This window comes from Rhodamnia argentea, chromosome 6, assembly GCF_020921035.1.
Source record: "Rhodamnia argentea isolate NSW1041297 chromosome 6, ASM2092103v1, whole genome shotgun sequence".
NCBI lineage: Eukaryota > Viridiplantae > Streptophyta > Magnoliopsida > Myrtales > Myrtaceae > Rhodamnia > Rhodamnia argentea.
The window spans coordinates 3,715,797-3,787,885 of NC_063155.1; the positions used below are offsets into that span (position 1 = coordinate 3,715,797).

The 72,089-nt window shown below is 38.7% G+C and overlaps 3 protein-coding genes and 1 long non-coding RNA gene across 7 annotated transcripts; 2 read left to right on the plus strand and 2 right to left on the minus strand.

Moving 5' to 3' along the window:
* Nucleotides 1-11,057: 11,057 nt before the first annotated feature.
* On the plus strand, nt 11,058-13,847 carry LOC125315673. Its single transcript, XR_007198952.1, has 3 exons — nt 11,058-11,199; nt 11,498-13,465; nt 13,763-13,847. It is a non-coding gene; the product is annotated as an uncharacterized LOC125315673 (long non-coding RNA).
* A 1,565-nt stretch (nt 13,848-15,412) lies between these two features.
* On the minus strand, nt 15,413-17,495 carry LOC115744911 (adenylate isopentenyltransferase 5, chloroplastic). The gene is made up of 2 exons (XM_048281418.1): nt 17,113-17,495; nt 15,413-16,935 (listed from the first exon to the last, which is right to left on the minus strand). Exons 1-2 carry the CDS (start codon nt 17,119-17,121, stop codon nt 15,931-15,933), a joined length of 1,014 nt encoding a protein of 337 aa, XP_048137375.1. The 5' UTR covers nt 17,122-17,495; the 3' UTR covers nt 15,413-15,930.
* A 2,614-nt stretch (nt 17,496-20,109) lies between these two features.
* LOC115744905 (UPF0613 protein PB24D3.06c) lies at nt 20,110-50,748 on the plus strand. Of its 2 annotated transcripts, XM_030680309.2 has the most exons (11): nt 20,110-20,131; nt 24,856-24,859; nt 43,819-44,118; nt 45,164-45,240; nt 45,395-45,500; nt 46,458-46,550; nt 46,648-46,713; nt 48,849-48,994; nt 49,350-49,458; nt 49,802-49,866; nt 50,080-50,748. In XM_030680309.2, the coding sequence occupies exons 3-11, from the start codon at nt 43,879-43,881 to the stop codon at nt 50,225-50,227; spliced, it is 1,050 nt and encodes a 349-aa protein (XP_030536169.2). In that variant the 5' UTR covers nt 20,110-20,131; nt 24,856-24,859; nt 43,819-43,878; the 3' UTR covers nt 50,228-50,748. The 2 variants fall into 2 exon arrangements, with proteins under 2 accessions (XP_030536169.2, XP_048137030.1); XM_048281073.1 differs by lacking the exons at nt 20,110-20,131; nt 24,856-24,859 and having other exon boundaries at nt 43,740-44,118.
* A 9,171-nt stretch (nt 50,749-59,919) lies between these two features.
* On the minus strand, nt 59,920-62,718 carry LOC115744908 (heavy metal-associated isoprenylated plant protein 32-like). 3 transcript variants are annotated; one of them, XM_048281321.1, is made up of 4 exons: nt 62,389-62,718; nt 61,997-62,072; nt 60,965-61,738; nt 59,920-60,928 (listed from the first exon to the last, which is right to left on the minus strand). In XM_048281321.1, exons 1-4 carry the CDS (start codon nt 62,416-62,418, stop codon nt 60,261-60,263), a joined length of 1,548 nt encoding a protein of 515 aa, XP_048137278.1. In that variant the 5' UTR covers nt 62,419-62,718; the 3' UTR covers nt 59,920-60,260. The 3 variants fall into 3 exon arrangements, with proteins under 3 accessions (XP_048137278.1, XP_030536173.2, XP_048137276.1); XM_030680313.2 differs by having other exon boundaries at nt 59,920-60,815; nt 60,852-61,738; nt 62,389-62,717; XM_048281319.1 differs by having other exon boundaries at nt 59,920-61,738.
* Between the last annotated feature and the right edge of the window lie 9,371 nt (nt 62,719-72,089).

Consider the following 72,089-nt stretch of genomic DNA (forward strand, 5'->3'; position numbering starts at 1 on the left):
ATTTCCAGCAATCAATATATCATCAACATATAATGATAAAATTACAAAGTGACCTTTGGACCTTTTGATATAGACGCAATTATCTTCATTAATTATTTCAAAATCATATGCCACTATGGCATTATTGAAGCGTATATACCATTGTCTTGAAGACTGCTTAAGGCCATATATCGATCTCAAAAGTCGACATACATTTTGTTCTTGGCCCTTTTTAACAAACCCAATGGGTTGTTCCATGTAAATCTCTTCATCTAATTCTCCATTGAGAAAAGCAGTCTTTACATCCATTTGATGTAATTCAAGATCCAAACTAGCCACTATTGCTAGAATGAGGCGAATCGAGGTAAATCTTACCACGGGAGAAAAAGTATCTTCATAGTCAATTCCTTCCTATTGGTTATATCCTTTCGCCACAAGGTGTGCCTTATATTTCTCAATTGAGCCATCAGCCTTGCGCTTTATTTTGAGAACCCATTTATTCCCAATGCCTTTGCGTCCTTTTGGAAGATCAACCGGTTCCCAAACTTGGTTTGATTTCATTGACTCCATCTCTTCTTTCATCGCTTTCATCCATTTTTCATTATCGGGGCAAGATAGAGCCTCATTCACATTTCTTGGCTCATCTTCATCCAATGGAGCGATCATGAAAGCTTTCCCTTCAATTTCAAAGCGTCGTCGAGGAATGCTTTTGCGACCGGTTCGTCGTGGAGAAGATTGTACCAAAGGTACTTCGTCCTCCAATACGCTCCCACTCGGACCGGATAATGGCATTGATTCATCAAGTGGTTGCAATGGAGATTGGTTTGTATTCAACTCCCCACCTCTCACATTGCTTCCACTTGGATCATTATATCCAACAGTCTCATTATCTTGATCCAATGTCTCAAATAGGGAACAATCTTCACCTATTTCGCCCTTTCTTGGAAATTCATTCTCTAAGAATGTGACATCTCGTGATTCAAATTCAGTCACATTTCCACTTTCTTGCTCACCTATGAACACATATCCTTTTGAGTGTTCTGAGTACCTTATGAAGATACTCTTTTTGCCTCTTGGTCCTAATTTTTCATATTTATGTGAGAACTCATGAGTATAGGCAGCACAACCCCAAGGTTTGAGAAAGATTAAATCGGGTTTTCGACATGTCCACAATTCATATGGGGTAGAAGTGAGCGATTTGGAAGGCACTCGGTTAAGTACATAGGCAGCAGTTAATAAAGCATCGTCCCAAAAGGCAATCGGTAAATTAACTTGTGCCATCATGGACCTAACCATTTCAAGTAGGGTTCTGTTTCGTCTTTCGGCAACACCATTTTGTTGCGGAGTGTATGGAATAGATAACTGTCTATCTATTCCATTTTCATCACATAGATTTCTGAACTCATTAGATAAATATTTTCGACCTCGATCGGATCTCAAAGCTTTTATTTTCTTAACTAACTGATTTTCCACTAAGGTCATAAATTTCTTGAAGCAACTAAATACTTCTGATTTATGAGATATCGGATAGACATATCCATATCGAGTATAATCATCAATAAATGTGATGAAATAAACAGCACCATGCATTGCCCTAACATTCATCGGGCCACAGATGTCGGTATGAATTAATTGCAATGGAAATTCAGCTCTTGTCCCTTTTTCAAATGGCTTTCTAGTTGTTTTTCCCATTAGGCAATGCTCACGGGTAGGCAATTCAACTTTCTCAATATTGCCTAATAAGCCATCTTTGGCTAATCTATTCATTCTTTGTTGGCCAATATGACAAAGTCTAGCATGCCATGTATTCACATCATTCTCATTAGAACTAGAAGATGTAAACAAGGAATAACATGCATTCACACTAATATGTTCGATATCCAATACAATAAAGCCATCCGTGAAATAACCAGAACCATAAAAGGTCGTTCCTAACAGCAAATCCACACCATTGTTGTGAAAATTCATACTAAAACCGAGTTTGACTAATACTAATACAGAGACAAGATTTCGACGAATCTCCGGAGCGTACAGAACATCATGTAGAAACAAAGTGCGTCCACCACGCATGATAAGTTGGCAAGTGCCAATTCCTTTTACTTCTACTCTAGAATTGTTTCCTACATAAATCCATCTCGCTCCACTTGGAATTCGTCGAAATTCCACGAACGTAATTCGATCTCTGGCTACATGGTCTGTGGCTCCCGAGTCTACAGTCCACAAAGGATGAGATTCAGTTCAAAATATCGAACTTGATACATAACAAACACTTTTAAGTGTGTTAAGGGTTTCTACCTTCTTCGGCTCGTCACGATCGCGAGCGAAGTGACCCTTCTTGCCACGGTTGTAACATTTCATCCTCGAAATATTCTTCTTCACGGGACGTTTCCCTTTTCCATGCTTCTCAAACTTTGGTTTCTTGCCGGATGGTTCAACTCTTTTGCCTGTCCACTTCTTGAACTTTCCAAGATGCTTGCGCTTGAAGCCCGAAGCTCCATGTGAGCTAGATCCAAGAACATATACATCGGATTGTATCTTAGCTGCTAGAAGGCGGTCCTCCTCTAGCTCCAAATGGCGCACAACATCCTCAAAGGTTGTGACGTTCACATTGTGGGTCGGGTTCACCTTCATGTGTTCCCAATTGTGAGGCAAAGAGCGAATTACAGCCTGCACTTGTTGTTCATCGGACAACACATGTCCAGCATCCTTTAGCTCACTAATCATGTTCGACATCTTCCTCAAATGTTGCTTTATATTCTGCCCATGTGGCATCTTATAAGTGTGGAACCCGATTGTAAGCTGCCTCAACTTGGTGATAGAAGTCTGACCAAATCTAGCCTTCAATGCATCCCACATGTCTTTAGCATTTTCATGTTGCCTGAACTCCCTCATGATGTCATTATCCATACTACTCAACAACGTAATGCGAGCAGTTGAGTTCTTTTTCTTCCAGGCAGCGAAGGCTTCTTTGTCTCTTACGTGCTGTGCGGTATTACCATCATCCGGCTCAATTATGGTCGGGTTAAGAGCTTCCGGTGCCTCTAGTTCTTCAAGCACATACTGGATTTTCATGCTCCAGATTTCATAATTTTCGCCATTCAATTTCTCACCCTTGTTGAGCTCAGCAACAATATTCTTAGATGCCGTTGCCATAGTAACCGAGTATAACATTTAGCACGTATTTAAAGTCTATTTGTATGCAACAAATGCAATCATATTCATGCATCTCGATTACACTGGTATATAGTTTTAAAAAAAAAGAATTCTAAAATCAACAATTCACTAAGTTCCCCATTATTATCCAGATTTTCTTATCTAAAACCAATACCAATACAATCATCACTTTGTGTTCATCATACGATTACTAAAACTTATGAACACTCCCACTCGAAATATATACACATAACATAATGCATATACAAAAATCATCAATACAACAATCACAAGTCCCTAAAAGTCTCCTAAGACATACAAGAAAGGAACTAGCTAAAAATAAAAGTCTAAATATAATAACGTGTGATCCTCCTAGCTCCGGTTACAACATGAGCATATGTAATTTCCTTGGTACAAGGAAAAGAATAATTAAGGTCCGAAGGAGGATTATGAATCAAATCAGAGGCCAAAATCAGCTCCTTTGGACAAAACCTTTGAGGACTCTTGCCTTTACGCCAGGGCGCATTCTATACGAGCCAAGATATATTCATTGCAAGCGATGACGTCTTCATTGCTTCGATCCTTACAAAATCGTGTAAGAAATGTAGCACGGATTTCTTATATGTGGCAGCATCATTCCACCACGCGCTATTCATCAAACTATGCCATTCTACGGGTATAGTGTTATGTAGTGCATAAAATGCATCTACTGGGGTCATTTCTTGTCCAGCCCATACGATTTCTTGGATCATTTCGTTGACCTTAACAACATGGGTTATAATGTCAGAAGCATTATCCCATTTATAACAACCCAATATTGTAATCTTTTCCCTTAGAGCTTCTTGAGCTTCAGCTCTCCTTGGCCTTTGGGGTGTTCTCACATTTCGTCTTACCCATTGCATTGTTCCCGCAACGAATGCCGAACACAAATGGATTACGAAAATCCAATTATTTTGTAACTATTATGAACATGTCATAACAAATAAAATAATAGGTAAAACAAAACATCTTAGTATTGACCAACAAGACCTTTTTTTTTTTCGGTCAACGGTCAAAGTCAACGGGTCAACAGTCAACGGTCGCGAGTCACGAGTCGCGGGTCAAAGGTCAGACCGGGTCGGGTCCGTCACGGGCTCGGGTCGCGGGCCGGTCTTAGTAAAAAAATGAAATGGGTCGGGTTTAAAAAAAAGAAACAAAAAAATGGTGGATTGGGCTTTCTAGTGGACTGGGCTCCCTTTTATTATTATTATTTTTTTTTTAAAGTTTCGCATTGGGCCGGGCCTGGCCCAATGCGCCGCGGGCCGCAATCCACATGCGCGGCCCTGGCCGCCTTCCACGTGCGCCGCACGTGCGGCGCGTGGCCGGCCGTCCGGCCTCCTCCGGCGACCAAATTTTCGCCAAAATTTTCGTCTTTTCGAGACGAACACGATGGTATATTAATAACTCAAAAACGACGAACAAAAAAGGCATAAAAAGGGACGAAACCCCACGGCCCCGCGGGACTCCGCCCCGTCGCGGCGCGTGGCGTGCGTGAGGAGGCGTCCGGCGGAACCTCGGGGCCGGCGACCACTCAAAACGATCGTCTCGACGAGCCTGTTCTAATGGTATGTTCAATTTACTATTTTGACGAACAAATCATAATCAAAACGCTATGAACAGTAACTTCGCGATTAGGGTTAAAAACCTTAAAATACATCATATCAACACCAAAAACGATCGGGAAACTAGTAACACATGCTCTGATACCAATGTTGGATACTTAATCCGATCTAACACATACTCAAAAACAGCGAAAACATGCCCAATAGATCACCGGATTCAGCGATCGACGAAGATACATCACAAGGACATACCTTATTGATCACCGATTAGATGCCCTTTGCAATCTCGGAGTTTTTCTCTGTCAAACGACAATCGACGATAGGAGGAGCGTTCTGCGTTTTCTATTTTCTTGAAGTGACAGAATGAAGTTAGTGGGAGAGAACAACGGAGAGCACGTCGGTTATTGACGTAAAAACCAACCAACGTGATTCTTCACGTTTGAGCAAATAATCGCTCACTGGGGTGTGGTTGCCCGCATGGGCGCACACCGTATCTCCTGTGGACCCCACTTTAATATTTAGTCTAATATTGACAACACATGATCAAATAGAAAAGGGCGATGTGCAATGCTTGACTGAGTTTATTCATGCGGGTTGAAATTCTCTAAATGAGATGAGCAAGAGACGTCAATGCGAAGGCGACATCCGATGGTTTCGAACCAAAACGAGCTGTAAATGCCGCGACACTAGGGAGGTCATGGTGATCGGTTGCGCAACTTGGACAGCGGTGAAGGACAAAGAGATGTCAAGTATGAAGAGGAGAACGTGAGAACAAGAGGATGTAAACGGTATTGGTTGTTCCCATAGATTTGCTTCTGCGGTGCCACCATTTTTATCATGTTCAGCCTACTTGAGATCAACAACTACCGTCAAGTTCGCTTATATGTGGCAACCCGCCGTAAATGACCTTTTACGCAAGCGACGAAACGAGCTTGTGAGATTTTGTGGAGCCATTTATTCTAAAAGCTTAAGCTTTAGATGAATGTATGTATGATTTAATATTTAAATATTCTGTCACTCCTCCTAACACATAGTCTGATTTTTTACCTAGTAATAAGCATAAACATATTTAACTGGAAAGACAAATGGAACTTGATAAAATTTGGATTCAAGACCTCTAATCTAAAACCATGTGAGATTTCCTGAGGCTTGTTCTAAGATGTTAAAATGTTAGATTAATGAGTGATTTAGTATTCAAATATTTTATTAGCCGTGAGTGAGAGTGGGAAGTCATTTACCATTACCTCCTAGGCTTACTCGAAACTACTGGTTATTGTAGGTTCAACTCAAGTTCGAAGGTTTATGATTATCTTTTAGGATCTCGATGTCTGTAGGGAAGGATTAGCGTCCCACAACGACCTTTTGATTCCTATAGTTTTCGATTAAGCCTTCGAATCATTCCCTGTGGGATTCTAAAGCAAATCTCAGATGTTTTTAAATTTTAAAATGGAGTGTCACTATAGTCGAATTTCTATGGTGTTGTCCTTTTAATACAATTACTATTTCGAGTAATGACTCGACATTATGTGTGTGCAGGTGTATGTGCAATGCATGCCAATATGATACATAATATAATTCCACTTTTATGGCTCCCTTTATTCCCGAAAAAATATGATATTTCTGGAAAAAAAAATAATAAGTCATTTTTCAAAAAAATGAAAATATTTCTCGATGTTTGGCTATGACCTGAAAATGAGTTGAAAAATATTTTTTATCGTTTGTTAAGGAAAATTTCATTTGGTCGAAATAGTGTTGATGTGGACAATTTTTGTAATTTTTTTCATTTTCTTTTCCTTCTTCTTTCGTCGGTGGCCAAGCCATAGGTGACGATTGGCCTCGGGTGAGCTCGACCTCTTGGAGCCTCACTATATCACTTGATCCGGGGAGGTCGAGCCTCGCCCAAGGCCGACCCTCGCTTGTGGCCGGTCACCAGCTATCATTGAGGATTGGCGACAAGCGAAGGAAAAAGGAAAAAACAAAAAAAAAATTAAAAATTGAAAAATTTTATTTTAAAGAACAACCTTGACGAACTCGAGCACGGGAGTAGAGGACTCAGGCTTAGCCTTGATAATACTAAACCTGGCATCCCAGGCACGGACATGGGCATAGGTGTCCTAGGCTCGACCTTGATGGACACGGGCGCAGCAATCGGGGTCTAGATCGTGGCCTAGCTAGACCTAGGCCAAGGTGCTGGAGTCCCAGGCCCGGGCGCTTGAGAGTCGGCCCCGTTGCCAAGAGCTCGAGAACAATCTTGGAGTTCTCATGCCCAAGCGCAGAGTTTCTGGTCCAAGCACCGATACTCAATATTTTGAAAAATGATTTTCAATCTTTTAATGAAGAAATCATTTTCTTGAATTTAATTTTTCATATAAAAATATTTTTTATTGACTCATTTTCGTAAGAGATTCAAATGTCGGAAAACGAGAAAAAAAAATTTCCAGAAAATATTTTTCACAAAAAAACGGAGCCTAAATACATGAACTCTCATGATGTGTAAGGTATTATTGCATGACAACTTGACAACTAAAAGATGGAGCATGCCGTTAATGTTTATGACCTAATATTGAGGATGCGCGGGGAATTTCATGTTAAAGGAAATTTTTTCCGAAAAACTATTTTCCAAAAAACTATTTTTCAGGAAAATGGTTAGTTTCCCTCTATTTGATCACATTTGATCGAAAACGTTTTCTAGTATTTAGATCTTATTCGAAAAATAATTTCAACCTCGTGACTTTATTAGTTGTCCCAAGCCAAAAAAAAATTGAGTTTTTAAAATTTATTATTTATTTTTATTTTTTCCAGCTTACCCTATGCATTGCCGGGCCTCGACCTGGTGACAATGGGCGCCCGACCACACAAGGACAAGCCTCACGAGGATTGGGCAAGCTCAAGCTCGCCGACCTCGGGTGAGAAAGAAGGAAAAAGAAAACAATAGAATAATAAAATAAAATATTAAAAACTTCAAGATAAACAATTCTAGAAAGTGTTTTCACCTCTTTAGATTTAAAATTTCACTTTCGGGGACCCGGGACCGAACCAAAGGAGCTTGAAACCGGGTCCAGACCGAACCGTCGGTCCGGACAGTCGAATGGAGCATATAGAAGACTTCTTGAAGTGAGTTATGCTTACTATCTTATAGCAACCCATTCTCTTTTATTGCGTCTCTTTGTCGATTGGCACAGTAAAGAGACAAATAAGAAGAAAGAAAAACTTGCCGAGAGAATGACAGTCATTCTATTTCATTGTGTCTCTTGGTTGATGGAGGACACTAAAGAGATAACTTAAAAGTACTTGGCCCACCCATCCTTCGTCACGTTGAGGTCTAGAGATCCTTCTTCTCATCCACAAAGATGTTTACATTTATATGTAGTAAAAAAAAAAAAATAAAAGACATTTAGGCAATCCAGGGTGTCTAGTTTCCTTTTGGAAATGAGAACGGGACCAACCATAACCGATTCTAATTTTATAGAACTAAGAACCCCGACAGGATTCATAAGGAATCTAGCATCGCCGGTCCGAGTGATTCTCGATTCGGTTGGTTCATTATGCTCAACACTAAACCAAACGGGTGAAAATCCAAAAAAAATAATTTCTAAAAAACACTTTCACTCAAGCAAATACTCCTTAAGATGCATGGCAATCATGACGTGCACAACGTGCATGCTGCTTTTATTGCTCAAACTATGAAAAGTATCGCTTCTCTTCAAGTTTTATGAAAATAAAGTGATAGTGACATAAATAGCCCATAAATTTTAGCTCAATATGCAATTAATTTCTTAACTTTTAATTTATCCAATGTAGTTCCTGAACTTTACCCCAATGCACAATCCTGAATTTATAATTTGTTTTAATGTTGTCCATGAACTTTGGATATATGTTTAACTTGATCTTTGAACTATATGAAAATGTTAATGTTATTCATCCATTAATTCAAATTCAGGAAATTGTCCAAGGATTAAATTGAATGTGTACTAAAAGTTCAAGGACCATATTGAACTTTTAGGGACGACATTGCACATTGAATTAAAATTGAAAGACTAAATTGAACGAATTAGAAGTTTATGAATCACGCCGCACATCGGATCAAAGTTTAGAGATTATTTATTATTTTTCAAAAAAAAAAATACATGGATAACACAACAGATGTGATGAGGCATATTGTGATCCCATGGCAAGTGTGATAATATGACGTGTGACGGTAATATGAGCTACTAAGATGAACTGGCAATTTTTAATAACATAATTAATTTAAGGGTTTATACCACGGAAAATTTCAAATTGGTACACCTATGACAAATATATCCCAAATTATTTTTTTATCACAAAAAATCCTAAACTTGTATATTTTGTGATAAATTTACCCCAAACCGGTACACCTATGATAAATTTACCCTGCGTTAGTTTTCGTTAAGTCTAACCATCAAATTGTTGAAAGAGATGACACGTTGCAGTTCATGAGTATACTAGTTTGAGGTTTCTACCCTATGTTTGTCATAAGTGTATTAATTTAGGATTTTTCGACCTATTAACCCAATTTAGCGGAAGAAAAATTTGTCATGGATATACCAATTTGAGATTTTTCGTGATAAAAAAATGAGTTTATGATAAATTTGTCACAGATATAACAGTTTAGGATTTTTGGTGGTCAAAAAATAGTTTGGGGTAGAATAGTTCGGAATTTTTCGTGGTAAAAAAAATAGCTTGGGATAAATTTATTGTGGATGTACCAGTTTAAGATTTTTAATGTATTAATCCTTAATTGAATGGCATAACAATTATGGTGATGAGATAGCAATTATAAGCTGACAGGCCAAATAATTAAAGTAGGCCTGCTTTTCTACGACACTGGGGATGGGAAATGGGCCCAGCCCACATAATGCATGGGCCTGGGCAACTATTATTCCTGGGCCCAAGAAATGATGTTTTCTTCGTTTTCTTTTTCTCCTTTACCTTTTTTTTCTCCCCATTTTCTTTGTTTCATTTTTCATTGTTACGCAAGTAGAATTATCTACTGCATAAGGTGGGGTAAGTAATTCATAAATTGTTATAGCTTATGCTAGATCTCGAGCATGGTCATATTGCATTCATGCTCTTTTTTGTGCTATAAAAAGAAATTCGATCAATATTGACATCCGACAAAATAAGTATGTCAACACGAACAATCAAATTAAAGTAGTGCAAAAGGACATTGCAAAGTAAGAGGTTTTGCAGCAATGTTACTTGCCATAGCTAGTGCATATATATCATCGCGCGGATTAATGAATAAGCAGTGTAAGTAAGTGGAGAGAGTGGAGCCAAGTATTCTAGTTGGTTATCGTATTTTAAAGTAGTAAATTTATGCGCACATTTCACATTAGCAGTACATCGAAAAATTAATAAGACTTCAACTGAAGTTAATTGGGGAAAGAGGTATGAAGTTGGATGCATAAGATGAAATTGCAAATTCTACTAAATTTTGATAGTTGCAAGTGGAATTTACCCTAGTATTATTTTCATGTTAAGTGAATTTTCTTGTTGCAAAATAGTAATATGTCCTTCTTATATAATATAACTAATAAAACAGATCCGACTATATTAGAATCAAACATTTAATAGTACTTTTTAGCCATCCTGCCTTCCTCATAAAATTAAAGCATACGAAGAAAACAAATCACCTTAACTAAAAGTCATTATTAATCTTTCAAATTATGAAACCGAGCATCTTCTGAAGTAATGTTTTTGTTCTTTTGATTATAAAAATAACAAAATTGAATTAAATTTGTACGTCGGTTTTGATTTTTTTTTTCCGGTTTGAAATTTAAGTCAACTTTGTCATGACTTTGCCCTGAGCTTACTCTTATCTCTATCAATAGTGAAAGTAAGGATATGATCATAGGATAGATAACATGACAAATTACGAGATAACATGACCATAACGAGATGAATTTATTATTATAACATATTAATGATGACATGACAAACTTTACGATGACATTCCAAAAATGACGTGGCAATTTTCTTTGATGATGTGGAAACTTATGATGTCTAAATGTAAATTAGAAAAACGTGGTTAATTTTTAATTTTAATTGATTGTTGTCGCTTTTAAAGGAAAAAAGCTAATTTTACTTGCAACTGATATATGAAAATGCGATTGTACAGTTAATATGAAAAAAAAAATCTATTTTTAGAATACATATGTCATGTAACGACTATATCATAACATAAACCTAGATAATTCACAAAATAAATCCGAAGATTTTAATTAACTCCAAATGAAAGAAAATATTAAATAAAGTTACTCAAAAATAAAATGGCACGTAAGCTCACTGGCCAGCCGGCGAATTCGTTATTATTGAAACGAGCGCTCGGAATTCAAAAATCAAACATACCACCGGTCCGGCGACTGATCGCCTCCTGCGCCGTCGTCGTTATCGGAGGTGGCGGTTCGCCGCCACTCCGAGGCTGTCGCCGGCGTCTCAATGCCCGGTGAGTGCCTGCTCTTTGTTGTGTCATTAGCAGAATCTGATTCTGCGGGATTGTGCAAACGAAGGGCAAGTAATGGCTTTAAGGAATCGTTGCGCAATTGTTCTGGTTCGTCGCGATAAGCTCGCAAATTGCAATAACTTTCTCCTGCGAAAAGCGAAATATGGAATTGAATGCACTAAGACAGAGGATCGGCCACAATTTGACGTAGAAGATGAGATTGTCATCACCCCCACGTTATTTTTGGGCATTTTCTTCACCTTCAACCCTAATGGAAGCCAATGCGGCTCTCACTTTGCAGGAAGCTTCACGAAATTTTACAAGGAGTGGTGCACAGAAGATCGACATCGTCCAGGTGCGATTTAGGTACTTGTTCTGTGCTAATTTTGAATTGTACGCTGTTTTCGCTACTTAATTTGAATGTGACTGGCTATGAAGGATTATCTTGTACGTATTAGCTGGCTGTACATTAGTCTATTCTCTTATGCGGAAGAAGTCATGTGTTGAGTACTATCTTTGAGAATATTCAGTGAGCATCTTACGCCATGCCTGCGATGCTGGCATTGTATGGTGGGGTTAACGAGCAGCAACTACGCATGAATGACAAACTATGATTCGTAGTCATACCCCTCTCCAACCGATAACGTGGTCTATGATGTTGATACAATATTTAGGTTGTTTCCGAGACATGAGGATGAGGCTTGGGGTATAAACAATCATTTCTGCTGTTGACAATTTACCTTTCTTTTGCAATTGTTCACAACTGAAGTAACAGTAAGGGCCTCTTCCTTCCATAGAGCTGTTGTTCTTAGAGAAGGATAGTCTTAGGAAGATTCTTCTGCCACTTATTTGAACCAAATAGGACAATAAAAAGGAAGAAGAAGAGGAGAAGAATCTTTTCTTACTTCACACAAATGCAATGTGATTGGGAATATGCAGAGGGGGGAAGAAGTGTCGAACCACCGCCCCATGATTAATATGCTATTCTTGTTCCCATGCTCTTCATTTTTCTTCTTCTTTTCACTGGGTGAGACAGTTGATAGTGCCATGAGGATTCAACATACATCTGAACTCATAGGTTAGACCCCGCGGAATCTCCTTTTTGTTTTCTTAGTGAGCCAATTTCGCCAAAATTGTCCAATATTTGTTGAGGTAGCATACTCGTAGTTGAAAGTTGATTCTTCATCCGTTTCTTGTTTTCTCACTGTCATTAAATATAACTAGGTAGTCGCTCTTAGCAGAAGGTTCCCTGATAACATTCTATAATCACATTGTTATAGGTATGTAAGAACCATTTATCTTGATAGGATAAATAAATGATATAGGAGAATGGAGATTTTAATTAATCAGGCAAGAAATTTTATGTCAGGTTGCAGTTCCAGGCAGATGCATAGTTAACTGCAACTTTTTGCTATTTTTATGCCGTGAGATTCTGACTAAAATCAACCCAGATTCACATAACGCATACCAAAGGGAAGATTAGATATTATAGAAAGATGTGTAATACAGTTCAGTTTACTTGATGATCACAGTCTGCATGTTGAGTCCATGCCGAAAAGGTGGCTCTTCAGAAATTTTGCTACAAGAATATTGTAGCTTCATGCCTTGTTTGCTAGATACTGTTCATGGTGTTGTCCTTTCTATTTCATCATCCTAACTGTATGCTGCATTTATCCAAATTTTCTGACCCTTATCAAATCTTAGCTTGTTTGATTACACTAATGTGAAAAATCAATATGGAAACTTGGTTAATGAGGGAATGTGGATGCCGTTTTATCTTGCATACACATCTTTTAATTGTGCACATGGTAACTTACACGTAGTGGTTGGGTTGCACGATATTGGATTTTATGATGAGCAATTTCTAGGAATACCTAATGGGGAAGAGAAAAAGAGAATAGCAGAACAAACATAAAGCTACTAGAATAACATGGAGAACAAAGCAAAAAAGTGCTCATGGAACAGCACATTCAGAAAGAGTACGAGGAATGTCCCATGATGGTTCTCGTAGGAGTTTGAGGCATATGATTCTTTGGCACGAGGCAGAAATTGTTCCATTCTTGATGTAGACTCTTCTAATCATTCTCTGTGATATAAACTTTGCATTTGAATATGATGAGGGTTTGAGCGTCATATCAAGTTTCACGAGAAAACTTTCATATTTGGTTGTAAATTGTAATTTGAGGAGGAAATGATATTGTGGACTAGCTTTTAATGCATTGTCCTTCAACCCCAAGGACTACAATTTCGGGATCACAACACGCTAAAGGTAATCCAGGGCTCTTATCGGATGTTTTAATTTTTGTGATATATTGCCAGTCTTGTTTGTACTTGTCCGAGCAGAGATGTCAAGTTTCACATGATTTTGGAATGAAATAAACCAAGGATTGCATCATTGCATGTAACTTTTTGTTTAGAGGAATGAACTAACCAAAACAGCAGCTCTAATTTTGTATAAAATGCCTCTCATACAGAGTTTGATCTTTTCATGTTTAAAGCCTGTTCCAATACATTAGGCTATAGAAAAAATGGCAGAATTATAACATTGAAAATTTCTGGCTTTCAGGAAATATGGAAATAGGTAGCATGCCGATCACGTCAGCGGTTAGTTAACTGGAAGAGTGCCAGTCTGTGCACTACCATCTGTCATTAATTGATTGACACCTATTGATTATGGTACAATTCCGACAATGTCTCAATAATATGAAAAATTGATTGATGGACCTCTGTTTGATCTTTATATTGTCCTGGCACAGAATAAAGAGTCTTGTTTATGAATTATTTGAAGAAGACAAGCATTAGTAGGGCAACTGGGACATGTACAAGTCCCAATCAAACTTTTTCATGTTATCACTGAAGAAATGATGATGCTCGATACTCAAGCATCTTTCATCTTGTTTGGTCGCTTGCAAGCCACATATTATTTTAGAGGCATGAAGATATAAACCAAAAGAAGTGTAATTATGCAAGCCAAGAGCAAGAGATTGAATTAGCATTCGCACACATAGACAATCAGTTTGCAGATGAAAATATTGTCCATTGTGAATGCTGAAGTACATCAATATGTATAGTAGAAGAGGAAGCACTTGGCTTACCTAGTTTCCAAATACTTGCGTTTCTGAAATTTTGACATCTTACAAATAAAATTAACTGCTGAGCTGAATAATCAAATATTGATGCAAGCATTGAACTTGACATATAATCATGCATTATGATCTCATGAGGACTAATACAATTCTATCCTTTCTGCTTGTGTGGTTTGTGCTTTATTGTTCCCTAGGTCCAGCGATTGTGACTTAGGCAGTTTGTGGTGCTGATAACCTTCTAAATTTACCGTATAAATCAAGCTAGTCCTGAGGTATGTCTAACCCAAACATTCTGCATTCTTATTGCTATTAGCCTAAACTAACATATTCTCCTGATAGTAATTGATTAAAAAATGAAAGGATGATCTGTCCAGCTTTTTATATCTCAAGGTCTATTTACTGAACACAACCATACTAAGTGCATTTTTAATTAGTGAACATATATTGCACAGAAATTAGCACTAACCTATTGGAAGGTTCCAATCCCAATTCAAACTCTCTGTGGAAAGACCTAATTAACAATCTAAGTTACCAATTCTACCTCTTGTTGCTTCACATAGAGGAGTTACTTCGTCTTGGCAAAAATCATGCAGAGAAACATACATCTCTGACTTCTGTGACATTATTTAATCTCCATACCATTTGTGAGATCTCATACAATTAAAACCCCATTTAAAGCAAGAGATTATTAGCTTCCTTCTGTAAAGTTGATTCTGACTACTCAATTAGCCTTTCTTGCCCTGAATGAAGCCTGAGAACTAAAGATAGTTTTTTCCCTTCTCTTTGGTATGGGTCCTCCGACCTTTTTCTGATATGGGGTGTGTGAGTGGGGCATAAAGGACCTTAGGCCCCTACCATTTACAACAGTTTGTTCCATTCACATGGTTCCATCACCCTGTGATTGCATCCACGTGGGTGCTTGATTCAATTACTTTGGGGAGGGTCAAAAAGTTCAATCCCCACCGATCGAGTTTTCATTAACTGTCAATCATCAGAAAACACACTCACTTTCATCGCATTTGCATCTATTCCCAAGAAGAACTTGGGAGTTTTTATCACTGCTTGATCATGAAAGAGTGGTGGATGAATACGAAGACACCTTGAAAAGAGATTCCAAATTCCAATCATGTGGATACCACGTAGCTATCATAGGCACCAGAAAAATTACAACTCATGTGAAAAAGATGTTACAGGCACACCAAGAAGGGGCAAAATAAAAGGAAAATTTAGGGAAAAGACTCGTAGTGGGTTCTATGAATTTATTGGACGATTCTGAGACCTTCCAGTGTTGCATGGACCCCAAAAGAGAGGCCTATGCATCATGGTCTGATGCAGCTTCAAGCACACGATAGTATGGAAAAAGACTAAAGAAGGAACGGGAAATATACAGCACGGATCACAAAAATGGTCCCCAATCAGTACTGGCCGCCAAATCAAAGTACTTGACGGCCCTTTTAACATTCCCAACTTGTTAAGTGATTCATTCCCTCCTTTCTTTTTTACTCCTGTAATTGACATAACAAGAAAAGTCAGGTGGACATATAGAGTAAACAAATTGTCTGACTCGGACATTGCCTCAGGGCACCATCATATCGATGCTCTCCTAATCGTGCGTCTCTGTCAATACGGTTTTGGGTGCGCCACACCTCTAATGGGTTGCAGCCGCAACTGCTGCCATTGGGACTGGCGGGGTGATGGCCGCTGTGGCAGTAATATTTGGTGATATGATGGTGGTGCTAGGCGCGTCATAGAGGAACCTGTCCACGATCATGGAACTAGGTCTCAGCACCAACCTTTCCCATGCTTCAGCGGCGGCCTCTTTCGATCCTCGTCTCTCGAAAACCTCTGTGGCATCAATCCTATGCATGTTCCAGCTCCACATCTCATATAGCCTGCGGATCTTCTTTCGTTGGTCACGAGCCAACAAACAAGTGTTGTCCTTGATCTTGGTAATGCTTGCCTCAAGAAACCTTGCCTTGGTTTCGTCATCGGCATCGGTTGCCTCGATCCTCAAGTATTGGTCCATTTCCCCAACTCCAATTGCTCTTCTGATCCCTTTGGTATTGTCTGCCTCGGGGTTGTACATACTCCTAACCTCGTTCACCAATCCCGCTTCTACCATTCGATCCACCCGCTCCGACACAAAGGGGCGTAGGACCGGCAAAGAAACATCAACCCAGAGGAAGCAACAGTTGTGCCTCAACCTAAATTCAGGATCACCATCCACTAGAGCTTCAATGAAGGAATTGGATCCGCCTGCGATTATTGGGACCCTGTCTCGTCCCGAGATGGATCGCAAAGCTAGTGATGTGTGGTACCTAAAGTCCGTGGCTGTGAAGTCTGAATCAGGGTCCACAAATCCTAATAAATGGTGAGGAATTTCTCGGCACTCCTCTTTGGTGACCTTGTTGGTGACAATGTTAAGGCCCTTGTAGACTTGGATTTTGTCGGAATTTATGACCTCACCTGGAAAACGGGTGGCTAGGTCGATGGCCAGCCTAGACTTGCCGGTGCCGGTTGCTCCCATCACGAATACAACCTTGTCTTTCCTGAGATAGAACGGATTCATGTCGACCGGGCCTTGAAAATTTAGCAATGGCTGTACTTGCTTGCAAACAGCTGACATAGCTACTTTCATGTTATGCCTGAAAAGCTGAAAAGAATGGGGGACAGACCATAAGTTAGGCCTTATATAATATGCTGGGCGCAATATACATGACAGAACAAGTGAGAAATATCTTTGTGTTTTTCCTGATTATTACGATATAAATGACAAAAGGACAAAAGCATCAAGAGACCCACTGATTTTTTTGGACCACCATAAACATACCTTTAACATCAAAAAACGCGGCGAAACTGTAGAGTCAAATGACCTGTACGTCCTCGTTTGTATGCAGAAAGAAGAAGAAGCAGAAGAAGAAGAAGAAGAAGAAGAAGAAAATGGGAGTGCGATGTGTGAAGATTAGGTGGTGGCAAGCGGGTTTTTTAGGTATATGCCAAGCTAGGATAGTGTCTGCTTCTGTTAGGAGTACCGCAAAAGCAAATACCAAGTATTTGTCTTCTATGTCTGAACTTGGAAAAGGTACTGTGACAGGGAGAGCACTTCAAAGAGAGAATTTGTTGGAGGACATGATGAGTTAGTGAGAGAGAGAGAGAGAGAGAGAGAGAGAGAGAGGGAGATATTAAGGAAGAAAGATTAGATACACATCTCTCTCAAAGCTCAATCTGCACAATATAAGAGAAGCCAACCCTATTTATACATGAAGCAGTAGGCGAAGATTCTTGTAAGCTTTAAAAAGATTGTAAGGTAAATTTGACACTTTGCACCTCAAAAAGCACTTCAAAAAGCGACGTCTTAAGTTCGATTCTAGTTCAACATAACTGCTCATAGTCGAGTCGCGAAGCGTAAATTCTCACAAACTTCCAATCTTGACATGAACATGTTTCATTGGATTAGAGAGGTTAATTCAATACATGAAAACTGATCTTAACATAATTGAAAAGGGGAAGTTTTGACAGCTAATGTTTGTATGGCTTTCTCCTTGACCACAATTAAGAGGGCAACTTGCAGCCCCTTTAGTCTGAGCAGTAAAATAGCTTAATAGGGGACCAAAATGAAATTACCTTTTTCCTGTAGATGTGAGCCAATATCTATTGAATCACTAAAGATGATATGGATCTCATTACGTAGCCCCCATGATCAACGGTCCAAATGGACCTCGTCTATAAGTCATTTTTTCGTTTCCTCAAGTGGCTCAAAGTTTTTGCTTCCATTTGTCTCCTTTAGCCTTGGTTGCCCGGGGGTTATATGAAGCCAGGGGTGTGACATCGCTTCAGTTCGAGGGGCTAAATGGTGAATAGAGCTTGGCTTCCCTTATAGATTCGAGAGACCATTGAAATGGACTAATTTTAGAATTTATTTTTCATGTTTAATGCTAACCAGTGGCATAAGTACTTAAAGCATTTACATACAAAGCAATGAGGAAATCCCAATTTCATCTTATGTTTCTACTTCCAGCAAATATTAGTGGATGGTAGGATCATCCACGAGGCTCTTATTTGTAATGCAACTATACATGACAGTCGTTCATTGGCATAGAGTTTCACTGGCCATTGAACAGGAAATTCTAGAAAATTGTGGCGGGTTCCACATTAGCGGTTGCATGACATGGACATCATGTTATTAGGACCATTTCAAGTATTTAATTTGTGATAATTAGTCAACTCATAGTAGGTCTATGTAGTGTGCCTTTATATGAGGGTATCTTAAGTTCAATTTTTAATTTGTTTATTAACACTTATGGTTAAATTATGTGGCCTAATGTCCTTGTCTACATAAATAAGAGAAAACACAGAACCCACATAACCAACATAATGGGTGGGCGAGTTGTTTTCAATAAAGCAGTGGGCAAAAGGAATTTCCTTTTAGTGGTTCTTGATACTGCCTTTAGCTTTTAATATCATGTGAAAAGACTAGCCAAATAGTACCTTATTCACTATATTTCATGTGGATTAACGGCATTGCCATAGAACAATTTAAGGGTTTTTTTATTCATACTCGCACACATCCGTCGGCTTTTATTTAATTATTTGATTAAAGCAGCGTCATCATCAGGCATAGAAACTAAGTGCAAGCTATTTTTAGTGATTAACTAAGTTAAAGTATAAGAATAAAGGTTGTCGATTAAGTGGCGGTGGGTTTAGAAGGACTTGGGAATCTGAAGATGATTGACGATGGTGCAATTTTTGATTGACTATGAACTGAAGAATCTCTCTTTACAGACTTTAACCCAGATGGATTGTCGTTTCAGGCCGAGGATTTTTCCTCTTTTTGCCAGTCCCTCCGTTTGTGGACTTAATGCTCTCGCTCCTTAGTGCATGAAATTGTTCTAATTCTTTATGATTGTGATAAGACAGTTGAGAGAGATGAGCACAAACAGTTGAAGTAATCAGGGCCGCAAAAGTACCGTACGGCCAATGGCTGATACGAAACAAAGCGGTTGGATTGGGAAGCATAACCTTTTTGCGCTTCGGAGTTTTCACCTTTTTCGTCTGGATAACAATTTCGTTTAACTTTGTTCCTTACACTTTGTGACAAGAACACCCTAAATACAATTAAGGATATTTCACATCGATCGTGAAAAGTATTGATGATCAGTTTAAGCTAACTTTTAGGATGAGAGAAATCTAAAATCGCCCAACACTAATATCAAAATATTTGTCATAGGCCGACAAAATTCTTGGCCGATGAATAACACTGTGGTGCCTGGCGATTTGAGAACACCAGGCCAACTTTCCTTATGTAATTGTTCCCAAAAACAATAATAGCATCTTTGTATCCAATCATACCACATTCAATTTAACTTAGGCATTTAATTTCTCGAGCGAGAAACATAGAACACTTTAGTGCGAAAACTAATTTCGGCATGCCATGGCCTCATTAGGACAGCGAGATCAACTCCCAATTAGTTTGTGCATGGAGGGCTAGCCCCGCCTTTAGAGCTCCTGTGAGTTATAACTGTTTAATTATAGAACGCCTAACACAAACGCTCCGATAGCACTCCTACAAACTAGTTTTCTTTATCTTCCGCATCACTCACTCTTCACCTCGATGCCACTAGCTCCACCCACACGGGTATGAGGTATGAGGGAATTTGGTTTGTGACATTATTCCCCACTCAATTTCGCAATGCCCTCGTTGCGGGCTGTTCTGTCACTTCTTTGTGTTACGTTGATACAATCAATGACACTTTCTGGGGACTTACATGATGACCAACGCTTGCCCATTGGAACATGCCGCTATGCTCCTTTGATAGCTTCACCCAATCAAAGTTGCTCTTGCATCTCCAGTAACTTGTACTCTTCTTGACAAATGTGGCATCTCGAGCACTCTCCATTCTCATAGGACAAGGTAGACCACGGGATTTCCCCGCATCCACCTACTAGAGGGCTATTGATTTGATATCATTTGTTATTGGAACGCAGCAAAAATCTGATACCTTCACCTGAGGATGTTATCAAGAGGGAGCTAAAGTCCGAGTCCGTCAATATATCCAGTTAAACTTACATTTCCTTAAAAGCTTAAGCGAATGAGTTATGGGTATGATATATTAATACTGCACACCACACTAATTTTTCGATGCAAGATTTTTTTACACAACTCATAAATGTATCTCAACAAATGCAATAATTCTTATGGTGTTCACTTGAGTGTCATAAACTTCTTTTCTATCTCTTGAGTGCCATAGCTTCCATAAAAAAAAACATTCATTCAAGTGTCATAACTTTTCATAGTCACTTGAGTACCATAACTTTTTAATAGCATTAATCGAAATGTTAGAAATGTGATGTGTCATGACAGCTTGGGCGAACTGTTTTTAAAACTTATGTCATTCAAGTGACCAATTGAAAAGTTGTATGGCACTTTGGCGATTTAAAAGAAAAAGTTATGCCATTAAAGTAATCCATGTACATAAATTATGGCATTCAAATGAGTGCTGCACAAAAATTATGACACTTGTGGTATTGTTTTTCCTTGTCCTTGCATAATTCACATAGATTTTTATCATATTCTTTGGCTTCGTTTGTTTCACGGAAAATATTTTTTCAATTTTCAGTATTTGGGGGGCGGAAAGTGAGTGGTCAACGGAAAATATTTTCCGATCAATAGAAAAAACATTCTAAAATCAAGGAAAACGATTTCCATCTTTTGGGGAGGGGAAATCATTTTCCCCAAAATCTTCCTCTCTCTTGCCTCTTCCTCCATACACGTTCTCTCTCCTCCATCCCTATGATCTCGCAGTCTCTCTCTCCTCATCCCATTCTCTCTTCACTGTGATCTCACGATCTCTCTCTCCTCCATCCCGTTCTCCCCGACGAATTTGACAACCCGAAAAAGAAAGAGAAAATCTCGATGAATATTCAGTGGATCATTCGGTGAACTACCCCAGCCAGAATGCTAATCATCCTGGTTTCGCTCGCTCGCTTTAGTTCGGGATTCGCAGAATTCCAGAGCGACTGATGACATCTCCGACGGAGGCGGCGGCGTCTTCTTCAACTTGGACAGCGAGAGGGATGATGAATTTTATTTTGGGGGTCAGAAAGAGGGACGATGAGTTGATCAGCGAGGTAGGTGGATGGATCTCGTTCTTGAGCGAACCCATGGTTCCGCACAGAGAATGTGATCATGTCCTCTCTCTCTCGCTCTTAAAGCTTGAGGACAAGCTTTAATGGCGACGGTGGCGATTCATCGAGCGATGAGTCGTTGGTGTTTTTTGCAGAACTCTAGAGCGGCGAGCGCACAAAGGAAGAAGAAGCAGGAAGAAGGAAGAAAAGAAAAAAAATAAGGAAAAAAATAAGAGAAAAGACAAAAAAAAATTGAACTTTTAATAATAAATAAAAAGAAAGTAGTGAAAGAGGAAAAAAGACAAAAATAAATAATTAACATAATCATTTTAAAACAAATAAAAATTATTAAAAGATTGGTACGGGGGAAAATATTTTCCTTGCCAAACGATGGACAAATTTTTCAATCCATTTTTAGATTTCAGCTAAACATCAGAAAAATATGATCATTTTCCTAGAAAACGGCTTCTTGGAAAATATTTTTCGAAAACACTTCATTTTTCGCAAAACAAACGGAGCCTTAGGATCGGCGCATATGTTGGAATATTGTTTACTTTGTCAAAACTTTCCCATATAATTATTATGACCATTGGGCAGTTCTGAATGCGTTAGTGACCTTTCTCTTCTCATCCCACGCTTGGAAGTGACATTAGAAGTGCATGAAATGACATTAGAAGTGCAGCAATATAGTGAGGTGGACATCATATCAACTGTATTGCACTGTTGTTTTGCTGCACTTAACTGATAGCTATTGGTGTATTTTTCTTTAGTCCGTGATGGGATCTCAATCATGGCTTTCGTTTTCCCTCATTAGATTGAACCATTATCTTTACTCGATAAGGGGTAACAGCGAAGACAAAGAGGAATTCTCGGGGTGGAAAGGATCTACTTAAGGAGAAAAAACTATATTTGTTTAGTCTCTTCAATGAATGAAGCCATGCTCATGTAGTAGTTGCAATTTTATCTTCTGATAGCACATGATATTTGAACATAGCTTATATTGATGGATTTGACCACTAGTCCCGATGGGTAGACGTTTATACCCGGCGGCTTTTATGGAGAAACATGTCCCTTGGCTAGGCATTTAAAGTAGTGTATTCCCCATTGGCACGTAAGAGGGGTTTGACCACATGTCAAGATCATCTCATGACATTTCGCTATTTGCTATGATATGATCACTACCTGTCGACTTACGCCGGACAGCTTGGATAACTCTCGCATATAACTAGAGGGTCAAACAAATCAGTTAGTTTTCTAGCCCAATTTTCCATAGTAGCATATACTCAGATTTCTCTTGCTAACTTAATCATCGGAGGGTCCATCCTGGTCAAATTTGAGTTGCCCTAACCGGTGGTGTTGGTGGTAGGTTCATTTCAAGGTAAAAACTCCATCAAATTTTTCAAAACCAGATCGTATCGATAGTTTGGCGCTGTCCGTAGGAAACTTTAAGAATAGTTGTGCCGTTCTTCCTGGAATATCCTGTTCTTTCTTCAGAAACTTGCTATTGCTCTAATCATCTAAGATGGATGATCAATGCAAAATTCCTAGCTCCCAGCAAAACACGTACACTGACCTAACATCCACGAGCATGCACCCCAACCATAACATTCTCTACCTCCATCCTCTAAGTGCCCTCATGCACCACCATAACCAGGGCCGTATGGCTACCCTCCCCATGCTCCAGGTCCTTATCCTTACCCTATTAGGAACGCGAATCCTTGAAAAGAAGAAAAGAGAAAAGGAAGACAAGCAAATTTTTACGTGGAAAAACCCTTCTAAATCAGAAAGGGGAAAACATTACGGTGTTGCACTAGGCAATCTCTTCACTATGAGTATGAATATCAGCGTTACAAGCTTAGCATTACAAATACAAAAGATATTGTCCCAATACATAATAGGCATCTAGGACATACGTAGTTACGATGGAAATTATAAGTATGCTATGTAAAAAATTTGCACTTAATATGACTTTTCTCCTTTCTATCAAACTCCACAAATTCAGCATTTCCCCACTTGGGGGCTGATCTTCAAAACAACAATAATCTTTCATAGTCTTCACTTATCTTTGTAACCAAAATTGCCCTAATACGGGGCCCCCTCAGCACTAACCATATAGGCCAATTGAGGCAATGTACAGCCTCAGTTTTTCTATGGTGGCAACATTTGTTAACATATCTGCTGGATTTTCTACACCAAGAATATTCTTCAATGTCAATGTGTAACGTACGGGATGTCATAGGGCATTCGCCTTACTTACAAGCTCTGTTTTAATTTGTTATTATAGATAATAAAGGGCGCATGCGGAAGCCTAATGAACTAGAAACAATCAATGGCCATACAAAATATGCAAGTGCATGCAAAAACAAGAAATGCGAGCATGATGCCTAAAGGAGTATGGTCTCATAGAGTTCACTAACCTGTATAACATCCATTAGATAACTCACATAAACAACGGCCTCAGAAATATCTATTTTTATATAATAGATAGCTATTTAATTACATCTTTCTTTACTCAAATAACCGCCTAAATACATTGGGAGGATTTGAAATCCAAACATCTACTCCCGAGTACTAACACCAACAACATGCTCCCTCACCATTACCATCCTTAAGCCATTGATACCTGGATATCTGAAAGGAGGGTAATGACGAGGGAGTGAGCTGAAGCTCAGTAAGTAAAACAACTAATCAAACAACTAAGCTATCTAATAAGTCACTCAGTCCAGTGAAGACCCACATACAATGGACACCAAGGATCGTGATGACAAGCACTATAGAGCACACGCAATAGGTTACATCTAACAGACAACGTCTTAAACTGACATTCAAACCCTGTAATCTTGTACTGATTCTTTCAACGTTCCTGGCCGAACCTCTCACATAATCCAAACTAAATTAGCGTCGACCCATCAAGATTCAAGACAACCAACTTTGAACCCCTTATAGTACACACGGCCGAACTCCATTATAGCTTAAATTTCCAATTTGTGACCAAGGCTCAAAACCGAAGCACCCTCGTACACGTACAGTTCCATCTCAAATTCTCGTCGAGTCAACGACAACCACCACAATCCACATATAGAATGCGACTACCCAGAGCCTAGAGATACTAGATTGTCATTTAAATTCGATATGCAAACCACGAAACTTCATAAACAACCCTCTTAGCATTCGGCCGAACACCCACTTAGGACATCAGCTTCAATTCGTGTCGACTCATCAGAAATCGAGACGATAAGCTCACATATTCAGGTTACCCATGGCCTAGAGAAGCTTCCTCAAGCAACGAATCATTCGTGGAACAGCTTTTTCCCCTCCATGCATACAAAACTCACTTGTGGATATCCATATTCAAGACAATGTCTACCATTAAAACGAACAATCATCGAATAGGTTAGTAGTTAGGGTGGAAGTAATACTTGCTTTTGGCACATATACGAAGAAATAGAGCTCGAATCACCTTTCCGATGAGCTCAAATCGACACTTTTATTCTTTGAACGAGTTTTGAGTAGAAGGACTTATTTGGTAACTACATTAAATTTCTATTCTTAGAATAGAAAAAGATCAGACATACGTTTGGAAAGACCATAAAAATTTATATGCCCGATGTTTATAAAAGTGTCAGTGGAGACCATTGGTGTTTGTGTGCAAAACAAACAAATGAGATTTTTTCCTTGTCCCACATAGAGGGGATGAGAGAGTGCAAGACACTTTAAATATGAGAAGGCTATTATCTTTCAAACGGAGAAATGGATGGGTGGGCTAGATCTCACCATACCTACGTGCGGGTGTGCGAATAATTGAGCGATTTTGGTGTGATTATTAGGTGCACTTTGCACTCTTGCGTACCGCGAACGAAAATAAGCCTTAAACAATAATTATTATTATTTTGAAATTAATTACTCTACAATTTTATTTCATTATCTTTTTTAATTATGACTGTTCGGACATGAATGGTTATGTCAAAACAGCGGTTTTCACACACGAATGGTCATATCCAAATTGTGATTTTTCGGACATGAATGAGCGTGTCTACATGGGCAGCTTAGATACCAAGAGGTGTGTTCTATTCGTATTATATAATGGACAATTCTGTTCATTTTGGGCAGTTTTTTCAATTTCGTTTTCCCTTCCAAAGAGAGACATTCATCTTTCCATTGTTTCGCAGAGTTTTTTAGAAAATTTATTGAAAGTTCTATCCAGTATTTTCACCAACACTTTGTTGTATCCTGAAGGAAATTTGCAAGAAACCTATAGCAACTTCGGAGGTAAATTGATCCTAAAAGATAGTGATTATACGCATCAAAATTCGACTACATTGTTACTCCATTTCCTCCAATATCTTTCAACAATTTTTAGGATCAATTTCTCGCAACAATAGAGTTGGAAACTATCAAAGTGATGAATCAAAATATGCTCAAGTTGGATCGGTTCGACAGCAACAGCTTCGCAAGTTAGAAGGACAAAGTGATGTTTCTGCTTACGGCTTTGAAAATATTATATATCTTGGACCTGAATTTGACTCCTACTAAAGATCTTACTCCTACCACTGAATAAGAAGAACCAAATGCCAAAGAAATTGAGAGGGTGAACAAGGCAAAGAAGAAACATGATGAAGATGAACTACTCTGTCGCGAGCACATTCTGAATATGTTGTCCGATCGATTGTATGACTTGTTCATGGAAATGAAGCCTGCTAGGCAAATCTAGAATGCACTCGAATTCAAGTACAGAGCATAGGGAACAAGGTACTAACAAATATCCAATTGCTAGATACTTCGATTTCAAATTCATTGATACTAAACCCCTTCTGGAGCAAGTCCATGAACTACAAGTTTTAGTGAACAAAATTTTTGCACTCAAAATCGACATACCATTATTTATTTCAAGTTGGAGCAATTATTGCTAAATTGCCTACAAGTTGGAAGGACTTTGGGAAAAGGCTAATGCACAAAACCGGGGACATAACTTTGGTTCAACTCCATAAACATCTTCGCATTGAGAAAGAGTCATGCTTGCGTGAAAATTCTGGAATTCTTGTCTCTAAATTCTTCAATGTTTGGTAAGTCTACAGATATCCAAGCTAGATTGAACGTTGACTTTTCAAAAAGATTGAACATCGATGTAAAATGGCTCTTCCGACTAGAAAATCCTACCTAACTCTTCTCGCGGTCCTCCACCTCGTCTCTACCCATACCATGTTAAATTTCAACCATTCAGATCTTTGTAGTCTCATGGACGTCAAGTTGCCTGAGAATCACCATTGTATAGAATCTTTAGCAACCACTAGTGCCTCCTCCATCTTCATCGTCAGCCTGCGATCTTTAGCAACCACCAGTCTGGTTGCTACCCCTACTATGGCGGCCGACTTTGAGGTTAAGGCCCAACGGACGAATGTGTAGCGGATAAAGGTACAACTATTCGTGCTACGAAGGTGCGTGAGACAAAAGGGGACAATGACTATTGCTCCATACCTAGCCATGTAAGGGGATGATGGCTGGTGCTCCAATTCTGACCACAGAGCTCGTCCGTGGCCGAGGTTAAGTTGAAGCCAGCCATGGAAGAGCTCTAGGTCTGGCCATGGAGCTCATCACCGTAACGAGCCTCGTCGGTGGCAATAAGACGGATCTCGGTGGTACGAGTAAGCATGAGCCGCATGGGTAGGGTCTAAACCTAAACCTTGAAACCAATCCTCTTATAACCGACTCTCAATTTTTGGAACCTAGAACCGACCCTATTTGTCCTGGAACCTGTTTTGGAACCAACCCTATTTTTTGGTTCGATTCCAAGGTCTCCCCTAGAACCTGTTTTTCTTTTGTTTCTTTTTCTGATATTATTTTTTCTATCAAAATAATATGAGTATCGATTAACTCACCTCGCTCTAGATAGCTGCGGTGTCGGTGAGATACAAAAGAGAGGTAAAAACGAGAGGCTGTGGTGGCTAGTCTGACAACAATGAGACAAAAGGCGATAGCAAACTATGTTGCATCTTTGCAACGCCGATGATGGCGACAATGAAAGGCCAGCCGATGGTGGCGACAACTACAGAGAGAGTGATGCACTTAGGGTTGGCGAACCCGGAATGGGCTGAAATTTGGTTGGCTACATGGAAACGGGCCACCGATCAAAACTCGCTGTTATACATTGATTAACGTCATTTTTTCACATTTCGGAGTCGTTTTCATGGGTTTTTAGGCGTTTTTTTGTAGTTTTAGTGGCATTTTCGTAATTTTGTGTTTCTTATTGTAATTAGGATTAACACCATATAAAAGGATGTTTTACGGTTTTGAAGGCAGACTTTTTATTTTGTCGAATTTGATATTCGCAATTGACAGAAAGTATTGTTCCTCGTATCAATTCTTAATTCCTATTTAGCCAATTTTCGTTGTGTTTTGGCATCAGAAAGAGAGAGAGAGCGCACGACGAGATGGGAAACACGAAACAAAGGAGGGGAGGCAAGGCTGGCAAGCCAGACTAGGGTTTCTTTTTTTAAAAGAGCAGCTAAAAGTCGGTTCTAAAACAAGTCCAAGGGGGTCTCCACCTAGAACCGGGAACCACAACGGTTTCAACCGGTTCCTAAAAAGCGAAACCGTGGAACCGGTTGCCGGACCAGTTTGAACAAAAACTGATTCCCGACCCTATTTTTCGGGTGGTCCAATCCGAGTTTCGAGTCAGCCCCGATCTAGTTGTACACCCCTACTCGGTGGGAGGTTGTGGATGTCAGCTGAGTTTGTAGGTGGTGGCCATGGGTGGGTAGAGGGGATAGAAAAGAGAGATGAGCGTGACACATACTCTATTCACCTTTATCTCACTATCACATGTGATTATTTCGTCCAAGTTATATCTGATCTTATTCTACCTTAAATAGCTATCGAATATAGGATAGGATAAACGTAACTTATAGTAATTCAATTACTTGGGTTTCTTTTCGACCAAAAAAAAATTACTTGGGTTTCTGCCGACGGTCTCAAACAATAGGTAATGGATCGATTCTCTCATAAGTTGGCATGCGTTAAGAAATCATGGAAACAATTGATTGTGCATGAGAAACCCTACAATGCTAGAAACAGAACAATGAAAGACGTTTCAGAGTGGGGATGATGTGAAAATCCTATTACATCCCTCGTCATAGAAGTGGGGAGTAAAAGCAAAACAAAAAGAATCGTGGATATGGTTCATCCCACGTGTCACCACTATAACTAAGTCCTAAAGCAAGCTGGGGTTTTCCCTTATACTAAACTCAAAAACTCATCCCCACTCAAATCAATTGAGACGTTCTCCTCGTCTCCACAATCATTAGCAAGAGTGTATTAAACATTATCTTGGAGGGCCAACTTGAAGTGTAAATTACTGTTGAGAGATTTTCAAACCACTAGTATTTTCGAACTTAGATGCGGAAAAGGCGTCGGGCACGGGCGATAGAGCTTTTCTATGGACTATTTTGTCTTGGTCACCAGGATTATGATGGGCTTCCATTGATCTTTGTGCGTGCCCGAAAAAAGTCACTTTTGCATATCAAATTGCAATTGAAAGCGGCACTTAGAGGCGCATTGATCATGAAAGATTAAAAGGACTCCACAAAACTCCACGATGTGCAATGATTTATATGTATATCTTCCTCAGCCAAAACCCACCTTTTGATTGAAGTCTCCTCCTCTCTTTCTTTGAGTATTCTAACTCATCGGGAACCCCCTTTTTGTTCCACAAGCTTTCAGACCAATGCTGAGTATATGTGGGTAGTTTGGAAAATTAGTTTTTTAAGTGACCCGATCAACTATAATATGATATAACTATTAGGGTGTGATTCATACTCCCCATCAACAAGAAAGCATGGGGGTCCTGCTCCCTAGTGAGCCGACGGGGATTGCAGAGGCACCGCCCCCGAGCCACCGGAGAGCCTTTATAGTTTGAGTCCATATTTTTTCATTGGTAGTTTGGATTTAGGTCCATGAATAGATACTGCTATATATACTCTTTTTCACTTGTAATTGAGTGATGTAATGAGAGGTGTGAATTGTTAATTATAGTGGAATTCTCTGCTGGATGTAACTTTAGTTTAAGGGTGAACCAAAATAAAATATTGTGTCACGGTTGCTCTTTCTCGCTTTTATGCTTTACTTCGTTGAAATTGTACGCCGAATCCTAACAATAACTAGAGACTAAATTTATATAAGCATTTAATCAATTTTTGTTTATGTACACATTTAGTCATGGTTTTATTGGGACTCGAAATAAATATATTCTTTCTCTGGAGCAAACATGAACATAGATGGAAAAAGATACCATTTTTTCATAACCCTTGGACAATAGACAAACTTTTCTTTTGATCTGTTAGTAAACGGGTCAAATAATGTACCTATAGTTAGGGGTGTCAATAGGCGGTTCGGTTCAGGTTTCCACCGATACTAGAACACATCAAAACATGTATGTTAATAGGTTTTATGACTTGAACCGAGACCTGAATTGTTCGATTCAGATGATCTATTCTTTTTCTTTTTCCTTCTTCTTCTTCTGCACATCCTTGTCACAACAACTTGTTCCAAAGTCGAACACATCGTCATAGACCATTCCTGAGATCCTAACAAGCTCCTTAAGATCAATGGCAAGACGATCTTCACAGGTGACACTTCTACGACACTTCCGCCAATTTCGTGTTTAGGGTTCCTTTATGTTTCAGGTCGGTTTGGGTTTACGACTCGAACCGCATTAAACTGTCACTATTCCCGATTTTCCTTACTTACTGCCCAAATCAAAATGAAGAAATAGTCAAAATTTTCTGTTCAATTCGTGTAATTTTCACACCCCTACATATGGTATATTTCTTAACATTCTTTCCCAACTGTGGACGGTCTTTACACATGCAATACATGTAGGTCGGATAAAGGAATAGGAAAAGGATGAAGGGAAAGTGTCAGAACTTAAAACCTTGACCTAAGCCAAACAATTTATTTATTACATATTTCTTAACAGCTGCTGAGCTCATATATTATCAAATTTCACTTTCTCATAGTTTTTGTTTGTAAACACTTCCATATATATCATCTTCAATTGGATGAAACAGTACAAGTCCTTTTGACATTTCACGCGGATCCAAGCAATTAATTGCTGCGATGTCCTTGTTCTCATGCTGGAGATTCCACTTTCATGGATTTACATGGATTCCTCATGATTGATTCCACGTTGGCGTGTAGCTGATGTAGGGAAAAATAATGAGATCGCGAATGATAAACACTTTTGACTAAAACTCTTGATTGTGCAATTCCGAGCATCTAAATTCTAAAAGCGTAGGCATGGGTTCCAGTCAAATCGTCCTTATTCCTCCATTTCAGAAGCCATGAAAGTCTTTGCTTGCATAAGTTAGTATTTTTCTCCCCGGAAAATTAGCCTACTTTAGGGTTTGGATTTTTTTTTTCTGTAAATTGATAATATGCAAATATTCTCAGTCGAGATTATTGAGCGATACCAATGCCGACTTAGCTCGTAACATAAATTATCAGATGAAGACGCAATTCAACGTGTAAAATGTTTCGGCATAATTTTAAAGAAATGGCTAGTTACATGCGATATATATCTATGCCCTCAATCTTGCACATCCACGAAAGAAATATTGTCACCTCAATTTAACGTCACTTTCCCGCACACAAACGCTCAAAATCAAAAGCAATCATTAGCAAAGTCAATAATGCGTATATAATATGCTTTTTTCAGAGAATCCCACATTACTACATCAATATTATATGTTGAATGACCACCGTGCACAACCTCCTTTTTATAAACAATATTATGGCATTTGTTGATTTGAACCTCTAGGAGTAGGAGCCACACTAAGAATCCGCTGCGAAATTCTTTATTTCATGTAAGGGGTCACTTCTTCGAATTGACCCACCTTCCTTTTGATTCTTAAAGTGACCCAACTCCATCTTGAATTCAGTGCATTCGTCAAAAACCTCCACAACCTTTTATGCTCTCTCTATCATGCGACCATGAGTAGACAGTTTCAGACAAAAAAAAAACAAGAAAAGAAAAGAAAAACCCACAAGTGTCGGCGTTCCCACAATTGCCTATGTTTCTGTATAACCAACTTATTTCGTTTGGTAAACCTCATATGGGGCTTCATGCTCATATAATGATGATCTGCTGAATCTGAATAGAAATCAAATAAGCTAAAGTGGTGGTTCCAAAGTTTAACTTGCTAATGAATGGATTCCCCTTAAGGACATGTCGAATCATGTTCAGCACACGCAGCCCGAGATCGTTTTGAATTGGTGGGAATATAGTCGGATAGAATAAGATGAGATGGAACAAGATTAAAAAGAAGTCTTGATGAGTCTCTTATGTTTAAGCCCCTTGTTAAGAGATCGACGAGATGAGTTTTGAATATTTGATCTCATAATCCTACTAAATGATTGGTAGTTGCAAGTGAACCTTGTCATTCCATATAATCGGTGACAATGTATAGTGTCACTGAATGAAATCGAGAATTGGTTCAACTTAGCAATAAAGCGAGGTTTTCTGGAAACGGCTTTCGAGGATTTGATGAGAATGAGAATATATCATTCTTATTGCCTGGCCCAACCTTTGAACCTAGGATGACATCCTTTATCATCCAAGCCAACTCCTTGGGTTCATCATCTAGTGAATTCTAATATATTGGCACTATTTAATCTAGAAACTATATTTGGACCGTCAAAACCTCAAGATCGATCAATAGGTTGGGGTATCACCAAGGCCTGCTTCAAAAACAATGCCCCTGACTTATTGTCTTTGTGTAACCCTAGCTACATGAGAATAACACGTGTGGGAGGAGGACGGACATGCCTTATTCTATTATACTTGGGTAAGGCCATGATTCTTATGTGGATCCCTCCCTCATTACTCGAATTATACCAATCATTGAAACTTGTAAAATCTATATCCCAAATGATTAAGATTCACCCGGTCTACCATAGCCTGTGGTAGCACAAATTGTTTAAGAAGGTATTTAAGGAAGAACCTATTGTGCAGTCACCTACTTCCTGTAGCTATCGCTAGTATTGCAATGAATCCATAGCCCCAAAACAATAACATGTGGAGATTTTTTAAAGGTACAAGGTACACATCTCTGTACGGCCTAAGCCAAAATTCTCTTGACCTAACCTCGTTTAGGTATACAAAGCATAAAGCCAGTCTCTTATGATACCAAGTGGGTAGGTTCACTCAACTCTTCACAAACTGCGACTTGTCCGAATTCAAAGGAGCGAAATCATGAGCCCTACTCCCTATTCTAAAGGGATGATCCAGAAAACATTTTTTTTTCTAAATTTAAATGCATTCAAATAGAAAAGCCGATATCCATCCTTTTACTGTTCAAAAGCACGCTTAGAACTGTCAATATCATAAAGTAGCGAGTCAGTAAACCCTCAATACAATTTGCACTAAAATTGCCGTCATATTAATAGGACTAATTGACAACACCTTATGTAACTCCTTAAAAATTTGATGTCTTTTCTTCTTCTTTTGTCAATCATATGAGGTACCCAAATTTTCAGCGTGACTGATCTCTATGAATGCTTGCTCGTCTACTCGTCTATAGATACTTTGGCATTGAAAAGGCCAATCGGAGATCCAACCTTAGACTGACTTCCTTTTTTCAAATAAAGATATCAAGTGCACCTCACTGTCCTAGTAAATCTCAAGCACATAAAATACCCCACTAATTCCACGAACCAGATGAGACGTGAGCTGAAGTTTTGGTGTGTGTGAACCAAACATAGATCGTCTGCACTTGGCGGCATCGACAATCAAACCTGTATCGTGTGCTTCATACCCGAACAGAGGTTCGCCCTTTGCAGTTAAGCAATTGGCAAAATCAACACGCAGCCACCCAACTCGGCCCCGGCCCTAAGAAATAATTAAATGCAATTGATGCCTCCTATTTTGACAAAATCCAAAAAGAAATCCCCAACCTCCACTTTCCATGCCCAGAGGACTGAACTGGTCTAAGGTAGGTAAGACAGTTGATCTACAACTTAGGAACCGCCGCATCACTAGGAAAACAGTTTTGCTAGTGGAGTTTTTGAGTTAAGTGGAAGGGTAATAAAGCTAAGAAGACTAGTGAAACTTAACCTCACTAATTTGGGTTTTTTCTTTTCTTGTCACCCACTAATTTGGTATCCACTGGACAATATGTGGGCGAGTTGACTTTAGTGAGGTTAAGTTTAGGGTCAAATCTACTTTTTCACCCAAAGACTTTGGCCTACCGGTTAAAATCCCCATATTGGATCAGATAAAGCATCATGTTGGCATAGAAAATGATCAATCTTCCATGAAGTAATAGCAGATTCAACCACTGTGTAGTGGCCATGAGCAGAAATTTGGGTCTTGCCGATGTGTGCATGAGTCATAATTTTTTCCCATTTTAGTGATGCCGAACATAAGCGAGTGATCAATCGAAAGGAGTTTACAACATCTCTCTTGTTATTTCTCTTGTTCGAAGATGTTTAATTGGGCAAGATTTCGGAACAATAGAACTCATTGTTCTGGCATCTTTTTCAGATTATCTTTTTTGCTCCTTTTAGTCAATCGTTCAAAGAAACTGGATAGAGAGTTCTCAAGCCAGTATATAGTTATAGCTTCGGCAACTAAACCGTAATCCTTATAAATCAGTTTCCTAAATTAGTCAAAAAAAAAATAAGAAAGAAAATATCCTAACAAAATAGGAAATAAACAAATAAAATCCTTCGACCAAAAAAATAAATAAATAAAATCCTAAACTTAAATTAAAGGATAACCATCCATCCATTCTCTATCATTTTGTTAAGGAAGCAGAGGTTTCATCGGCAGGAGTTCAATTTCAAGGACAAGATTGCCGTCCCATCCAACAAGTTCAAAACAAAAGTCATTGAGAGAAGAACGAGCTTCATATAAAATTAAGATTTTTGAGACTAATACGGCTTGACATGTCGCATGTTAGGTCATGGAAATTCATGATGATTTTCTTTGGATAAATGCTTGGTGTTCCAACAAAAATTGACTCGCGATAGCACGGAAGTGCAAATTATTGACGAGGATATCATTTTCCGTCGCCTCGCTATTTGCATCTTGAGTGTTGAAATACCGTTCTAAAATCTTAAATTGAAACTCAAGACCTCGTGCTCTGAATCCATGTGAGATTCCGTGAAACTACTACCAACTGTTCTAAAAACTAAACTATTAGATGGAGGCGTGGTTTGATATTTGATTATTCTAGCAGTCACATCAGCAGTTGGCATAGTGCGTGACTACCAATTGCTTCATGTCGAATAATACAAAAATTAGTTTAGGGTACATGTGACATGGGGATACCAGTTTATGGTTTTTTGCAACTCGAAACTTAGTTTATGGGGAATGCGATACAAGTGCACTAATTTGAGGCTTTTTTTGTGATATCGGCCCTCAATGAGTTGATTGGCCTTTCCTCAGTTTTAGGCCTTGACTTGCCATCATCCCAAGTTGAGCCTACGTGCAAATCCGCCAACGGCGCAAGCCAGGAGACTGATGTATGCAGCCGGCGTTCGCGAAATTCTTTGATCCGGGGGTGGCGGGTTTGCCCCGGTCACGGTTTTTCCCTAACCTGTCTTCTGGTTCTCAACCTTGGGCCAAGTCTGGTCTCCCGGAGAAATGGGCCCATCAGTGGGTTCATCCCGGGCTTCCACGTGATATGGGCCCAATCTTTTTGGGCCATAGCAATGCCATACCCGGACACACAAGTAATTAGCAGATAAGAGTGCTGGGGTTCAGCCAAATCTAGGTTGGGCTTGGGCCCAAGCAAGCTCATTCACAAGGTTGGATTGGATGTGACTGTTCTTCAGGCCTTAACTTGTGGCTGACTATGCTGGCATGCCAGTTCAATGTAAGATGCAATAATTGAGAAGATCCCAAATAATAATAATAATAATAATAATAATAAGTAGCAAAAGAGATGCTGGCTACTGGAAATTGGTACGCATCTATGCAAGCTATACAAATGTTATATGTGGATTTCTGTAAAGTGGTGGTAGCCAGAAACTCAATAGTTTCAATTAGTAGTTAAAGTCCAATCGAGAATGATTAATATCCAATTAAATTGTCAAATTCGACTTCGGATGAAAAGTAAATGGATTCTAATACGCCTCGAAGTCTCGAGTGCTTTCGTACAAGACGAATTACTAAGTAATGGAAAACATTAAATTGGAAACGCAAGGAAATTGCACGAAATGATCGAATTAAAACGGATGGCTAGCTTACATTCTTGGAAGACATACTTGCTCAATGGTTGAAACTGAACATACCAAAGTAGATCATTGGAGTGCATGGAGAAAGTAAGAAGTTGCAAAATGAGACCCAAATGCTTTCAAAAGCAAAGGTAAATCTTGGAATCAGTAAACCTAATCTAATTTGAAATTCAAGTTCAAACTCCTCGGGCAAACTCTAATTCGAGTTAACATGCTTTGAATGATGTTCTCATCTTCGCATCTTTAGAAACAAGAATGTGCTTGTTGTGATTTTGTGATGATGACAATATCTATAATCGATTTTTCTTGCGTCTTTTAATGGATTGCGTTTCATTATGCATTTCGATCTTCTCCCGCAAAAATCTCTAACCATCTCCAGTTGCGCGCCATATAAGGGATGATTTGATATTGCTCCGATTCCTTAGTGACGATTATTATCTGGTTGACGGATCCTCCTTAATTTAGTCTTTCACTTTTGTGCATGCATGGAGTCAATCGATTGTCCATCGCATGTCATGTATTTCACTTGAATAATGCCCAATTAGGAACTAATTCAACAATGAACGTATTAGGCATTATATCGATATGTTTTGTACATCAACTATAATGTTAGTAGGGGTGTGTAAAAGAACCGAGAACCGGCCGGTTCTGGGCGGTATCCATGGAACTGTGAGTATTGATCCGATTCCAGATTTGGAAGTGACCACCCGGACCGAACCAGTACACACATACATAAGATCATAAGCAAACAAACTGAACAAGTGAGCCTTTGGTTGATGCAGCGGAGTACAAAAACTTTTGGATACCTCCCCTGATTTTGTTCAAACCTCGAATCCTGAAGCCCGAATCAATGATGATGGTCATCGTCCCCATGCCCAGCCGCTGGTCCTCCAGGACTCCCAACTTCAAGCTGCCAAGTAAAAACATGTGATCAATCATGTTTCTACATTGGCAAAGGATAAGTTAAACTGATCACTCTTGCAGTGTAGCTTGTTACCAATATAAAAGTCAGAGAGCTCCATCGGCACAATTGACAGTAAAAGAACAAGGACTCACTTCCCTCTCATCTCACTCTCGGTTGCCTCAATCTAATGTCTGATTTCATGGATCCACCAGGAACCGGACTAGACCGGGTGATCCAGTTTCCGGGTGGGTCCAAGAACCAATGGGCAGTTCTCGGTTTCTATTTGGTGGAACCGGCTCTTAGTCAGTGATTTTCAGTTCTAGGGTGGGAACCGCCCATTTTGGAACAGAACACTACTAATTGTCAGGCATTTCAAGATGAGCCTCATGGGTCATGTTTGCTGTGGTTGCCTAACTTAGGCCATTACCTTCTTTACATTAGGGCCTAATTTTTTGGCCTACTGTCGACAGCATACTACTAAGTTCTAGGACTAGAAAGAAAAAAAGAAATATGTTCACTAGAAGCTTTAAAACTTGTTATTAAAATGCAATTGAGTCATAAAACTTGTAAAAAATGCAATCGAGTCCTAAAACTTGTCAATTGATTTAATCGAGTCTTTCCGTTAATTTTATCCAACTTGGCTAAAGGAAAATGCTGATGTGATTTTTTTTTAATATTTTCTCTCTTTTATGTGGTGATGAAGTGACTAAAACGAAGTCGTTTTCATTCGAATCCGATATTTAATATACCATTTTTATTTAAATTAATTTAAACAATAAGCTAAAATTAAAAAAAAAATTAGAGAAAGGGTTTGCAGAACCGGTGGCGAGGGCTTTGCAACCCCTGCTGCTGCAGCCCCCGCAATGGTGGGGCAGTAGTTGACGGGGGTTATCGGGCCCTGGCCCTCGCCGATATGGGTGAGCTAGAACCGGAGGCGATGGCGGCGGCGGCGGCATGGGTGATGGTGAAAGTGCAAGCGTCGAGGCTGGCGAGGAAAGTGTCCACAGAGGTGAAGTCGCTTAGGAGGTGTCGCCTTTCGAGTTCCACGGTGGAGCTATGCTCTGGTGTTGATGCCATGAATTTGTCTTTGAGCTCCGCCCTTGTGTCCAAATCGTGGAAAGATGGAGAGGAAGAAGACAAGAGAAGATTTGAGTTTGAATCGTTGAGTGTAAGACGGGGAATGTGCCTGCTGTCGGCGACTGGCGGCCCCCATCGACCACTTCCTCACCATCGCCGGCCCTCCCCGGCGATGGAGGGGGGAGGCGACGAGGGCTTGTAGCCCTAGCTGCTGTTTCTGTAAACTCCCCTTCTTGTTCTTTTTTTTTTTTTTAATTTTAGCTTATTTTTTAAATTAATTTAAATAAAAATTATATTGAGAATCATATGCTAACTAAAACAACGTCGTTTTAACCACATCATTGTCATGTAAGAGAAAAAAAATATCAAAAATAGCTACGTCGGCATTTTTCATTAGCCAAGTTGGATGGAGTTAATGGAAAGACTCGATTGCATCACTTTGATAAGTTTTAGAACTCGGTTGTACTTTTTGCAAGTTGTAAGACTCAATTACACTTTGTTGATAAGTTTTATAAGTTCTAGTGAACATATCCCAAGAAAAAAAAGAAGACAACCTGGAGTTTATTGGGCCAATTCCCAAGCCCAGACTTATTTGCCTTGTGCAGAATGGGTCTGATGAAATTAGAATATACATAAGACAAATATATCACGTAAAATGGATGAAAAAAGGAAATTTCCAAAGGAAAAAACTTCGCGGAGATTCATCTAATGTAGGTATTGCAAGTAACTTGCTACAGAATGTCGGCATTACGATGGAAGTTACATCCATTACATTAGTATACTACTATTTTTCAGATGATGATTCATCGTCTCTCATTCGACATTCATTTGTCAAGTGATGAACAAGATGCAAACACATGTTGTCCGTATTGATACACCATATTGGAAACCCACGAATCCCTGATGCCTCTCGTCTCTCCTTCTCTCCAACCAGTTCCGACACCATAGCGATGACCGTGGAGGTTTTCGCGAGCTCGAAGTGAAACAACCACTTGATCACGAGGCTGTGAAGAAGACAACATATGAACATGGGAATGGAAAACTTTCTCAAGATGCGAACCCTGAAATTCATGATGTCGAAGCTTTTGGTATAGTCCAAAGCTTTTATTTATGGTATCAAGAACAGTTAAACGTTACGAAAATTGAGAAGCATACATGATCAGTGCTTGCGGCATTTCTACCAATTCGGTTAGAGTATTTCACTTAATGAATCACGCCTTTTTCAAAGCATTACTATTTCTCAGTGCAGGTTCGGTGATTCATGCCATGTTGGCTGAGCAAGATAAGCGAAAGATTTGGGGGGGGGCTTCCCTTTTTACTGCTGTGTAGCCTTTTCTCGGGCTCGTAGAGTCAGGTTTCCCATTTACCGAGTATCTATCTTCTAAAATTCAAATTATTGACAAAAAAATAAAAAGGTAGGTGCCCTGCCTATTGATCATGAGTTTTGAATCGTAATACTCTCCTTAGAACAATTTCAATGTCGTGCTAAAATTCTTAAGTTTTAAATTTTAGAACTTATCACTGACCTCTATTTTAGTTCTTACGTTCACACACTGCATTTTTCTTGAATGAAAAATGCGATGTTGCAATTTTTTTAATTAAATTTTTGTTTATTGTCCAAACATACGGCGCTTGGGTGCCAAATCACAAAAGTAGTAAAATTAAAAATCTGAAATAGAGTAAAATTTTTTTTTAAAAAAGGAATAATTACAATGGTAAAACATGTGAGATGGCGGGCGTCGCCCCCTTTATTGCTCTTGAAGGCCAACGACCCTCGATAGGGTCACGTTAAGGGCGGCAGCCCTCGCCGGCGACGAAGGGACCCTACCTCTAATCCTTTCTTTTATAAATTCCGACTTTTTGATTTCAGATTTTAAGGTAATTTAATCTAACATATTTTCCCCTTTTTTTATTATCTTTTAGGTGGCGCCCAAAATAACATTGTTTTGTTCTTTTTTTTTTTTGGTCCAATTTTTGTTCAAAAGTCATATGAGATTGAAAAGAACGGGAAAAAAAACTACATAAACATTTTCATCCACTTGAAACTAATGAAATTGTTGAGTGTTAAAATTGATTAATTATTCAATTTTTAGGACTTAAATGCATGAAATGAAAAGTTTTAGTACTTAAGTTTGTGAATGTTAAAAGTTTTAGGGCTTGTCCTATAATTATCACAACTCTGCTCCATTGCTACTCTTCTCATTCCCTGCCTCCAATTATTATCATTAGTGGTGTCAACGGGCAGGGCCGAGCCGGCCCGAAACTTAATAGTGCTAAGCTCAGCCAAGCCCGAGCCCAAATTACAAGTGCTTCAACTCTTTGGGCTGGGTCGACTCTGGTCGGATTCTTTTTTTTATTTTATTTTTTTTTTAAATCAAAATCACTTCACAAATTCATAGAATGAAAGAATATAAAAATGAAAGAATAAAAATAAATTAAATTAAAAAGAAAACATGAGTGTTAAAAAAAGCTAGAGCTGCCCAGTCCGACCTGGGCCTAGTACAAAGCCCGACCCGAAAAGGCCTGAAAATTAGGTGAATTTTCGAGCCGGACTAAGTCGGGCCGGCGCAGGCCTTTTTGACACCCTAATTATCATGTAGTTTCAGCATTTTTTGTTTTGGGTCGAATTGTTTCAGCTTCAAACTGTAACTGTTAATATTGATGTCATATGTGGAGAAAAAGGTCATCATAATAATCTATACTATTATATAAAGTAAAAAAAATATCCTATTTTCACAGGCGATCGTTCATTGTTTTCCCTCAAAGATCTTCTGCAACTCATCTCACAAATATTATGTCCATGGAGATTTGCATCATCTACAATTTTATAGATATGTGTCTGATTTCCTTGCAGTGTGTATTTTCTTATAGTATATTATCGTCAATTTCTTTGACTCAAAAATTTCCTTATACGGTGTTTTTTTTTTTTCAATATCTCAAATGCCAGTTGCGCGCACATTGGCTATCCATAACAGGGACTTTATCGAATCACACCGATCATTCGTACTTTTATAGAAAGTAGAGCTTTAACGTGCAATTTGGAGAGTCGTAACACGGAGGGACAAAGAAAAATTAGCTTTGAAAAAACATGAAAAAGATATTTATAATGTACAATTCAAGCTTAGAATTTAAAACAAAAGTAGGTAGCGGCCACCTCCAACCTAGGGTGGAGACCAACTCTCCTTAGGACAAGTAATGCCCATGGCAAGGATCGCGATGCCCTAACCCAAGGGTCTCGGAGCCGTCCCTAGGGTGCGTTGCTTGCCCTCAATGAGACTTCCCGAGCCCCCGCCGGTGGCGGCAAGGGCGGCACCTCCTCTCTCTAATTTTATTTCTTATTCCATTTTCTATTGTCTTTTACTTTTCTTTTACTAATAGATATTTGTTTACTAATATCAAATAGATTAAAACAATAAAAAAAAAAGTAAAAGTTATGCACGTCTACCATCGCGTGAGCAAAGGTACAATAATAAGCGGCGATTAACTAATCTGGAATACTATGATAAAAATAAAAAAAAAACTATTCTCGAATACATTAGATTACGAAGAAAATAGGTTCGACCATCTCAAGATTGAATCGTTTTGGGTCGAAGTTCCCAAAATTCGTGAAGGAAATTTAGCCTATGTAGAAGTGTCAATCTCAAGAAGTTCAATTGATATATCACCATGCCAGAATTTAAGAAATAAAAATAATTTTATCATATATTCTATAATAATTTTTCGGTTAAGAATATAATTTAACAGGAACACATATATTAAACCGTCGAAAGCTCCTTTGAAACAAGAATGTTTGCAAAAAAAAAAAAAAAAAGAATGAGCTTGAGGCTTTATTTATTTATTGAAAAACGAATGATTATAAAAATATTATTTTAAAAATAATTAAAAATATTACTCATAAAAAATGAATAGACGTAGAATATTTTATTGATTAATTATTTTAAAAATATAAGCAAATATTTAGATTATCCATTTAATGATGGTATAGTAGGGCGCTCGTGGTAACACTTCTGCTTCAAAAATCAACTTTTGGCCAAAAGCTGATTTTTCTACTTCTCCTCAGAAGCAAAAGTTGATTTTTCTACTTCTACTCCAAAAGTTATTTCTTATCAAATAAATTCATTTGGTAACGGTTGAAAATTTCTACTTCTGAAATATTATTAGTAAAAAAATATTCTATGAAAAATTATTATCGACGGACCAAAAATTTCTACTTAATTTTTAAACTTTTTAAATTTATTTTAAAATAATTTTTATTATTAAAACATTATTTAATTTTTAAAAATAAAATTTTATTATTTATTTTTTACTACGGCGACTAGGGAGCTGCGGCCGGCGCGGTGGTCAATGGTTGGTAGCTGTCACGGTTGGCGAAGATCAACGGTTGGCGACAATGGTGGCCATCGAAGGTTGGTAGTGGGTGATGGTCGGTAGTTGGTGATGGTAGTGGTCGGCGGTCGAGGGCAACGATGGGTCGTAGCCGGCAAAGGTCGACAGTGGTTGGCTACGGGCGAGTGGTGGCCGATAGAGGCTTGCGATGAGTGGGGGCGGGCGATGGTCGGCGGCCGACGTTGGTCGTGGGCGGCGGCCTATGTAGGCCGGCGATGGGCGGCGGCTAGAGACGGTCCGCAGCGGCGAAGGTTGGCGAATGTGGGTATGATCAAAAAGAGGGTGAGGACATAATAAAAAGAAGATGATGCGAGAAGTATTTCTTAAGTTAGAGAAGTTATTTTTTTTAACTTCTCAAATTGGGAAAAAATAACTTGAGAAGTGGAAATTTCTTTTAGAAGTAAAATTTTTTATTAAACAAATTTATAGTTTAGAAGTTAGATTACCAAATAAGGGTGCGCATGAAATCACTTCTGACCAAGAAATCAACTTTTGATCAAAAATTGATTTCTCTACTTCTCCTCAAAAGTAGAAGTTGATTTTACTTCTGCTCCAGATTAACTTCCGATCGGAAAAATTCGTTGGGTAACAGTTGAAAATTTCTATTTTTGAAACATTATTAACAAAATTTTCAGGGACGATGGTCGACGGCGGCGATGGTTGGTGGCGATGGTGGTGGTCGGCGGCGGCGGCGGTGGTTGGCGGCGGCGATGGTCGGGGGCGGCGGCGATGGTCGACGGCGACGATGGTTGGTGGCGGCGGTGGTGGTCGGCGGCGCGGCGGTAGTGGTGGTCGGCGGCGGCAAAGTGGTTGGCGACGGCGGCGGTGGTTGGCGACGGCGATGGTCGGCGGCTCGCGGCGATGGTCGGCGGCGGCGATGGTCCGTGATTGGCGGTGGCGATGGTTGGTGGCCGACGGCGATGGGCGGCCGGCGGGGCGGCGGCGGTCGGGCGGCGGTCGAGCGGTGGTGGGGCGGTGGTGGGCGGGCTGGCGGCGGCGGTCGCGCGACGGTGGCGGCGGCAGTGGAGGTCGCGGCGGTGGTGGGTGGTCGGCGGCGGTGGTGGGCGGCCCGCGGCAACGGTCGCGATGGTGGAGGCGACAGTGGAGGTCGCGGCGATGATGGAGGTCGCGGCGGCGGTGGGCGGTCGGCCAGCGGCGGTGGGCGGCGGCGGTCACGGTAGTGGTGGCCTGGCGCGATGGCGGGCGGCTGGGGCGGCGGCCGGCGTGGGCGGCCGGCGGTGGGTGGGCGGTGGTCGGCGAAGGCGGGTGTGGTCCAAGAAGTGATTTTGGAGTCAAGAAGTTAAAATTTTTACTTCTCAAAATTGGCCGAAAATCTTGTCAGAAGTAAAAAATCTTGCCGTAAGTGAAAAATCCTACCATAAGTCAATTTTTTTACCAAACAGATTTCTACTTCGATCAGATTTTTATCAAACACATTTCTCTGCTAGATGGGCTTTTGGCAGAGAAATGAGAAATCAGAAGTGATTTCATGTGCACCATAAATTTATGCTTCAGAAGCACTTCTGGAGCAGAATCCACTCCCAAAAGTGTTATCATCCGCCCAAATAAATTGAAATTAGGGCCTCACTTCCGGCGGGGTCTCTCCCACGCGCTCCGAGCAGCGCGTCGTCCACACATCCTGCGCTGTTTTAATTCGTCTTTTTCCCTAATTTCCACGTCACCACCTAACCAAACACAGCTTTAGCCCCCAAAAAGAAAAAATCCAAGAAAACTGAGCGATGAAGACGAAGGCATGATCTCCTTTTTCTGCTTCGCTGTTACCACCTGACACATTACGCTCTAAATCTCTCGCTCGCATTCATCGATCATCGCTACAAGCTCCGGCCATGTCGCGGGACGCGAGGCCTTGACATGAACCCCGCGCTCTCCTCGACGTCCTCCCTGTCGACCTCGTCGGGGACGGCGTCGCCGTCCGCCACCTCCGCTTCGGCGCCGAGTTCCTGGATCGCCGGCATTGTCCGCGGCCGCTCCGACAAGTCCGGCAGCGTCCGGATGTCCGGGAGCTCCTCCGCCGCCGCCGATGCCGGCCCGATCAAGGGCAAGAACCAATTCCGCGGCGTGCTCTTCAAGTACGGGACCAAACCGATTCAGGTCCGGTTCTTTCCTTTTTTGCTTTGGCTAATTTCCTCATTGTTCGGGATTAGATCAGGTCGGCGGGGATGTTTTGATTAGCTTCGACTGAGTTGGTGATTGGATTTGAAATATTCTTGAAGTCGAGCTAGAAGTGAATGGGCTATATTGGTGGCATTTGGAGTGGAAATGCAATTCTGACTGGAATTTGTCTCATTAGATTTTAGTTCTTCCTTAGCCGCTGTTGAAGATTGTTTATATTGCGGACCAGTAAGAAAGATTGTTTATCGATGAATTAGTATGAGGATATATGCAGTCTTGTAATGCGAAGTGCTGGAATGTGGAGAGTCTATTTCCAAATGTCTAGGTGCAGTCGTATCGTGTCAAGTACTGGAAATGGAGGGTCTATTTCCAAATGTTTTTGTTCACTGGTGGTGCATTGAATGATTAGAGTGATCCAGTGATTCTTCGCAGTATGCTTCATTAGTTGGTTTCGGAAGTATCTGCAATTGTGGAAAGCAAAAGATCGAAACTGTTCAGCTGCACATCAACAAAGTTGGAATATTCTACGCACTAGTGAAGAGAGGAGATGAAAAGATATGTATTTGGCATGTTGCAGATCGGCTAACATTACTTGAAGGTTTCTCTTTTACACGTGTCCAGTATTTTGAGTCTTCATGTGGATATAGTCATTCTAACAGTCTTATCGAACTTCCAAATATTATTGACTGAGCTGCAACAAAGTAGATAGTGAAATTACGTGAGGATTCCTCTTTTGTCACACGTGTCCTGTATTTCGAGTGTTCATGTCAAAATGGTTGTTACGATGGCCCTAGCGAACCTCCTCATATGATTGATAGAGCTGCAACATTTGAGCTTGCAACTTCTAAAAGAAGTGATAGTCTACACCAAACCCTATTATCGCTTGAAGGCAATTGTTGTCTGGACGCTAGCTTGAGAAAGCCTCAACCTCCAGGATATGCTTGATCATCTTAAAAGCTTCAAGCCTTCTGGTTATCCTGTTAAAGATCATAAGTTGATTTTTATTTTCCATCTCTGCATGCAGGTTGCATTTAAAACGGGTGAATACAAGCAGCAAGTCATTTTCATTGGCGGTCTCACTGATGGTTTTCTGGCGACAGAGTATGCCTTACCTTAACTGTTCTAATCTTTAACTTTGTATTTTAAAAAGGATGCGATTTTCTCTGACAGTGGTGCATTTGATTTCTGAGAAATGTTCTTTGAAGGTCCATTCATTTATCAAATGGCTGGTGACATTGTCTGTATAAATCTACAGGTACTTGGAACCTCTTGCAATTGCTTTGGATAAGGAGCATTGGTCACTTGTTCAGTTGCTGATGTCTTCTTCTTATTCTGGCTATGGCACCTCCAGCTTGCAACAAGTAACATTTTTCTATCTGAAAAGTGTTCTTTATTCCCATGTGCTTCTCTTGTGCTGTCTTTTCTGTCGTAGATTTGGCTGAGTTGCTGTATAAAATTGTTTCATGGTTTTTAAAAGTATTGGTTACCATTGCATTACTTCTCGCAGGAGCCATTATGAGACTCTGTAAATATGATTACTGAAAGACCCATACTGTCCATTGCTCATACATATGTACATGAGTGTGCACCATGTATCTATCTATTTGTCTGTGTTTAACACAATGTTTATATGCATGTCAGCACACATGGGCTTATGTGCTCTTGCGCAAAGCTGTAGAAACAGCTCAGCCAATACAAGAATATATACTGTGCTGCATCGATTTTCCTATAGCCTTTGGATCGTTCAAGCGAAAAACATAAGTTTGTGCATTTCTCTATGTTGATATGGTGTTCCTCTTCTTCTGATTCTGATGAGCTAATACCCTATCCTTTTCTTGTTAGCATATGCTGTTGAATTTCGACGTTCTTCTACTTTCCTTCTTATAAGTTAGTTAATCTTATCACGTGTCACCAATCCATGTCTAAAGCAAGTTTAGAAGGTTTTCCGTATGTTCTTGATAGTTGGTCAGGATTTATGGTTCAAGAAGAATGCAACTCTGAATTCTACGGTTATCGTGGGTAGCTGTCAATGTTGCAGCATTGTAGATCTAGGTTGATCATGTGCCTGTTTCTGTCTGGAAAAGATGACACTAAATCTTTTAGTTACTCATATACAAAGTTAGTGAAACCTTTGATAAGTCAATACACGTTTCAATATGTTACTAATGCACTTGATTGGTCTGTTGGTCCATGTTTTACCAAGTTGATACAAGCATACGATGGATCCCAAATTATTGGCTTGGCTGTATTCTTTTACCATGTTCTTGATATGCATAGAAAGGACTTTGCTTATTGTTCTTGAAATAACTAATTTGAAGGATGCTGCGGAACTTGATCAATTAATCAGTTATTTAATCAACAAAGAAGATTCTGAAGGTGTCGTACTCCTTGGTCATAGTACGGGTTGTCAGGTCAGTGCTGATTGAGCTTTTTACTGGTGCTTTAATCATTAGTTTCTGACAATAACGTAGAAATGGATTCATCCTACTTCCGTGGATTCAAAACTAGGATATTGTGCACTACATGCGTACAAATGCTGCCTGTTCGAGAGCTGTTCGTGGTGCCATCTTGCAGGTAGTTACTGATCCATCTTTGTTGAATGTCTTTTTTATGGAATCTTCTCTGGCTATTAAGCTGCACAGAGCTACATGAATTTGCTCGAAGTGGACAAACTACCATTCTCTTGTGGCTTGGGTGGCATCGTGAACTAGTTGATAGTTGTTTGAGTGAGTAGCTTTTCCATGGCATAGTAGTGGTTGACAGTTTTCCATTTTTTTCCAATTTTCTGCTTTTCTTTTGTAGTAGTTGTTGCATGATCCAAAATTTCTATGTTTTTTAGCACCAAAATTTGGGTAATATCATGAGACATTTTCAGTTTCATTATGAGTTTTACCATTAATATCAACAATGTCTATCATTATACTGATTCAATTGTCATCACTTTGTATAAATCCTGTCCAAATGGTGAAGCTGACCAGATAACCTACTAAACATGAAGTGACGTTGAAAATCTGAAATCAGTTAAGTAGACAATTTTTTTGATCGAATTAAATAGCCAATTTGACAAGTAGCATATGCGGCAAGTCACATAGAATACCACTTGAATCGAAACTAGCTAATTGAATTATGATTTTTGTTGCAATGCAGCAAAAATGTGCCTTGGGCTGGGCGGCAGCATGCTGCATCATCTTGGTTGTACGATGCGCTCAGACCCATCGATTTTACTGAGAGTTTGAACTTGACCAAATAAAATATGAGAGTTGAATGATTCTGCAGAGTATAGTAGTGATAATAACTTTACCAAGTCCAGCAGTGGAAATAAAAAATGGTTCAAAGTTGAATTTCGTCCCTTAACATTTTAAATAGGGATTTCAATTTTTTGCCTATTTAAATATATTAAATCACTACATAAATCTCAAGTGTACCAAATTTGATAGGTGAGGACAAACTGAGAAGAAAAGACAAGATATAAAGGAGGAACAACCTCATTCTGTTGACACGTGTGCCAATTTGGGGTTAACCATTACCGTGCTGGCATAGGCTACGCGAATATCAGTTTAGATCTATGAACTTCTTAAAGTTGGACCACATATAATTATCTCTTGGCTAAATCACCATTGTGACTACCTGTACTGTCAGGAAATAACTGTGGTGAGCTTTCCGGAACTTTGTCCCTGCCTTTTCAGACGGTTCCTGCATGAACTTCTCTACAAATTTGATGACATGCTTGTTTATAATCTCCAAGATACAATTTGCTCGATAGCCTGGAATGTAGTGTCTTTCTCTGGGATTAAGTCCCGAAAAGGATCCTCCTGTGAAATTTATGCCCTGATGTTAACCTGTATGCTCCAAAATCCAATTTCTGATGGTCTGCACTAAATTGTACACTTTCCTTAGGCCATCCATTTCTCTGTCTAACAGGATCTGAAAATTGCTGTATGAACGGCACTGATGTAAATCTGCGCATTATTCATGTTTGCCTGTGTATATGGTTACATCTTCAGTAAATTTCCGTCTACCATCCAAAAGTTTTCATGGCATGCTTTCATAATTTGGTCCTTTAATCTGATCATACTCTTTGCAATGACTTACTAAAGAATGAAAGTGTTGTCTTTTGGTTTTGCCTGAAAGAGTAGTGAATTTATGCTCAAACTGCATATGATGCTTGTACTCCCATGCCACTGAGTTTTTACAATCCACTGACTCTATCTAAAAGCTTGTGACGAGTGAATACCCACTTAATCTATCTAAAAGCGACTTTTTTCATTGACTTAACACTTGCAGTTTCATTCAATCACAAAATTGAAGTGTTTTGCATAATCTAAATCATGAAAAGGCATTTTAACTGGTGTACATGCAGTACCCGTAGTAAGGTTGGGTTGGTTGAAGCTCGTGTCTATGTAGTACCACAGTAATATAGTGGGATTTGTGGAAGTTTTCCTTTAGGAAGATCTGGTAGCCCTCCTGCCATCATTTAGTAAATTGTAGAAAGTCTGTTGCAACAATTTCGCATACATTTAACCTTTCTATAAGCACTTGATGAGAGGGTGTAGGGGAGATGCTGAGGAAACATCCCCACCTACTCTGACTCCCCACTTATCCATATTTCAGAGATGCAAACGTTTGGATTTATCCTTGGGCAATATACTAAATTGCTGTCTTGTGTGATTGCCGATTATTTGTGTACTGATGTAAATTGGATATTTCAGGCCCCAGTTAGTGATCGTGAATACAGAGCAACTCTTCCAGAGACTGCTACTTTGATTGACTTAGCTTCAACCATGATCAAAGAAGGGCGAGGATCAGAACTGATGCCCAAAGAAGCAGATGCAAGTGCTCCAATTACTGCTAATAGGTAGAGTTCCCCAATCTGAAGAAACCAGTGAACTATTTTGGGTATGCACATGCTGAGCCATAATTAATGGTTGCTTAGGGTCAGTACAGACTATTTGCAGTGTCTAGACAGTATTGCAATGTCTAGTGGAGTATTACAATCTTTCTTGTTTTCTGAATTTACCTTTTCTTTTGAAAATTCACAATTCTTGCTTGCACCAGCAGTTCATGGACTTATGTACCCCTCCATGTATCATGGGTCTTAGCTTTGATTAACAATTAATTTGATGCAAAGTGCCTATATTGTAAACTTTATCTTGAAAAAGTTCAATGTAGATTGCTGATGCAGCAGATTTTGATCATCAATTAACTTGCAGGTTCTATTCCCTCTGTGCATATATGGGTGAAGATGACATGTTCAGTTCCGATCTTACTGACGATCAGCTGAGAACGAGACTTGGGCATATGTGCAACACTCCTTGCCAGGTATGGATATTGCCTTCTGGTGGTTCTAAGACGATTCTTTTTGCTTCACATCTGAACTTGTGATGAACATTCTGTGTGAAGTAACCTAAATAAGTTACTGTGAGGATGTTACTTACAAGGTTGTGATATGAGGTTTGAAGCGTGTGAATTCTTACCATTTGAAGAGGAGAGGATGAAAACATAAAAACTAAAGAATATTTTGTTGTGACTAGGTCAAGTAACCTGTCATAACTAGCATGATCAGCGCCAATGAGTCTCTCTGAGACTCTTGACTGCTTGTGTTTTGGTTTACTATCAAAATATGCTGTTTCAATTCACAAGTTACATTTCTCAAACTTTGCAGGTTATCTTTTCTATGGGTGATGAGTATGTGCCAGAGTATGTTGACAAGAAATCTTTTGTTGAAAGGTACTTGCGGAATGATTTCTCGTCACATCTTTGAAAGAGCAATGCTTGTGCCTTTTGCGTCATTTGAGTCATTCAAAACCTAACACATAGGTTATTGACTTGAGGTAGCTAATATGAGAATAATTTTCAATTATTGCTGATAAGAGGTAGATGACGAGGACTTTTACCATTCAAGTGGAATGGGATAACATGGTACGTCTTCAATTAATGCAGATTGTGCAGAGCCCTGGGTGGGGCAGAGAAGGTTGAAATAGAGCATGGTAATCACTCGCTCTCTAACAGAGTTTCTGAAGCTGTCCAGGCTATTATTGACTTTGTCAAAAGGGAGGGTCCCAAGGGTTGGGATGATCCATGGAACTAGCCGGGCCCCTTTTCTACTTCCCACACCATTTTTGGTCTACTCCCGTTTTTTCCTTTTAAGTTTCCAGGCATGTCGAATTTTTTTTTTCTTTTTTGCCTTTCTATTGCTGCATTATTTTATAAATAGCTTCCATCTAAGTTTCCCTCATTCATTTATTTTCTCATTGTTAAAAATGTAAAGCAGTGAACCTTTGATTGACTGAAGGGGTTGCCTTACAATTTCATATCAGATTTTGTAGTTGTATGTTCCTAGAAAGAAATGGTCATAATATCATGTTTGACTTTGTTTTGCTTTGCCAAACCCAATTTGTGAAGATCTGTTTATTCAGTAGCGTGTGTTTGTGTATATATAGAGAAAATTAAGGACCGAACGTTTTAATGGGTACTGAGATGGATTTTAGGTCCATTTATTTTCTTGTGAATTTTACTTTGACGGTATAGTAGCAGCTTGAAGAAGTTGCAGTGTGCACGTCATAACATGGGTGGACATGGTGTTTAAGTCTGTTTAATTCTCGAATGTGCAAAAGAATGTCTTGTTGGAAGGTCCAATGTAGTTTGAACATGTTGTGCGAGGAACGCAAGGTATGCTAATGGAGTTTTTGGCAGCTTCACCAAATTTCAGGACTGACATTGATACGTGCTTGTGCTGATGCATAAGAATGAATACATTATGATTGTGTTCATAGTGAGGATAAACTGGCTAATGTGACGTGGGATTGGAATCTTTGTGCACAACTAGCCAGCCACAAAAGTTCCCATATCTGGCTAAAATTGCCTTGGTTTGCTTATGTGCATTTGATACAAGAATCTAGTTTTAGTGTTTGCAAAAATATCATCCTTGTAGGTTATCACTTTTAGAGGCCCATCGAAAATTATGTGGCAAAAGCGTAAAGAGAATCCTTGACGATAAGAGTTGCAGCCTAGCCAATTGTTGTTCTCAGCCTCTTGTGATCCCAATGAAGTTCCTCTGTATTTTTAAATTGCTCTCCTCTCATTTTTTTCTAACATGACATTTTTCAGGAAAGAAGTTGTCTGATCTGGTCATGCTATTGAACTGGTTGTTCACAATAGTACTTAGTAGACCAAGCTAAGCTAAGGCCAAAAACCCAGCTTATAAAGGCAAGAAAATCTCCAATCCATAGTAAAGCAGCTAGGAAAATCGGCTCAGCAAGAAAAGTCAAGGTTGGGTCTTGTGAGTGGATGAATCACCTTTCAGGAATTCGTGAGAAAAACCCATATAGAGAAGCAAACACAATTGTAAGTATGGTTTCAACTTCAAATGGACACGTGTAGGAGCCAACTGGTCCCTTTGCTCTTTTGACCCTAAAAGTGCAAAAACCCTAGGAGAGAAACAACAAAAAGCAACCGCACATGAGAGAGAGAAAAAAGGAGTGAAATAATGTTACGTCAGTTGAGCCTTTTGGTGAAAATTCCTATCCCTGGCCTCCTTCTTTTACCTTAGGAATCTCTTATTCTTTTTGGGCCATTTTTCCCTTGGGAAGCAATGACCAAAAAAAAAAAAAAAGTTAACGCACGTTCAAAGGTAGACATTTAGAAGAGAGGGAAAGTTCAGTATGGTCACTGTTTTGGTTGTTAGCTAATTGAGTCTTATAACTTTTTGAAAGAGACGCATTCGAGACCTAATTTCATCGCGGGTGACAGTGGGTCACTAAAGAATGGGACAGTTTTAACTTTCAAGAACTGAATTATGATTTTACCGTAATCCGTAACTAAAACGTATGGATTTTGTTGATCACTGGATAAGCTTGACTATGATAGTCACTTGAAAATTTAAACTCGAAGTCTCTGTAAATAGGGGGAATAGCAGGATTTAGCGCATCGATCTTTTCTGTTTTCTTAAAATCTTGGAGAATTACCAAAAAAAATTCTAAATCAATTGCAATTATATCAATTCAATCATGAACTTTTTTTTTTTGGGCCAATTGAGTCCTGAATCTTTTTCATTTGTGCCAATTCAATATATCCATCCAATTTTGGCTGAAAATCTCTTACGTGGACGTCGTCATCCTACATGGCACGGCCAACGCAGACGTAGATAATTTTTAATAATATTTAAATTTTTGTGATGTCATTCAATTTTATTTTTTCTTTTATTTCTATTTCTATTTTTTCTTCCCTCAATGACCGGCTAAAAAAAAATAAAAAGAAAGAGAAAGAAAAAAAGGAAATATAAAAGATTAGAAAAAAAAAATACAAAGTTGGCTGCACTACCTAGGATAGTCACGTCCATGCCGACGGTTTTCGGTGAAAATTAGATGGATAAACTAAATTGGTATAAATGCAAAAGGTTTAGGATTTGATTGGTAAAAAAAAAAGTTTAAAATTGAATTGACACAATTACAATAGATTTATGACTTTTTTGGTAATTTTTTCCTTAAAATCTGGAAACCATTTTCCAACTAATTCTTGTAATCGAGTGCTCCACTCAATTGTCAACAAAATCTGTGTGTTGCATTTTCCTTGAATATGGTCGAAATTATGCTTAATTACATAAAAACAAATCAAGAACCGGCAATCAAGTCTCGCATGATACAATAAGATGGCAACTTTTTTCGCGCCTCTTTCAAAAGATTTACGCCTCAGATGACTAAAACAGAATGACTACAATTCAAGCAATCGACGGCCCAATATCTAGAACTTCTACTGTATTTATCCCGTGATGCGAAGCCAAAAAAAAAATCTAGAAATGGCCAAAAAAGTGAAATCGTGAGGGAATATCTGCCTTGGAAGTCAGCAATGTGTAGGGACTATGGGACAAGTTAAGAATCTCAGCAGATTGGATTACTTTTGTCAAGTTGTTGTCTTGCCTTTTATCAAAGAAAGATAGAAGCCAAAATTCTGAAATCTCCACCATCTTGCATGATTTTCTTGCCCTATTTTTTTTGGCTTTATTACATACATAAAAGTATGGTCTATCTGATCTTCTTCCGAGGATGAATCTTCAGTTGTGGTCCTTTCACATTTTTGTGTGGATATTATAGTAAGAAAAAAATAGACATTATCTGTGTCCAGAGCTATTAAAAGACAAGGCAATTCTTATCTGTTTATGAATGGACTCTTGCATGCAATGTTTACTGTATTTGTGATTTATGAATGGATTCTTACATACATAAAAGTATGGTCTATCTGATCTTCTTCTCAGGATTGTCTTCCGCAAGAAATAAGACTTTGAAAAATCGGCCCAGTTATTTTCGCCATATTCAATGATCAATAACAATTTTCTGGATTCAAGGACAAACCTCTCTTTATCCCGGCCATCATCAAGCATCTCCGCAAGGTGGTCAGAGATATGAGCTTATCACTTGGTCTGATTGATGACATTCCCCGCAACAGGCGTATACAAAGAAATTGGGGCCTTTCCCCTTCTATCTTTGAGGATCGCCCGTTGCTTAGATTAGCTTTTCTTTTGGCTGTTGTTTCGCCTCTTGACTTCTTCCTACTGTGGCCACTGTTTGGCCCTTTAGGTCTTTAGTTCCTTCTTATGTTGTGTCTATGTTGACCGCTACACCTTTGCACCCTTCGGGACACTTCCAAGTGTAACGATGGGTATGAGATTTTTGTGTTCGGTCCTCTTTTGTATTTGGCACCTTGAAAAGTTATATACATACTTACCTTACCAAAAAAAAAATAATAATAATAACAGTTTTCTGGAAAAAAAATTTGTCATTAAGGTAACATGCCTACGTCCGGGGTTCTTCTTTTCACCATCGCCCAAAGCAAAGTCCGAGGCGTCCGTGGTCCTATGGTAACGTTTCTATTCGAACAAAAATGATTTTTTCTAATTATGTTTCCGGAAACAATTTATGAGCAGAAGAATGCATTTGGTAATTGCACAAAATTTATATTCCCAAAATAGAAAAAGAACATAAATGTGTTTAGTACTACCCTAAAAATTTCTGTTCCCACTTTTTTCAATTAATTATAAAAATGTCAGCGGCAATGGCGATGACCGGTGATCGGCGGATGTGATCGGCAGAAGTGGCAACCGACCGTAGAGGGGGCAGCGAACTCATGATTGTAAAGACGAGCATTAAGTTACACTAAGCTTATTTTCTTAAAATGACATCGTTTCTTTCTCTTTTTTTTTTTATATTGGGAACAAAGCAAATGCCTTTTTTACTTCTTGTTTCTATTCCTGGGACAGAAATTTGTTCCCGGAAACAAAAAAAAAAATCAATTAATGTACGAGTTTCTGAATCATAAACATTACTAAACAAGTCCCAAGAATTTATGTTCGATCTTTATCGAAGTATCTATCCTATTCTCTGCTGTAAATTCCACATTCTAAATAAAAAATGAAGTTCGTAATGACTTATTTGACCTTTACAATAATATATAAACACATCTAAAAAGCTACCTTATTCCTCAATTTCAAAAAATAACTACAAATTTCCTCAATATCTCAGCTTTCACGTGCGTGTATAGCGTGCACTTCAGCTCGTGTTTTTATTTATATAGTAAAATTTCGAGTTGAGAGAATGGTCATTTCTAAACTAGTCAACATGCCACTTCACTTTGTCTTTCTTATTGCGGGTGGACCATATTGAATCAACAAGCATTCCTAAAACTTCTATAATCCGATCGAGTTTAAAATTTAAATTTCAAAAAATGTATGAGGAGAGAATATGCTCGAGTATGTTATGTCAAAACATGGTTTCTTGGAACAAAATAACTTCGATATATTTTGTTCCATTTAGCTCAATCTCTTTGCTAATGAACAAGATCAACGATATACATTTAGTACAAGTTCAACAAAATCAATTTAACTGATGAAAAACAAATGATATAGGTTATTGCACTGCATGAACATATTTTCATTTGTTTTAATGCAAATTTGCTTGAAGCGATCCACAAGTAACTCTTTTAAAATAAATCTTATCATTCTGATATATCGAGAATTTAAATATGTAAAAAAAAGTAAGGAAATGATTTTTATACCTTGAGAATTTATTATAAAGATTACAACCTAAGGGGCTCTTGTCCTTCCCACCCATCTACCAATCGAACTCTGCCATCATGAATGACTTCCCAGTTACCCAAAAATTTTAAAAATAATAATCCAAAAGAATAAAAACTATAAATAATTTGAAATTGTTATACCGTCCAATATGGATGATCCCCGAGCAGATGACCATGTGACTCTCATATGGAACCCTTGAATGCTCAGTTAATTGCATTTGCAGGCGCATGACTGCCCGAGATATTCCCTTCAAGAATATCAACCACAAGATGACAAAATTGGTAGAAATCCAATAAAATAATAGATCAAAGCCCCAATTTTGGAAACCCTAGACACTTGCATTGGTATTGTTACAATACACTAAGATATCAAAGCCCGACAATGTTGCTTCATCTAAGTTTATTTTATTTGCCCTAAGTTCATCGAAAAGTATGTGTTTGAGAACTTCCTCAAACCATATTAGGCGCCTAATTGATCCATTCATAAGGAATGTGAGCATAAGTATGACAAATCCAACCTCGGAAGAGGTTACGTTATTAGGATAATTTTTGTATACACCGTCGGTGGACAAAAATATTTAACCAAATCTTCGTGTAATTATTCATTATATCTAGGTTCAACTCAACTTTTACATAGTCTAGTTTCTTATCGGTGTCGCGAACAAAAAATCAATCACTTTAAAAGCATGTGACTGCTCAATTGTGGTTTGGTTAGGTCTGTTACGTTAACAATAGTATTTATGAGAGAAGAGCATGGGGAGATTTACGTTCATGAGGACAATGAGTTCGCCATGCAGTTACCTCAACTCTTGCTCTATAGATATAGTTTAGGAACCATTTAATCGAGAGATATTGTAAGTCAAGATTACCTCAAATTTGGTGAACTGATGAATCTAAGTCGATCTGCTCTCCATGAGTTTTTTTTCATTTATATCCCTCAATCGTATCTTTCATAATACGACCTTGGGTTAAGTCTAATCAAACTTTGATTTCTTTATTAAAAAAATAGGTCAAAATTGAAGCATCTTATTAGGAAAATTTCAAAAAAGAGCCCAAAGTCCTTTCATTTTCTCAAATAAGGGCCTCAAGTGAACTTTATTTCATATAAAGACCTGAAATGGCCATAATGTTTTAGAAAAGGGTTTGTCCTAAAAGGCATTTTCGTCATTTCTTATTTTATTTTTATTTATTTTTTCTCTGTTTTTCCCTTTTTCTGGTTTTCAAAAATTTTAAAAAATTGAAAAAATAGCCACACCCGTGGGAGGGCTGCCCCTCCCACTTGTGGTAGCTAGCCCAGCATTGGTGGGGGGTCGGCGAAGGCCGGCGCCTCCGCGAGGGCCAACGACCCCGCCGACCAAAGGCAAGGGCCAAAATCGGGAGAGGATTAGGCCCTCTCCGGGATCCGGGCAAGGGTCGACAACCCTCGCCTTGAGCAGGGCATGTCGCCGCCCCTCCCCTAGTTAGGGCGGGGACCGGCAACCCCCCACCCAAATTTGGGAGAGGGCCCGACCCTCTCCCGATTTTAGCAAGGGCCGGCCCGGCCTTCACTTCGATCAACGGGGTTGTCGACCCTCGCCAAGGTGCCCACCTTCGCCGCCCCCCCAACCCGGCGGTAGGGGGGCACCCAAAGGCGGGAGGGTAGGCTCCCGCTCTCGTGTGTATATATATATATATAATTTTTTTTATTAAATTTTAAAGAAATAGAAAAAGTCAAATATAGAAAAAGACCAAAATGCCCTTGAAATTATACCCTTTTTTGAAATTTTATCGCCATTTCGGACCCTTATTTGAAACAACATTCACTTCATACCCTTATTTGAAAAAATGATGGCACTTCAAGCCCTTATTTGAAACAAAGTTCACTTGTGGCCCTTATTTGAGAAATCAAGAGGACTTGGGGCCCTTAAATGGAATTTTCCCATCTTATTATGACGAAGATCAATCGAAATATTAAATACAGTTTGTTGGAGTGTGATTCATACTTCCCATCAAGAGGTGAGAGGTGCTAATTATAGTTAACGTCGGCAGGTCAAGGTTAGCCGGATGGACCGAATTGGCCCAAATACAAAAAGGTTCGGGATTCAATTAAAAAAAAAGGTTTATGACTTTTTTCGTTATTGTTCTAATTTGGATGTGTGATTATAGTCCCAAATCTATCGCATTAAATTTTTGTTAATTTCACAATGATCATGAGTTTTGAGTTTTGACATAAAGTCCCAAACCCATCTCGCTAAAGTTGTGGGGTTGTCATCGGATACCCGCAACTCACCATGTTGTGTTTGGGACTATAATCACACATCCAAATTAGAACAATAACGAAAAAAGTCATAAACCTCTTTTTTTCAATTGAATTCTAAACCTTTTTTTATTTGTGTCAATTCAATCCATCCGAACAACCTTGACCCGCCGACGCCGATGTGGCGACTTTTAATAATATTTTAATAATTTTTCGATTATTTTCTCTCTTTTTTTCTTTAAGTTTTTTCTTCTCCTTCATCCTCTAGCTGGTGCGACCGGCCATTGGCGAGCCCAAGACTCGCCTTTGGCCGGTTGCCAATGGTGACCGGCTGGAAGAAGAAGAAAAAAAAAGAAAAAGAAAGAAAATAAATAAATAATTAGGAAGAATACTAAAATATTTTTAAAATTATCCAAGCCAGCGCTTGGCTGGCCGAATGAACTGAATCGGCACAAATATAAAAGGTTTATGACTCAATTTGCAAACAAAAAAAGGCTTAGAATTGAATCGACATATTTACAGTAGATTTAGGAATTTTTTGCTAATTTTTCCATCTAAATCAACAATCCAATTTAGCAGGAAAAATATTCAAGAACTAAATTTCATGTTCAACAAAAGTCCAAAGGCCGAGGTGCATTTATCTTTTGAAGAAAATGGTTAATATCATTAAATACGTCAAATTAGTACTCTCATAATATATTTACCCCTAACTACACATGACACAAATACCCTAACTAATTATTATATCCTTGAAACTTCAAATGATATCCCATGACACATTCATGGAAACCAATTGTAATGAAAAAAATCCCAAAACTACATACCAATCGCAAATCCAATTTCCGTTAAAATTCATATATGTCACACGTGCACTTTTTATACCATATCTGTCGTTCTCCATGCAAAAACGTATTCCAGTTGTTTTGGTCAGGAGCATCCGTTTGAGTTCTTTTGTTAGACGAAAATTAGATTGATGCAAATGTGTTACGGAGTACCCATTCAGATTTTTAATAGTATTAGCGTTAGAGTAATTCAGGTTGCGACGATGGTAAAATTTGAAAGGAAGAAGGAAAATTACGGAAGAAGTTGCCTAATCAGTTCTAAACTTAACATATGGATGCTAATTCAGTCCAAAACTTTTCAATTTTGCCAGTTTCATCATAAACCTTTGCTTGGAATTTCAACGTGGTCCTTTCGATCAATTTTTGTTGAAAATGCTGATATGGTGAAGTGCCACGTAAGACGCTTTGCAATTTCCGGAGAAAATTAACTGGAAGAACATTGATTATCGTGCAAAGATGTATTACTAAATTGATAAAACTGAAAAGTTTGTAACGGAACTGACATATGTGCAATGGATTTAGGACTACCCCCAAAAATTACACCAGAGGCCTAATCCACCCTTAAAAAATAATTTTAACTGCCTATTCTCTCGCTAATCATCCAACTACTAGTTTATGTCATTTGGCGCGAGCCTGCACATACAACCAAAATATCACAATTTCGGCTCTCTCAGTTTCACATTTTGTGGACCCAACAAATTCCCCAATCCTAACTTCATCTCCAATTGTATAGTAAACAAACAACATAATTTCATATTCATTTATATATAACATATGTGTTTGATACATTGGGGTTTGTGTTTAAGAATTTTAGGTGATAATCCTACCAAGAGTTCTTCACGGGTGACAATTTCATACTTCACTCAAGAATCTCACTTGTCTTGACTCGGAATTATGGTTCCTGACTCATTAAACGGCATTGGATAATATCATCCTTATGCTGTTCATCCTTGTGTTTCGACCAAAAAATATATATATCATCCTTGTGCACACATATACCAAGTGTCAGGTCGAGCATCAGATGTTGTGTTAATTCGAAGCCCCAAGGCTCGTATGGCGGGTGTGAGAGGTTAGCGCTCCGAACCCTTGACCTCCCCTCCAAATCGAAGCCCCAAGACGGCATCAAGATAAGGAAGACCGGGACCCAAGCCAGCACGCCTAGCCAAATCGGGTCTAGGCAAGGCATGGCCCCTACTAGAGCGACATGTTCATGTCACGTGCCGAGGTTTTCAATGCACAACCAGTCGATCATATGGCCAAGAAGAATCCCAAGACTTGATACGTCTTGGACTTCTAGGTTTGCCTAGGGTTTTTTACCATTTTCTAGAATATTCCCGGATGCGGACGAGACAGTAATTGTCTCATGTTTTTGAACCTTCTTATTTATTGTTAGTGATTAGGTAGATGAGAAAATGCTACCTGAGCGATTAGAACGAATATAAATCAATGGTTATGATAAAAAAAAACCCTCTACTATATAAAGAGATGTACTCCTCCTTATTTGATCATCCACAAGAAGAAATACAAAAGCATTCCTCCCAGAGCCAAAGTCGCCGCACAAATCGACCCTCAACTATTGGCCCGTGACATTCGGGGGGGACATTCACATATGATCAATTGCAAGATACATGAAAGTTTTGAAAGAGATTAGGAGAGAGACGGGGTTACTTTTTCACCCAAGTCCCCCTTCTCCAAAAACCATCTTTATTCTGTTCGCAGCATATAAACATTATATGAACAAACAAAAACAACCTTCCAAGTCCTCTCAAGCTCACTAGAACTTCATCATAATAAGGTCTGCATATGCTACTCATGAAGATGATCCCACTGACAAGCAGCTTCAGTTAGCTTCTTCCGGTCAAGATCAAACCCATCACCGTCGTGCACAATCCTCATTCTTCCAACTCTAAAGGATGTCCACCATCAACCGCAGAACGGCCCGCCATGGGTTGCGAGCTTTTCTTTCAGGAACTCTCTCACATCACATTGCAACTTGATGTGTTCTCATCACTGAAGATGTGGGCGTACTGATCCCCTGGCGGTGGGTATGGGTATGGATATGGGTAAGGCGGAGGGGCGTAGTTGACTGCCGGAGGTGGCCGGGCATACATCATGGGTTGGAACCGCTCGTTGCCCATCGCTCGCTGTTGATTCATCACAGCAGCTAAGTATTGCTGTTGCTGCAGCTGCTGCTGTTGCTGCTGTTGCTGCAGCTGCTGCTGTTGCTGTTGGAGATACGGGTTTCCCGGGATGACCCCCTGTCCAGAAGCACCTTGGAAGTAAGGGCCGCCGCCGGCTCCGGCAGTGGGCAGCCCCTGAACGGCCGGGATGCCACCCATTTGACCCATGGACAAATTGCCCATTTGGCCCGTTGGGATATTCATTCCACCCATTTGCCCTAAATTTCCATTTCCCATAGCCATGCCTTTTGGTCCCCCCATGAGGAAATTACCATTGTTCATAGAGTTCAACCCAGCATAGTTTCCGCCGTCGCCGCCACCTCCTCCCCCGTTTTTGCCATTACTGTTGTTGACATTATGACCACCATTTTGACCGCTCTTGTTATGAGACCCCCCACCACTACCACCATTATTACCACCTTTGGCATCTTGAGGCAATCCTCCACCTCCATTTTTCCCACCACCTCCACCAGCTTGATATTGATTTCCAGCTCCACCACCACCACCACCTTTTCCCTTCTTACCACCATTTCCACCACTACTCATCTGAGCAGGCAACGCCACACCTCCACCTCCGCCGCCCCCACTGCCTTTCTTGCCATTATATCCATTGTTCCCTCCATTTCCACCAGCATTCCCTCCCTTCTGCGCGTTCATCATCTGTGGATGATTACCATTCATCATCCCATTGAGCATGAAATTTTGACCAAGGAGCCCCTGACCACTCCCCATCATGGGCTTCATTTTACTGGGAGGGTGGCGTGCATCATCCCAAGCATCATCGAACTCATCATCATAGTCGTCGTCGTCGTCATCGTCATCGTCATAGTCATCAAAATCATCATCACACAAATCATCCTCAGGCAAATGGAACCTCACCGTCTTCTGGCTCTGGTCCTTGAAAGGCGTCTTCAGGTCCTTGAACTGAGGCAGCTTCAGGTCTTGAAACCCTTTGATCTGTTGGAGCTGCTGGAGCTGTTGCAAGTTTGGAACTTGTTGATGTTGACCTCCCTTCGGCTGGTTGCTGTTGTTCCCACCCTTTTGGGCCTTGTTGTTGCCACCACCACCTTTGCCATTGTCGATTTGCATGTTCTTGAGCTGGTTGCTGAGATGGCTCTGATTGTTGTTCTTGTTAATGTTGTTGGGCTTTTGAGCGCCCCAAATCTCTGCATGTTTTCCAGATTTTGTCAGCTTCTTGATGAGCAGAGCTGGGTCTACATTGCCTAAAACCGTCACTTTGCCCTGTTCTGAGTCTATGGTGGTTTTGAACACACCTGCAACATTTCAAAGAAAGGGAAAAAAAAAATCAGGTGAACGTTTTAATAAACAAGGATCTTGAGGCCGCACATGCTGAAAAATTAACTTAGTCTGGTCAAAGAGAGGAAAAAGAATTTTACAGATCCACAGAGAAGAAAGGAGAACAACTATAGACAATTTTAACGAGCAAATTACAAAATTGGCCCAAAAAAATCCATGTGAAAACAAAAAGTTCTGAAACGAAAAGGACCCAACGACAGGACAAGGAGCAGTACCGTCAATCTTCTGCAAGATTTTCTTGATCTTCTGCTTACACCCATCGCAGTGAATGTTCACTTTAAGCACGCAGGTCTGCAAGAACAAGAAACCCAGGCAAAAAGAAAAAAAGAACAAACAGGAAATGAGCCACCCGTAAAACAACACAGAAGCTGAAAAGGAGCTCATCAGGACAAATGGGCACGGCAGGTGAGGTGAGGAAGCAACGAGAAACTAATTGCAAAAACAAGAGTAAAAAAAAAGAAAAGAAAGAAAAGAAAGCAGAGACATAGTGCAACAGGTGAAGTGAAATGCAGAGGAACAAAATACTTGGGGAGCTCTTAAATGAGCTGCCGGTTTTTTAGACAGAGAAATGTTGAAGGGAGGGAGGGAGATTAGACAGATGAAGCACCTGGATCTTCAAAATCTCTTCTTTACTCATGACTTGGAGTTGAAGCAGAGAGAGACACAATAATGGAGGGGAGGGGGGGAGGGAGGGAATGTTGCTTGACAGATCCGAGCAACAGGAGGTGAATGAGAGAGAAAACCCTGCTCTTTCTTTTGGGCTGTTGGAAGCAAAGGCAAATGTCTGTGGGTGAGAGAGAGAGAGAGAGAGAGAGAGAGAGAGAGAGGAAGGAATGGCTCTGTAGCTCGTTCGAGCAGAGAGCTTTGGAATCCAAGAAAAACTCTACCTCAGAGAGACAGAGAGAGAGGGTCAGCAGGAGTGGGTGGTCGTTGAACTTCTCACAGGGGACTCTGCTTCCTCTATTTCAGGATATGCGAGAGAGAGAGAGCAGTGAAGTTCAAGCTTCGGTCGCTCGACAGTGGTGCTGCTTTGGGGCGCGGTTAACGGGTAATTCTGGACCGAGCCACGATCGTCGAGCCGTAGCCATGTGGCTTTTGGCTTTCGTGGGGGTGTGTCGGTGTTGGCTTGGCTTCAAGTGGAGCTGAGCATTGTTGGCTTGGCTTCAAGTGGAGCTGAGCATTCTTGTCCTTTTCTGTAATTGATATTTAGGTGCGCCAGTCAAACGGGTGGATTAGATGAAACTGATCCGACCCAATAGACTCTTTCGATTCATTTTGACCCATTTACATTTAATGCTATAGTAATTTTTACTCGACTCAATTCATATGCGACTCATACTAATATTCAATAAAATTTAAGAAAACTCATATTCAAATCGAGAATAGAGTATGGAGTGACTGAGCGCGAGAGAGAATAAAATGAGAATCATAGAGGTGGATTGGTCTATTTAACACTTATATTATATTTAAACTTATTTATGATTTATTTATTTAATATAACTAATCAAATTATATTGCATTGATATCAATTTAATCGTAAATATTTTAATTTGACCAATTAAATCCTAAACATTTTGTATTTGTACAAATTCGGTTCTTTCGGTCAATACTCATAAAAAATTGCTAACACAAACACTAGCCGTCCCACGTGACACAACCGATGCTAACGTGAACAATATTACCATTTTTTATTTTTTATTTTCTTTTATTTTTATAACTTTGGTTAGCAAGGGCATCAAGCCCTTGCCTAGGCTAGGCAAGGGACGTTGGCCCTCACCTAGGCTAGGCAAGGGCCGTTGGCCCTCACCTGTGGATGTAGATGGTCGACCAGAGGCTTCACCAATAAAGAGAAAAAAAGAAAAAATAAATAAACAAATAAAGTAATAAAAATTAAAAATTAAAAAAATTATCCATATCAATCTTGGTCATACTACGTAAGATAGCCAATATTAGCGATTTTCAGTTAAAATCAACCGGATCAATTTAATTGACACAAATACAAAAGATTGAGCAACAAATTGATTCAAGTGCAAGGTTTAGGATTAAATTGTTATCGATACATAGATTTATGAGTTTTTCAAGACGTTTCCTCATATTTATAAGATAAGCTGTTAATTGTGTTCCTCTTGAGTGTTTTTTTTTTTTTTTTTTGGGTAAGGTGTTCCTCTTGAGTTTAATCATGCCAATATCAGAAAATGATTAACCAGTTCATACACAAACGACAAGCATGCCGTTTATGGATCCGACTTTGTTAATCCGTATATGGTAAAAGACCAGCCCCAATATAACCAGTTTAGATATTCCGTTAAAAATGCCTTGTCGTGTCATTCGTTTAATAGACGTGTATTTTTTAGTTATAAAAAGATGACGTGGTCAAATAAAAGTGCCATGTTCAAATTAGATCTTAACTTGAGTGTAATCACGAACACAAAAAGGCTACATTTAGTCGTCTGGATTTATAGTCAAAATAAAACTGGATAGAATAGAGTAAGAAATCAAAAAGATTGATCATATCCTATCTCTACTGATTTAAAGTCAATATCCTTATATTTTCTGCTATCTATTATTTGGTAGACTAGATATCAATATAATGATTCTCGACTTGTACCATCCGGAGGCTCTTCTCTAGAGTCGATGTAGCAAATCTCCGGCCACTCATCGGGTCGAAGCTCGAGGGGAAGACCGCTAGGAGCTGCAACAACCTAAATTGACATTTAAAAAAAATTATAAAAAGCTGGTTCACGGTTTTGACAAAAAAAATTTAGTAGAAATTTATAAGAAACAAAGTTTCTTAAATTGGGTTAAACATTGAAGTTTTTAAGCAACGTAGGTAGGTCGGGTATATGTTAGATCGGGTATGGATCCTCATATTTGTATTGCATAGAAATGGATCAAAAAGGATTGTCAATTTGGGTCGAACCATTTTCGACCGGACCCGATTTACCCGTTTGACAAATCTAATGGACATGTATTTGAAATGTTGTCTTAATTGTCTACATATCATTTCGCGTAATGTGTGTGTGATGATTCATAACACGACATGAGGTGATGATACGAAAGCATGATCTGATCCTAAAGTAAAATTGATGAATTTTGTTTTGCGTCTATTGTATTGCTCTGCTAAAAGGGTTGTTTACAAAATTGCTATATGAAAGAAGGATGAGATTGCTACGCATGGACCTTTCTCAGGAAGAAGTTCACAATTCGAGGCAAAGTAGATCCATAAAGGATAAAACTTTTTTCATTGATGATATGAATTTTCATTCATGACTACTTCCATACCTTTATTTAAATATCATTCACATACTTTTACACAAAACTAAATATTAAAAAGACCAAATCATCGCTCCTTGCAAACTTATTTTAGCATCTTAGGTTGTAAGTGGCTTCGTCTTTGTCTATGGCTTGAAATGCTTGCCGAAGAAGTTGCTTGCGCACCGCTAATACTTGCCGGAGTAGTTGCTCCCCGCCGTCGGAGAGGGGGCTCCACATGGCAGAGAGGCGGATGGGACATGACGAAGAGGGAGCAACTTAACCAATGGATAAGGCAAATCTTATTCGGCTCTATCCCACCCCTTCCCCTAAGATTATTGTATTCCCCTTGTATCCCCCTTTATCATTTCCTAGACAACTACTCAACACGAAATAGGATAAAATATTATCATATTCTGATTTTTATTCGGATGATCAAACGCAGCTAAATTGTTAGCCTTAACGGGATTTGACCTAGTTCGGAAGCATAAATATTTGATGTGAAAGGCTAAATGTCGGTGGGACTAAAGAAGAAATTAAGACGAGTTAACTATGCAGATTGACTAGCAAATTGGGTTATCCAACTCAACAATGCGGGTGTTAATCATGTACTATAGAGGCCACCAGTATGGTTGGTTCCTTTGTTGTAGGCATCCGATGGGGTGATGTTTTATTAGGAAATAAATGATATAATATTCGGGCTGTGTCCCTTTTCTTTAAAAGAAAAAAGTTTAGGTGATTTATTTTGGATGTACAAGATGATTTCTGTTTAGATTACTCCTACAATCGAAGTTACTTTGTTGGACTTACGAGGACATGTCATGCAGCTAAGGCAATCGATGCAAGACTAATTGTTGACAAATTGCATAAAATTAGAGAACTCGAAATATATGGAAAAGAAAATTTGAATTCAATAGCTAAACTACATTTTATGACCAACAGGGCCTTGATCCGCATTATGGATGAATTATTCATTTAGTATATCCTAGTTTGATAAGACCCGTAACACCGAAATGTCGAATTATCTTCACAATGCCATGAATAGCCAATCGAAGCAAAGCAAAAATGACGTGAAGCCCGAGCAAAACATACGATAAACGTATATTAATGCGAAATAATTACGTATTGGTCATAAGATAACGAAACATTATGTTGACCGCAAGTGGTACTCCCATATCGATATGAAATGATACAAATTAGGAATCTAGTTTTACGAACTGAATGGTGGGTTAGAGTGCTGTTGCGATGACTTCTAACATGAATAATGACAAGGCAAGCTCAACTTAATGAGTCGAGCAAATCGGTCTAGGGGGAGAATTCCGTCAAATTTAGTTTAACTATAATCTTGTCATTACCATGTTGTTATTACGCTATATATTTCTTTTTCCGTACACTGGTCATGAAATTTAAGATAGCGTCACAGTTTGCGTGTGACGAATATTTATCTCGATGAATTGCATCTCATGCATTTATTACTCAATGACACGTCGTGATCGCAAATGTCTTTGTATAATTGGATTGCGGCGATCCCACGAAGTCCACAATTTAACTAGCATGTGGCCTCAAAAGGTGAATTGGGCTACTAAATAACACACAAGTTTGTTCTGATTACAATTAAATTGCCTTGGATTCACGAAGTGTGATCGATTGTGGTGGTGGGGTCGATAAAGGGTCACGGCGAGTCTTCGGATTCTGTCGTGATCTGAGGGATTTTATTGCTCATGACCATGACCATCCGCAGATGTGGGTGGAGCCTGTCAGATTCTGAATCCAAAAATAGTCGTGCATTCAATTGTGTTATTTATTGAGCACAGGTTGGACAAGTGGTAAAAAGAAAGGATAAAAGAACTGCGATGTACAGATACTACAAAAGAAAGTGTGGCTGGAGGGTATGCAAGGCATCTTATAAATATCCTGGACCAGTCCTCAACAGCGTGAATAATAATCATTTTATTCTTGACAATAATTTATAGACATAAATAATTATTTTATTTCTAAACGAGTTTCTAAACAAATAAACATGTTTGACAACGAGAAAAAATTTATGTTCCCGAAACATAAATGGCGCACATGGCAACAATTCTCTTCTTAGGTCTTATTTCTGTCCAAAAATAAATTTTTCTATTTCTATTTTCTAGATGAGTTTTTGAGCCGAGATACGGGTTTGATAACGATACAAAATTTCTGTTTCTAAAACAGAAATTAGTTTGATAATAGCAATTTATATTTCCTGAAATAGATTTTTTTTTATAAAAGTACAAAGCATAATTTCTAATTCCAAAACTTTGTTTCCACGTTATGTTCTCCTTAAATACAAATATAAGTAAATGGAAGAAACGGATTACAATCGCAACAAATTCGAGTTGAAGATAATACAATCACAAAAAGAAAATTACTCCTATATTGTCGTATCATCATGCCCTACTGTATCACTGAAACCTTGATGTAGAAACTATTGCAAAGATATAGAAGGAATTTGCAATATTTCTTATCTATAGCGATGTCGAGGCAAGTCTCCCAAATCTGAGTTCACGGATCGATAGTTCTTTTGGGCCGAGAAACCACTTCAACAAAATTGAGTGAATGCCCAGATGCCAAAGGCTTTTGGGACGCGAGGAAGAGGGAGATCACACGCAAAAGGGAGGAAGTAAGTGATGAAAATAATTTGTATTTCTTTTTCTATCCTAGAAATAGAGAAGTAGAAAATTTCTACTTCTCATTTATGTTTCAATAGAAAATTTCTACTTCTCATTTATGTTTCAAACCTAATTATGGACTAAAAATTTGGTCCATAAATAAAAAAAATGAAATTACATTACCAAATGAATTTATGTTCCAAACCGTTCCAGTAAATGATTTAAAAGAGAAATAGAAAAACATAATGGTTATCATGCACATCTCAATATTTACCATGATAATGAGGCTACTTCATTTGTTAAATTTCTATATTAAGCTTATGATACGAACTACTGATAGATTTTTAAATAAGTGGATCACACTAAAAACTCACTAAAAGCCTATCTCATATTAAAAACCCGATAATTTGGTTCTTTTTGTGATAAGTGTATTGGAAGTCCGAAAACTTGTCGTGAAGGTATAATTGAAGCTTAAAACTTTCATAAAGTGCAATCAAGTCCAAAAACTTAACAAATAGATGCAATCGAGATTTTTCATCAATTCCGACCAATTTGGCTAATAAAAAATCCTGACTTGTTTTCTTTTTTATTATTTTTTCTCTCTTACATGACGTGAAGGTTAACTAAAACATGTTACATACGACTAAAACTATGTTGTTGTGGTCCAAATCCTATATTTTACATCAAATCTAAGTGAAATCGGACAAAGAAAATAAAAATAAAAGAATTTGATATAAGAAATACAAAATAAAAGAAAAATAAAGAAAATCGAGCCTATAGGCCCTCGCCTAGTAGGGTTGCATCTCATCGGAAAGGGCTAGCGGGGGATGCCCGGACCTCGACCCGGATAGTGACCCTTGTCGCCCACAGGCTAAGGTCTACAGGCCCTCACCCAAATCGGGAGAGGGTCATGCGAGGGTTACGATCGGCCATTGTCGAGGGCCCGACGTCCCTTGCCGGTTCTTTCTTATGTGGGTCGCCGCCCTGCCAGGTGAGAGCCTACAAGCTCTTGCCTGCATTTTCTCTTTTTTCTCTTTTTCCTTTTTTTAGTTTTCATTTTTTTATCATAGAAATTTCTTAACCTCTTTTATCTTATTAATCTAATTCAACTAAGGTTTAGGATGAAAATTAGAATTCAAATCAAAATGACGTTGTTTTAATATTTTAATTAACATTAAAGCCACATATTAGAGAGAAAAGATCATATTGGCATTTTTTATTAGTTGAACAAAATTAACGAAATGGCTTGATTACAGTATTTACAAATTTTGATGATTCAATCGCACTTTTTAAATATTTTTTAAGGATTTTTAGTAAACTTATGTTTTTAAATTAAAGAAATTCCCTAAAAGAATTCACCCTTTTATATGGTGGTCCGATTCTCCATTGGAGGTGTTGCTTCCTTTCTTTCTCGTGTGTATTATGATGGGACAAGCAACTGCTGTAAGCTGACGTTTCACATTGGGGTGATGATAGTTCTCGTTTCTATGAATGGTCAGATCTTCGGCTGCGACAGCATTTCCTTTTCCGAGGAATGTCATTTGAAAACATGTGAATTCTCGAACGGTTTTCGCTTGTGGTTCGAGGATCCGTTGGTGTTTAGAGATTCAGAATTGTGTATATGGTGATTTTTCTACTTCTATTTTTAAATAGGTGTTGATTTTTTTCCCTCTGAAAAGTATTGAATTTCTTTTTATTTCTTCAAATTACTTCAAAATTACTTCCGAAACAAATAAAAGTAGAAAATAAATTCGTATAACCAAATGGATTTTTGCCGCAAAAGTAATTCTAGAGCAAAAATTATATTCCAAAAGTATTGTCATACACGCTCTTAATTTATGACACACAAATATAAACATTTCCATTCACTCTTCATAGTGTTGTTTCATGATTTATAGAATATAAATAAATTACACCGATTGTCATAAATCGAGAGAATTTGATTCTTAATCTCTATTTATAAAAATAGCTTTTTGAAAACAAAATCGCTTAGGGCCTGTATGATAACCATTATGGTTCTTTAATTCTGTTTCCCGGAACAAAAAAAGATGAGAATTCTGTTTGGTAACGTAAATGATTATGATTTTGATTCTGTTCCCAAAAATAATTTTGGTGCAAAAACAATAACAAAAAAAAATTTGGTTAAAAAAAAAAGAATTACTTTTGAGAATCACAAAATAAAATGAGGTCCCACATCTCTCACTTTTTCCTTTTAGTTCTCTCGTTACTTTTCCCTTGACCTAAAATAGAGGTCTCATTTTCAAAAAAAACTATACAAGAAAATAAAAAAAAAATTCTAAAAAAATTGTAAAAAATCAGAAAAATTTCAGAAAATTCCTAAAAATAGAAGAAGCTTAGATTAGGCTACATTGACCTCATTTTCGTAAATTTGGGTCTAGATTTTCTAGATTTCATAGATTTTGTTCTTTTTTTAGGAAAATCATGAACACATTTAAAATTAAACCCGAACCACATTTCTCTAAGCTCTTAGGGCTTTTGTTAGGGTTTTATGATGTGATTTATCAATTTTATGATTCCTTAATTGTCCACTTGATTTATTAGTTGTGATTTGCGTAGGTTTATGTACTTTAGACGTAGTCTAGTTTTAGAAAATTTTGGAAAAAGATAAAAATAACCAATGTGAACACTTAGCAAGCTCTCGTTCTTAAGTTTTGGATGAATTAAGACTGAGATTTGATTTCCTAGAACTAAAAATGCAAACCTAGGTAGTGCAATGCATTTTCTTTGTAGAAACGAGGGTATCGCTCGTATCGGTTGTTCGCTCGCTCAAAAGAGTTGGATGAAACCCCACAATAAATGACGAAAATAACTCGTGATGATTCTTGATATTTATTTTTGTCTTTCAATATGCAATATGTTATATAAGAGAATCAATATGAATTAGTCTTCGATTGATTTGAAATGTAGGATGAAATTTCACATACTAACTACGTAATTATTTGGCTTAAATGACAAAAATTGGGAAAAGCAATTGCTCTCGAGAACAGAAATTATGTGCAGATATTAAATGCGTTTCGGTTTCGAGAACAGAAATTTTATGCGGTTGTCAAACGCGTTCTGATTCTCTAAAACTCATATAAGGAAAAGAATTAGAAAAAAGTCATTTTAATCAGAATCACTTTTTCGGATCGGAATGATTGCCATATAGGCCCTTATATCGCGTGAAATAATTAGCCAATTAATAACATTTTTTTATCGTCAATAATTTGGCTTAACATTTTCGTATTCGATAAATATATTTTTCGTTAATTAATTTTTCTAAATAATACAAACGATTTTTAAATATTTATTTTTTCACGACATACACGAAACATCGCTCAAGAATCAACATATGAGCAAGCCCAAACAGTCTAAACCTTTGGTACGATTTTAATTTATTTTTCTGGGAAAGAATAAAAGGAATTGGCTAAAATGAAAGCTAAAAAAGGAGGGAATAACTCAAATCATTAGGGGTGGGGCACTTTTTCTCTTTTTCTTTCTTTTTTCGGGGCCCTTTTCTTGTTTTTTGAATCGTGAAGTTTCAAGTGGGCCCTGTCATTGCGCAGCTTCATTGGATTTAAAAGAATTATTATTATTATTATTTTGGTCCTCGAATACTTACTAACTGGAAAATAAGACGAACTTCGACTCGAATCCATTTTTTTTTCATGATGTACCTTTTAATATTTTCTAAGCATCCTAAATTGTTTAATCTAAAGGGACCACTAACACTCATCCATAAAAAAAAAATATTAAATCTAAGTTTCTCTCTCATAATTATTTTAGTGATAGAGTGATTTCTGAACAAACTTTCATGCGCATTTGGCTAATATGTCTGCTCATGTGATTTTAGAGGTGCACTAGCCCGTATCGGTCGAGTCCATTTGGGATTTTTGCTTGTTAAATGCTCCTAAAATGACTTGAAATCACAAAGAGAGGAACAAATCGATTGCATTACTATCTACGTTAACATCTTATTGCTAGATCTTTCTTTTAAGCTAAACCATTACATTTCTTTTAAGTTTTATCCGTAAGATCTTTCAACGTAATTCAAAACTTCAAATATTTCCATGCTATGTTTCAAGATAAAAAGGGTCTGTGGTTGATTCCCTACAACATCCGAATCTGGAAATAAATACAGCACTGAATTTCCTTGTTACACCAAATTATCATTTGATTAACTTCGTAATAGTTAATCTTAACCTCTATATATTTCGTAAAAAATAAATGATTTGAAAAAATATTGTCCAAAAAACGATCACTTGTATTGTTTAAAAAATAAGTGAATGAAAAATATTTTTATTGTTTGCGAAAGTATTTCCACACAAATTGTTGTCAACGTGAAAAATATTTTTCATTGATTAACTATTTTAAACAATACAAACGATTGTTTGTGGGAAAATATTTTTCAAATGATTTT

Excerpts from the sequence above, each read along its gene's own strand:
- LOC115744908 (XM_048281319.1), bottom strand. The coding sequence starts at position 62,418 with ATGAGTAAAGAAGAGATTTTGAAGATCCAG. Across the intron at positions 62,073-62,388 it reads AAGAGATTTTGAAGATCCAG|ACCTGCGTGCTTAAAGTGAA; the intron begins GTGCTTCATCTG and ends TTGTTCTTGCAG. Across the intron at positions 61,739-61,996 it reads AATCTTGCAGAAGATTGACG|GTGTGTTCAAAACCACCATA; the intron begins GTACTGCTCCTT and ends GAAATGTTGCAG.
- LOC115744905 (XM_030680309.2), top strand. The coding sequence starts at position 43,879 with ATGAACCCCGCGCTCTCCTCGACGTCCTCCCTGTCGACCTCGTCGGGG. Across the intron at positions 45,241-45,394 it reads GATGGTTTTCTGGCGACAGA|GTACTTGGAACCTCTTGCAA; the intron begins GTATGCCTTACC and ends ATAAATCTACAG. Across the intron at positions 49,867-50,079 it reads AAGAAATCTTTTGTTGAAAG|ATTGTGCAGAGCCCTGGGTG; the intron begins GTACTTGCGGAA and ends CAATTAATGCAG.